Below are 68,285 nucleotides of genomic sequence, written 5' to 3' on the forward strand. Positions count from 1 at the left end.
CACTAGGACTCAGCCACTGCAGCCAATACTGGGGCCCTGCCCCCAGGGGGGTGGAGGGAAAGGACACAGGGGGCTTGTGGCTCTCTGGGGGCAGTAGGGCCACCCCGCCCATTACACTCCTGCCAAAATAGTAGCCAGGGGGACCAGGTCAGCCCAGAAGAGGCTCCAGGTGCCTCCATGAAGCCATCTCCAACCACAAGCACCAACGGTTTGCCTCCCAACGCAGGTGACCCAGGCCTGGGTACCTCTCACACCAGCTGGCCTGCTCTAGCACCCCCTCGCTATGCCCCCTTTCCCTGTCTGTAAAATGACATTGATCATCTCTCGAAGGCAGATAGTGGTTTGGAAATACTGGCCATCCAGCATCTGCCCCACAGTACTGCCTGTGCTGGGGAAGGGTAGAAGCCCCAGAGGTGGGGAGATCTAGGAGCAGCAGGCGACTTGGCCCCTTCCTAGGTAGAGCCCCCAGGTGGCAGCCAGACCCCATAGGACAAAGGCTTACATAGGCTCTCCAGAGCTTCTCGTGCTTGAGTATGTGCTGGGAGCTGTGGAATGTTGACCATGAGCCCCAAGGGGGACCACAGGCCCCAGAAGAGACTTTGGCCAGCCCCCTGAGGTTCCTTGAGGTCCGCAGGTATACAGACAATCAAGGGAACCCCAAGTGCTCAAAAGAGACCAAAGGCCAGACCAACAGAGGCCTTGGGATGAGGATCAAAGGAGCAGGTGGTGGGAAGACACCGGGTGGGGAGAGGGGAGAAGATGACCAGAGGATCCAATGCTAACCTAGGACCGTGGTGGGTACCCCAGGCCCAGCGCCATGGTCCAAGACTCTGCAAGAACTCACAACATATTCGGGGGGCGGGGGGGGGAGTAGCAGGACACAAAAAGAAAAGAAAAAGACAAAATCAAAATTAACAAAGTTTACGTAAATATCTGTAAGACAAGGCACTGCCAAGTAATAAACTGAACCCAACTGAAACAGGTGTATATGAGTGACCTTTAATGTGGAAAGCAGGCAAATTTTCATGTGTGTGACAGGCTATGGGATTCAGCTTCTAAAATTCGAGGTGCCAGAGGCCTGCCCACCATCTTCAAATAGGCCATCCCCAAAATGTATATGCATCCTGTTAGAAAGGAGGGGCTCCCAAATCGATTTGAGATTCCTTTTCTACCATGTGAGGGAAGGAGAATGTGACAAAGAAATTCAGGCCAGTTGCAGAGAAACGAGGTGCTGTTCCTCACACAGGTTCATGTGTAAGGAGAAATCCTGGGCCAAGGCCATGGCCACTGTGCTGGGCTGTGGTCAGCCTCTTCATCCCTCCAGCTCCTTCCCATTTCAGCAGGTGGGTCTGCCAGCCTCCTGTTCTTTTACCTCTGGCGCAGAGCTCTGCCAGCCCCTTTTCCTTCAGACCTAAGTGAGTCCATCAAGACTTTGAGGAAAGACGTCAGGAAGCTGGGTTCGAGTCTAGCTCCACCTTCATCTCACTGTGTGATCCCAGGCCGGGCCCATCTTCGCTGTAGCCAAGCCTCAGTCCCTTCATCTGTGCAATGGAACAACTCTGCCTACCAGGGCTGCTATGAGGACCAGGGAGGCCACAGCTCTGTGAGACTTGCTTTTTCAACAGCCTGGACTGCACCGGGATTTGACTAACCAAACCAAACCAAAGGAAAAAAAGGTTTGCGTTAAATTATCCTGAACCCTGGGACTGGGTTTCGCAAGCAGAGCCCCGTCTGGGGGAGGTGAGTTTTCATTTCTCTCCGTGGTTTTGGCCCAAGCTCCTCGTCTCCTACCCCAGCCCACAGAGCCATACTGGAGCTGAACTGGAAGGGAGACAGGTTGTGGGGGGGGGGGTTGGGGACCCGCCGGCTTGGCTCCGGGAGGCCTGAGTCAGCGGGCAGGCAGGCAGGGCGGGCCCAGTCCTCGCATGCTTGGGGAGGAGACAGTGCAGGAATGTTCCTTCTGCACAGGCCTGGGCCCTGCCCACCGCGTCCCGACTCTGGTTCATGTGGATACTGCAGCCTCAGCTCTGACTGGACAGATAGGAGTTGCCTGGAGCTTCATTGGGTGGGTTCAGCCAGGGCCTTACTGAGGCAGGAGGGGCTGGCCTTGGGGACTGGCCACAGAGCTACCCAGAGCTGGGCTCAAGCCCTTGAACCTCCTCCAGCCCTGCTGGGTGACACCACCAGCCACCACCCTCCACTAGACCTTGAGTTCCCCACCTGGACAGGCCAGTGTCAGAAGACGGGTGATGCCACTGGCTCCCCCCAGGAGGGAACACGGGGGCAGTCTAGAAGCAGCAACACAGGTGACACCTTCGCTATGAGCACATGTGACTTGAAGCCGTGTGTTTGAGTGTGTGTGGCTCTGTGCGGGTAGGACAGTGGGACATTATGAGTGAGGACACGATGGGACCGGTGCTCTGAAGAGACGACGCATGTGCAGCCGTGGCTGTGAACGTGTGACGGTGGGCAGTGCCATGGCTGGGAATGCCCCTGTAAGAGCATTTGTGTGCAGATGTGCACACAGGTGTGACCTATGTCCCTGTGGGCAGGGTGTGTGGCCACATGTGGCTGTGCCTGCTTGGGGCTGGGTGGCTCCAGCTGGGACTACGTGAACGTGGGGATGACAGCATGGCCATGCCACAGGTGCGGGAGAGGTGCTGAGCTGGCCCTGGAGCCCCCATCTACCTGCCTCCCCTCCAATGGTGGCACAGCTGTGGCAGAGCCATGGCACAGTAGTTCACGTTCCCCCCCCCCCCCCCGCCGCCAGCTTGTTGGGGAAGCAACAGATGCAGGATCTGAGCGCTGCCTCCGTCCCCAACCCCCACATGTGGCCACAAAGCCAACTCCTTTCATGGCCTGGACCAAGACTGGGGATCAGAGATTCGGATCACCCCACCCCCAGGTCCTGATAGCTGCCCAGGGCAGAAAGAGGGGCCTTGTTTCCCACCCCCTTGGAGCAAAGTGAGGGAGGGAACTGGAGGCAGCTGGGCCTAGCTCAGTCTGAAACATCTGCCTGGCTAGTGACTGAGGCTCCCAGCGGGCCCTGCCACCACCAGGATGCTCTCACACCTCCCCCAACTGGTCCCCCAGGTACCCCCTGAAAGGGGCTCCGGTCAGCCCAGACTAATCTCAAACTACTCCCCCAATACCCCAACCCACAGAGAGACAGAAAAAAACCTGAGGGAATGTCTGTGACATCCTCCCTCCCACTTATACAGAAGCCTGCCCCAGCCTAGATAGCTCAGGATGCCGGCAGTAGACCTGGCTTGTCCCAGGACTTCACTTCCGGACTCTTCTCCCAGGGGCACACCCCTCCTGAGTCAAGCGTCAGACCGCCTTCCTCACCCTGACAATGGAAGGCGTGCAAGGTGCCCCCCACCCCAAGGAAGGGACACAAGAGGGTAAAACTCTTCCCAGGGTAGGAAGCATGAACAGGGGACTTTCCAGGCACCGTGGGTTAAGAAAGGCGTTTCCACCACCCCGACCCAGACTGACCTCAGAAAGGAGCCTCCCCCACTGTGCCCAGAGTTCTGTCTACAGAAGGCTGCCTGGAGGTCAAAGCGGGAAGGCCCTTGGGTGGGTTGGAAAATGGAGGGAGGGGAAAATTCCACAGAAAGTCCCAAATCTGACCTAATTTTGACCCAGGGCCAAGGGCCCATTCCAAAAGTTTCTCTGAGGGTGCTCTGCCCTGAACAGGGAGGCTTTGCTGCCCCTTTCCTACTGCACCCGCCATTCCTCACCCCTCTCACTGCTGTGAGCTCCCTGGGCCCCTGGCCTGGTCATAGCCTCCCCTGGGGCCCAGCCCTGCCAGCCCTATCCCCTTGCTCTGAAAGAGACCCGGGGTTTTCTAGCACCCCTCCTTCCCACGTGGAAACTGATTCTTGCTCATCCTAACTGGGACATCGCTGAGGGACTGGCCAGGGCAAGGGGAGGGCAGTTCTCCTCAGCTCCCAACATGGAAGCCACCACAGGACTGGGTGCCCTGGAATGCTTGGGGAAGGACACAGATCCCGAGTGCCCCCCCACCTCCCACCTCTCCTGGACCAGGGCCTCCCTGGGGCACCCCCTTTCCATTAGACTGTCCTGAGCCTGGCCTCCTCGCGCAAGGTGCTCCTGCCGTCACTGATCACTGGGCAGTGCAGAAAAACCCTCAGCAGGACTCCACCCATTTGAGAGATGAGGAGCATGAGGACTGAGAAGGATAGTGTCCAGCTGGGGTCCACGGCCACCTCTAGCTCCCCAGCTAGCACCTGCTATCGGCACAGCCCTCCCTACAAGCTTTAGAGGTTTTGTGCCCACCAAGACCTCACAGTCTAATAGCTCCCCGGGACACTTGGGGTTTCATCCTTCTCCCATCCTCAATCCCTTTGGGATCCAAACAAACAAACAAACAAGCCATACTTTTGTTGTCTTAATTGCAAAAGGTTTATCAAGAAAACAAGAAAGAAAAAAAGATTCAAGCAGCAGGAGCCAGAAGTGGCCATGACCTCCTGGGGAGGCCAGCAGTGGCACCTGTCAGTTCCCCCAATCCTGACGGCCCACACCCTGGCCTGGGAGAAGGGAATAGCCCCCTTGAGGATGTAAACATGGGTGGGAGACAGCACAACCTGGCTGGGGAGGGAGCCGGGGCTGAAATCACAGTGAGGCTGGCCATAGGCGCGTGGGCCCAGGACTTCTGGGGCAGTGGGCAAGCCGGCCCCTGTCTTTTTCCCCTTGGCCTTCCCTCTGTGCAACAGGAAGGATTCCGGGATTCATTGGGGCCTGCGCCTGCTCAGAATGTGCAGAGCTGCTGCTGGTGAACTCAAATATCTGGGAACTTCTGGGTGTCCTTTCCACGAAGGTGCCACCAAGGTCCTGGGGTCACTGGCTTGTCTCAGCACCTTGAGCCCAGGGAAAAGATGCTGCATGGTCCCCTAACCAAGAGCTAATGGAGGCTCAGGAGGTGGAGGGGAGTCAGGAGGGAGTTGGCCTGCAGCTCCTCCTAAGGGAACAAAGTGAGGCAGGGACAGCGACATGGGAGGAAGAGCCCTTCCCTCTGTCACAAAGGCCAAAATCCCCACCAAGGGGGCACCAAACTTACTGGGGAAAAGTAAGGGAGAGAAGAGGGGGTGCTTTCATGTCTTCACACCTTTGCCCATGCTATTCTTCTGACTGTCCCCTCCACCCTCGGCCCCATCTACTGTCTGCCAGGTCCTGTCATTCTCCAAAACACTACTCAAATGTCACTTATTCTACGGAGCCTTCCCTGACCAGCAGAACGAGTGGTTCTTTCTTTAAGCTTTCAGGAAGCCCTTATTTACCATCAGTCACTCTGTGTTGCCCTTGTCTGTTTCTGTGTCTGACCCCAGCTCGCCTGGGGACTCCCTGAGGGCAGGCATGTCGCAGCCCTGGTACCCAGCCAGCATCTGACATGGGGCCGCAGCAGGGCCACCCCGTGCCTGCTGAACGAGTGTGGGGGTGGTGGCCAGGTGAGTGAGCACTGCAGGTTCTAGGGGAGGCTAAGGCCGGGGCCCAGCCTCAAGCACTGACCCAGGGCCCAGCCTCAAGCGCTGACTCACAGCCCAGGGCTGGGCCTGGAAGGTTCCTGACCCCGATCTCACCCCTGCTGTGCCCCTTACCTCTAAGAGCTGGGGAACTTCCACAGGGGGACCCAGGACTCGTCTAAAGCCCCCACAGCCCTCCCAGCCACTACTGGAGCAGGTGGGTCTAGTGAGCAGAGCACGTGGCGGCGACCAGGCTGAGGCGCAGGGCGGGGGCTGGGGACACATGGTCAGAGGCTGTCGTACATGCGCAGAGTCTTCTCCAGCTGCTGGCCCACCCGCTGGTAGAAGAGGATCTGCTGGCGCAGGTAGTTCTGCATCATGTGCTTGAAGTCGAGTTCGCGGCGCTGGTGGAAGTGGTTCATTTCGGCCTGCAGGGCGAAGCCCACCACACGGCAGCGCCTGCGAATGCCATCTGCCTCGTCCTGTGCCATGCGGCCCTCGTCACTCATGCGTTGGCTCTCCTTCACCTTGGCGAAGGCGCCTGGCACGGGCACAGTGGAGGAGGACAAGGGAAGTTAGGGCTCTGGTCTGCCTGCTTTGCTCCCTATACCTTCCAGGAGCCCCCTCAGGGACAGCCACCTGGGTGTCTCCCCCAGGACCTCCCCCAAACCCTCACCATCAGGACACCTTCCCTCCAGACCTGGGGCACTGCCAGCGGCCTGTGGCACCCAGCCCATCACAGCCCTGCTGGCTGTATCAAGTTCCAGGACAGGGCCGTCCTTACCCAACACCACCATCGTCTCTCACACTGGCTCCTAATCGGCTCAGACGTCACCTCCTCCAGAAAGCCTTCCCAGCAGCCCCCCAGGGCATGAGGTACCTCCCCGTGTTCCTGGGGCTTCCATCAGCCCTGGCTCTTAGCACCCTGTGCTTGCTCTGCCTGCCTCCCTCTGCTCTGTGAGCTCAGTGTCTCCCGCACCCAGGACCAGGCCTGGCCCCCAGGAGAGCTGGGTACACGTCTGATGAGTGGATTCGACCGGTCCCTCCATGAGCAGCAACTAAGGGGCTCCCACCTCAGGCCCAGTGTCTAAGAGGTTCTCCATACCACCTGACAAACAGCCAAGAGGGGCGCCCCTCTACCCACAGACGAAGGTTGCTGGCTATCTGCCCAGCCAGGAGGCGCTCCGGGAGTTAGGCCCTGCACCCATTCCATGCTGACCCCGTGTTCATCAAACTCACCCTGCTCTTTCCTACCGCCACCTCTCTGCCCGCAAGATCTTTCTATATAATTTAAGGCCCCTGATCAGACTCGGGCAGCATTTCCCTGCCAGAGCCTCCCGCAGTGCCCCTAGGTTGGATGCCTCCCACACCTCCCGACCCTTCTCCAGGGTGCTCCCGACCCCCACTGATTCTAAAAACAGCACATCAAAGTCACATGGAATTTTCCTTTGTGTGTGTCTCCCCACCAGCCTAGAGGGACCAGAGGAGGCCCTGCACTAACCAGGTGACAGATGGGGGGTGGGGGACAAACCTGGGCAGGGGACCCAATTTAGAAGAATCTGAATAAATCAGCAAGCAGTTGGTGAATGAATTTCAGCTCTGCATTAACAGGCACTTGACTGACTGTGCACTGAAGGCTGCGGGGCCAGTTGCAGGGGGAAGGAGGACGTCTTCCTGGGCCTGACGTGCACTCCTCACAGGGCTGTAGGGACTGCACTGTGCAAAGCAGGGTACAGGTACAGGAAGGCCTGGCACACAAGATAACACAGCCCCGAGCGCTTGAGAAGCATCCAATCACGCCAACAGCCCACTGGGTGCCTCTGACTCTTGCTCAAGATGTCTAATGCATTCGAGATCCTTCTTTCAGTCATTTACTCTGTGGCAGGCCCAGGGCTCCACATGCTGGAAACAACTACAGAGGCACCCATAGGAGCTGGCAAGTGCATGGCTAACAGGGACACCTGAGGCGGGCAGACACAAGTTTGGAGGATCTCCAGGGTCGCTCACACCGCACTAGAAAGAATTCGACCGTCACCAGCTCCCAACCAACTTGCTCCTTCTGCCACCCTCCCTAAGCCACCTCCCGCCTCCTGTTCCACCCCAACTGCCCAAGTCTGGGCAGCACAAGAGGGACCATCCCAAGGCCCAGCACAAGGGCTCAATAAGAGACTTCGGAGCTAAAGAGGTCCTAGAGGCCAGCAGCACAGAGGAAACTGAGGCCCTGCCAGGGAGGACTTCCCTAGGGCCTCCCAGCCTCCTTCGTGCCCCATATGTGGGGGTGCAGAGGTGCCCCCGACAGCTGGGGATGTGGACATCTACTGCAGAGACCCCATGCTAGGTCACCCAGGTCACCCCATCTGTGTGAGGCCCCCAGATAACAGACAAGGAACCTACTTGAAAAGGACACACTAACTAGCTTGGATTCCAGCTGCAGCTGCTTTAAAAAATCTGGATGCAGTGAGGGTGGACCCAGATTCCAGAGGGCTTTTCTGACCTTGGAGGAAAGAAAGTTTCCTTTTGTTGATGGGGAGACAGAGGCCCAAGTAATAGAAATAAATCTATTGCAATTGCTAGGTATCCACACCCAGGCAGGGGGCCAGCAACAGGGGACAAAAGCTGTGGAGAGGAGGGGACAGGCGGAGGTCCCACCCTGCTCTCTTTCACCTCTCCACCCTGTGACTCAGATCTGAAGCTGAGACCGAACAACCCTAACATACCCCTGAGACAGGCTGGGAGTCGGGGCTCAGGCCCATCGGGCAGCTCTGCTATATTCCATGTAGGACTCAACCCCAGAGCTCAGGACCCAGGGAAGCCTCCTGCCCTGGCAGGTGTCCTGTAAGCTGGATCCCAGGAACTAGGAAAGGAAGGTCAGGTCCCAGACACACTCCTGAAGCTCCCACCTAAATCTAACCTGTCCCCGCCTCTCCGAGGAAATCACCCCCAACCCACGTCAGGGACAGGAGGTCTGAGCCCCCGTCCCAGCTGTGTCACTTCCAGAAAGCCACTGGGTCAGAGGTCTCCCAGCTGTCCAGTGGAACAGGCTGGACTAGGTCTGATGCCACTGACTATTGCTCTTGGCAGTACAGTGATTTTGAGTTTCTAGATCTAAAAAATGGGATCATAACTGTCCCCACCCTAGAGTGTAGTTAGGGTTTAACAGAACTCATCTGTACAAAGTACTTAGGCCAGCACCCAGCAGAGTTTAAGAGCTCAAGATGCTCCATGCAACCATGTGCTTCAGCTGCTGGTGGCTGGTAGCAAGAGGCTTCTCTTTGTTTATGGAAGTCTAGGAGGGGAGGGAGAAGGAGGGTTAGATGATAGCCTAGAACACAGAGGTCAGACCTGCCCATCCCCCCAGACAAGCACTTGGTCCTGCTGTGGACATGCTTCCACCGCCAGCCTAGGAGTCCCATGGCTGCTGCCGCACGCTGTGAGTTCCTGGGCCTGCTTCCGACCCGCCAAGCACGCCAACTGAGTTAGCAGGGTGCTAAGCACCCATCCTCCCTCATCCTTCCCCTCTGCCTCATCTACCCGTGCACCCATCCCTTGGGGTGCTCCTTCACCCCATCTGTCTGGCACAAGGGAACCAGCCTGGGCGGTGTACTCAGACACCCTTGGGCCCCAATTTCTGCTCTGCGTATCATCCCCACCTCACTGGACCTCATCGGGAAAATACAGGGGACCACAGTAACTTCCCTGCCCTGCTGGCTCACAGGGAGAGGCCCTGGATAGGCACTATTTCCCCTTGTCCCAGAGTAACTATGACTAGGGCCCCTTTTACGCCAAGACTGTCTGGGTTTCAATGGTTAATTATATGGTTCCTCTTCTCTTAGGTGACCCCTAGACTGCTGGGCCACCGGGCAGACAGAGTGGTGGCCTTCATCTCAGTGCCAAGTAGACTCCACGTTCTGTTTTACTAAGGGGGACACTGAGAGAGGAAAAACACCCTCACGGTCATCTCAGAGGCAATATTTGTCCAGATCCTGGCCTCCTGACCCCACCTAAGCCTCCTGTCTCCTTCCTTCCATGGCCTCTGCCATTCGCTTGCTATCTTTCAGATGTCCTGATGGACTAGACAGAATTCTGGATATCTGAGGCCCAACTTTCCTGCTCCTCTCTCTAAGAAAGAGTCCCACCCACATGGCCAGCATGGAACTCCTTCTCCCCTGATCAGGCCATGGTCCTCCAAACCTGCCCAATTCTGTCTCAGCCAGATCCCAAGCCCTCCTCCCTAACTTGCCCAGCCACAGCCCAGAAGGAGGAAAAGTAAGCCCAAATGAGTTGGTCCACTGGGGAGGGGTCCTCAGGGTGAGGGAAGGTGGATTTGCCTCTGCCTAAGGTTGAATGCATGAGCCCAGATGACTGCTGGGCCCTCACTCTCAGAAAGACCTCAAGAAGACACTCGGAAATGGCCTCTCTCAGCTCTGCGTCCCTGCTCCTCTGAAAGGCCAGCCTGACATCACTGCTTCCTGCTTCAGTGCAACCCTGGGAGCCCTGGCTGGGGAAGGGGCCACGCTCCTTCCCCAGCTCTGGACCGGGGTGGCTGTTTACTCACTGTGCCCCTGCTTTCCCCCGCCACTGCCCACACAGACATACACGATCCAAGGAGCTGGTTGAACCAGCTTTCCCAGGCCTGAGTGCAGCAGTGAACGTGCTTCTACTTCCGGCCAGGGAGACACCTGCCCCACAGGCCCCAGTCAGCCAGTCGCCTCTGCTCTATGCCTGCCCCAGAGCTCAGAGTCAGCTCTAAGGCATGACCCCGTTCTCCACCAGATCCTCCCCAGGAGGCTCCCCTCCTGAGAGTTCACTGGATCGAACTTCCCTTGTTTTCTAGATCAGGAAACTAAGGCCCAGAGAGGGGAAGGCACTTCCCGGGAATACCCAGCAAACTGGGAACACAGCCAAAACTAGAACTCAGGGCTCATGTTTCCTGAAGCTGAAGGAAGGTGGAAGGAGGAGGACAGGAAGGTGAAGGTGAGAAAAAAGGGCAGGGAAAGGAAGGAGGATGAGAAAGTGAGGGGAGAAAGGAACCTGGGAGAAGTTCTAGAAGGCGATCTCCTGGTAAAGCAGAACAGGGCTGGCGTACTTTGGGCTCTCCTGGATACAGAGGCAGAGGGTGGTGTTTGCTGTCCCCCCACCCGGCTCAGTCCAGAGGTCTGCCTCTGAGCCCCACCCAGAGGAAAACTCCGCACCAAGCCAGGCCTGACCTCAGGGCCTAGGGGCCCGGGAGCCAGCCCCACGCCCTGCAGACGTTCTTCCGGAGTTACCAAGCAGCCCCAGGGAGAACCACACCTCTCTCAACATCTGCCCGGCCTGTTGTCCCAGGACTTAGCCACCTGCCAGTTCAGCCCCTCACTCACTGCGCAGGCCAAAAGAAGCCAGGTTCAGGAAGGGGGAGTTGAATGGGCCATGTGGGTAGTGCCCCGAACCCCTGTTCCTCCCCTGGACCAGCCCCGGTGCCCCTAGGTGACCTGGGATGAGTCACTTCCCTGGCAGTTCCTTGACGGCCCAACAGTAACAGACAGGGGCTCATCCTGTCCCTCCCCCACGGAGGGGGGCCATGAGAACTGAAAACACAGCTGGGCTTGGGAACTGGCCAACATGGTTGTGTCCTTAGGGAGGCGCAGGAGGAAGGGACAGTCTCAGCTGGGCCACGGACTCCCTGTGCAGCCAGCCTTCTGCGGACATCAGCTTCTTCATCTGCAAAATGGGGACAGCGAGCCTCCCGCACATGGACAGGGAGCTCACAGATAGGGTATGCAGTGCGACGAACAGGCTCCAAAACACGAGGGCAGGGAGTGGAGCTTGAGAGGAGTGGGAAGACAGGCCACACTCTGTGCTCTTGTTATCTGTGTCCCTGTCCCCCACGAGCCTCTGGGCTCCTCAAGGCCAAGGCCTGGGCCCCAGTCATCTCCATGTTCCCAGACTCAGCCTGATACCTCGACGGGCTCAGCTCAGAATGGCTAGATGATCAAATGAAACAGAAACAGAAAAAATGGAATGCATGAGCAAACGAATGGACAATGAAAAATAAACAGCGAGCTCCTCGAAGTCAGGGACCAGAGCTGTCTACAGTAACATCCCACACATAGACCAGCACCTGCCCCATGGCAGGTGCTCAACACAATGTGGAATGAATGAATGAGACAGAAAGACTAGACAGGCTGCTCCTATTCCCCTAGACTATCCTCAGATTTCCAGTGCCCTGCAGAGCGCAGACTCGGCAAGGTCTCCTGCCCACTCTGGCTCTTACCTTTCTGCAGGTGAATGATATCGGGGAAGTTTGAGAGCAGGCCCTGGTAGAGGGAGAGCGTGTCAAGCATCTGGAAGAGGTCGTTTTTGGGCTGCTCGGCAAACATCTCACCGACAGCTTCATAGGTGCGGCCCGTGTGAGAAATGGCGCTGTTGAGGGCCTCAGAGCTAAACGGGGGGTCCATCTGGAAGGCATGGCTGATGGCCTGGAAAGCACTGCCCAGTTTCTGGAACTCCTTGCGGAAGCCCCCCACATGCTTGCGCACCAGTTCTGAGGCCACAGTGCTGAGCTGCAGGACACTGTCATCCATCTTCTTGCTGAAGGCCTTGAACGTGTCCACACGGTCCTCCACGTCCTGCAGGTCCTGGTGCTCCGTGGGGATCTGGAAGGTGAGCAGGAAGCTGGCACCCACCATCTCATCCTTCTCGGCCCGGCGCTTGCCCATCTTCCACTGCTTGTCATCCAGGCAGCTGAGGAAATGCTGGAAGCCCTCATACTGGGACAGCACGGGGTGGCTGGTCATGTGGTCCATCCAGAGAATGAGCCGACGCTTCCGCTTCTCAATAAAGTCCTCCTCGAAGCGGCCTGTGGCCTGCTTCTCCGGCAGGTGGGGCACTGAGATGACAGTGAACTTGTGCAACAGGCGGTTATAGAGCCAGTCAAAGTGTTTGTAGCGCCGGTAGACTGGCGAACCGGCGTGGGTCGGTGTGAGCTTGTAGGAGATGTAGCTTTTGATGCCCTTGAACTTGGTCTGTTTGGTGGGGTCCTCCACGGAACAGGCAAACGGGTGGGGGTTGGCCTTCCACTGGGGCCCACGAGGGCCCATTTCAATGGAGTACGTCTCGGCAATCTTGGCCATCATGGGCACATCACCCAGGATAAAGGCCTCCACTCCAGAGCGCACGAAGCACGAGAAACGGTTGAGGTTGCGTCCCACCACACTGCCGCGCTTGGCAGACGCCAGGCTGTCCTGCCGCTCCAGGGCTGGCTTGGGCCGAAAGGCCATGTGCTGGCTGGGGTAGGCACCAGGGTAGGAGAGGTTGAGAGGTGGGTGCCCGTTGGTGCCCAGCCCACCAGCCCGAGGCTCCTCTACCACCGTGCTTCCATCGTCCCAGTCATCCCAGTCATCGTCATCATCCTCCTCAAAGCTGCCCTGGTGTGAGAGGAAGCCACTGACCCCACCACTCCTGGAAGGGCTGGCCACACCAGAGCTATCGTACAAGCTCACCTGGGTGCCCAGAGAGCCTGGGCTGCTGGAGTAGTCGGCATGGTTGGGGCTGGCACCAGACCGGATGATCTCCACGTAAGAGGCAGGGAAGAGCCCTGTCTCCCCGCGGCTATTCTGGCCCTGCAGCCAGCCATCCAGCGAGGTCTCACTGAAGATGACCAGGTCCTCATCCTGATGGATACTGATCTCCTCCTTGTTCTCACTGCGGAAGTCATAGAGGGCTCGCCCTTTCAGTGCCATGGCTGGGCCAGTGGTAGAGAGAGACAAGGACAGCGTCCTGCCCAGAACTGGGAATGCACTAGCAGCTCAAGGCCTGTCACAGCAGCTCAGTCTCTTGGCCCCTAAACTGGGGTTTACTACCCACAGATGCTGTCCAGCCTCCCACTACTCAAAGCAATGTCCGAGGCCCATTAACTGCCTATTATTATTAGGTCTCCGGAACACTCCTGTGAGCAGGGAGAGATCATATCCATGTAGTCTCTCCTTTCTTCCCCTCCCAGAAGAAAAGTCAAGTGAACTAAAGAAATCAGCTTTAAGAGGGCAAGAGTTTGACACTTTCCACTGGAACAATGTCCTAAAGCAGAAGAGAATCACTCAAAAACCACCGTTTCAGAAACCGAGGCAGCTCTGGCTCTCAGCTCCTTCAGGCTGCTCGTATTCCTCTGCAGATCTGCTCCTTCCTCCTTCCTCCTCCTCCTGGGCCACTGGGTTTTCAAAAATCCAGAAAATCCAAGAAGGGCATGGAGAAAAGCAGCAGCCTCTTGAATCCAGTCCAAGGGTGGATGTGTCCGGCTTCACAACGAGCCAGGCCGGGGGAGAAAACAAGGACTGAGGCTTACACAACAGGCCGCCAACTCCGTCGACCCTGGCGGCCCAGCCGGCTCTGGCCCGGCCTCTGGCCCCCCGGCCCCCAGCCCTCAGCCGGCTCAGGAGCCTTCTCCCCGCCTCCGAAGCGGCCGGCCCCCACCCTAGGGAAGGAGGGGGCGCGACGAGGCGCTCTGGCGACTTCTGGCCACTAGCTGAGTGGCCTCTTTTGTTTGCCTAGCTCCTCCGCAGTTTCTGAGCCTGAAGCTGACCCTGATCTGAGTCCAAGGATCCCGTCCAAAGGTAAGCCCCGCGGTCCCCGGTCCCGGCGCGCAGGCCCTACAGACCCCCAGCCCTGGCGTGCACGCACACACTCAACAGGAGTTTGTAGAGTGCGCTCCGGCGAGCAGATGGCGCGCCCGGCCGGCTGGCGCTCGGTCCTCCGCTCGGCCCCGCGGTGTCCCGCCGGCGGGCGGCGGGCTGTGCCCCCGGCCCGCCTCCACGTTCAGCACTCGCAGCCCCTCTGCGCCGCCGCCAGCTAGAATCTAGCTCCAAAACAACAGAAAAAAGGGATTCCAGGAGGCGGTGTCCGGAGAAAGGAGGGAATAGCCGAGGGGGAGGTGAGGGGTGGGGAGAGGGAGGGAGGGAGGGAGGAAAAGCTGGCTGGGGAATTGGGCAAACTCCACCGCACTTCCGTGCGTCCTGGCTGGGCCGGCACGGCCCGGCTCCGCCCTCCCGCGGCCTGGAGCGCTGCAGCCGGGGGCCCTCGCCTACTCCTCGCGTCTTTCCTTCTCGCGCTCGCCTTCCCTCGCTCGCTCGGGTCTGGGTCTGAAGGAGGGGGCCGGAATTCTCCAGGATCCCCTACCAGTCCGCCCCGCGGGGAGACACCTCTCACCCGAGGAGCTGAGCGCCGCCGCCGCCGCCGCTGCCGCCGCAGCCGCCGCCTCGCCTTGCCTCCTGGGTTCTGTCACCCTCCTGCCTTTCCCATGACGCAAGTGACGGAAAACTCCGAAAGTTTGCAAAGTGAGGGCTTGCGAGGAGGATGCCAGAGCCAAGACCCGGGGGAAGGGATTGAAGAAGGGTGCCGGGAGAGCAGTCGACGCCCCCCTCCCTTTCCCCTGCCCTTTCACCCCTTCCCTGGGGAGACAGGATGAAACTGGGCCGTGGCGCAGCCTGGGGATTGTTCTCCGGAGGGGGCCCCAGGGCGGGCCCCAGTGCCAGCAGCGCCCTCTGGGAAGAATCCTTAGAGGCCTGGGATACTGACCGCTGCAGGTCCTGGTACTTTAGCCAGACAAGGCCAGAAGCGCCCCCTGCCCTGGAAGACTTCCTTCAGAGGGAAAGACCTAACCCTGCGTATGTAGCAACCGGGAACAAGCTTAGGCACAACCGGTTCCCTGATGCTTTGTGCGGCCACGGGGACTAGATGTTCATCTGCAGTCAGCAGCAAGGAGAGAGGGGTGGTCCACAGAGGCTCGGGCAAAGAGGCAGGGGGGATCTGACACTCGGTCAGCCCATCCGGGACACTTTGGTCGCTGACTGTCGGGCACTCTGCTGGGGGCTGGAGATTACATCACAACAGGCAATAGGTATTGTGCCTTCTTGGATTTACAGTCCACGGTCTTGTCTTTAATTCATCTATCCTGTGTCTGTCTCACTCATTCAGTCATGAAATCAAGGAAGCATCAATTTAGTAATCATTCTGTATCAGGCCCCCTAGGCTACAAAGATAAGACATTGTCCTTACTTTCCTGAAGCTCAGATACATCAGACCGGTAACTCCCTACCCAGTGTCACCAGGGGAATGAAATGTGCATGGGAGGGCACTTGTCCCATGGCTGGAGCAAGGATCAAGGAAGGCTTCCTGGAGGAGGAGGTGCTTAAGGTGAGACCAAGGCCTTAGCCCCTACTCCTCTTCCTGGCTATGCCCTGGAGCCTTGCCTACCCTCTTCCAGCTAGAACATCCTTCCTCCTCATTCTGACTTTTCCTACTTTTTGCAGATTGGTACAAGGTAGAGCTGCTAAAGCTGGGCACCTTTGGCTGGTTTTTTTGTTGTTGTTGTTTTGGTTTGGTTTTTCGTTTTTTTTAAATATTTTATTTATTTGACAGACAGAGATCACAAGTAGGCAGAGAGGCAGGCAGGGGCGGGGGGGGGGGGGGAAGCAGGCTCTCTGCTCATGCAGGGCTCGATCCCAGGACCCTGAGATCATGACCTGAGTTGAAGGCAGAGGCTTTAACCCACTGAGCCACCCAGGCACCCCACCTTTGGCTGTTTTGAGGGTTATAGGTGCAGGTCTCTGGCCCCAAAACCCAAGTTCATTGGTATAGTGAGTAGATCTGATTCCCTATGCAGGGCTGGATATGACCTGGCTATGTACAAACCCCTGAAGGCCAGGTTTATTTGTTTTTTTTTTTTTTTAATTTTTATTTGTCACTGTAGTTGACATACATGAAACTAAAATACATTAGTTTCATGTGTACAACATAAGTGATTTGACAATTACATATATTACCAATTGCTCACAGTGTTAAGTGTAGTGACCAGCCCAGGTATTAAACTGCAAAGAGAAATACAACTGGTCAGGCAGGCCTGAATTTTTGCATCAACAGAGCATGGTAGTCTGAGCTGCTCCTTAGGAAACCCAGTTACCAGAAGGTTAGCTCAGAACCAGAAAACCCCGTGATAGGAAGAGACAGTGTGACAAGTCTTTTAGCCAAGAAATCTTGAGATCTTGACCCCCACAATAGGGGCAGCCTTGATTCTAAGGATTCGGGTCATCCTACTCTTGCTACAACCAGAGCTGGAGTATGTTCCTCCCAGTTACTTTTGGGATACCCTTTCTTTGTGATCTCTCTTCAGTTCCCATAGCCTTTCTCCAAGCTGAGCCTAACAACAGCAACTTCTTCATCAGTGCCACACACTGCTGTAAACGTTTTACCTTTATTAGCTCCATTAATACAATCAGTAGGATTTCTGCTTACCCAACCAGGATCCTAGTCCAGCCACCTCCCTGATGGCCTTTGAGTTGATTCCCAAACACCTCAGTCACACATTCACAGACCAAGAATCTCAGACTTACTCCTACATCTGTTCTGGGTGGGGTTGTTCTAACTCTCAGGAGCCACCCTTATGTCCAGGTTCTTGGGAAAAAAATTCTCTTGAGTCTCATAGAGATTTCCATACAGTACTGGTATCTTCAATTCCCTCCCTTTCAATGACCTTCTTGAAGTCTAGGGATAACACCACTCCCCCGACCCACCCCGGCCCAGGTGCTAGTCCCTGGGAACTGCACTAACCTTTGTGGTTTCCCTACACCCTGCCCATTCCCTTGAGACAAAGTCCTTTTATTTAATTCTCCTCACATTATTCTTTTTTTTTTTTTAAGTTTTATTTATTTATTTATTTGACAGAGATCACAAGTAGGCAGAGAGGCAGGCAGAGAGAGAGAGGAAAGCAGGTTCCCTGCTGAGCAGAGAGCCCGATATGGGGCTCGATCCCAGGACCCTGGGATCATGACCCGAGCCGAAGGCAGAGGCTTAACCCACTGAGCCACCCAGGCGCCCCCACATTATTCTTTTTTAAAAAGATTTTTTAATGTATTCATTTAACAGAGGGAAAGAGCTCAAGCTGGGGAAGCAGCAGAGGGAGAGGGAGAAGCAGGCCCCCCGCTGAATAGGGAGCCCAACCCTGGGATCACAACCGGAGCCAAAGGCAGCCAGCTGCCCCTCCTCACATCGTTCTATTTGGAGTGTGTTCTCTTTCCTCCTGGGGCCCTGACTCATGCTCAGCAAACAGCATCCATTCCCCATCCAAGCAACCAACTCTCCTCCTTTAGCAAAGGAGTCAGCAAGGAGAACAGCAGCCAGTGGTTTCCAAGCTGACCCCACTTGTGGCAGCGAGAGTACATGGGACTACGCTGTAACAATGCACAGGAGAGGACAAAAACCTGAGATAGTGCAAGGGTACCGGGCTAGGGAGAAGTAAATCTGGGACTTTATGCAAGTAGAATAGACTGGAATGGCATCCAACAAGCTGTGGGTATTGAGGAAAAGAGTCAACCCACATCTTTAAAAAATAGATTCTCCACTCTACTTCCCCCACCAGCTACTGCCCCATTTCTCTGCATGCATGAGCAAAATTTCTCAAAATAGCCATCTATACTAGCTGCCTGCAATTTCTTTCCTTTCTCTTCTTAAACCCCTCTAGCCAGTCTTTCATAGTCACACTCCACTGAAACTATTCTTGTCAAGGGCAAAGTCATCAATGACCTAATAGTTATTCTCAGCTCCCCTCTTACTCAACCTCTCCTTAGCATTTCACTGGGTTGATCACTCTTTCCCCCTCTGTACACTTTTCATTTGCATCAGGGAGACCATACTCTCCTGGTTTCCCTTCTACCTCACTGGTTCATCCTCCTCTCTCCAATAATTCTTAATCCTAGAGTGACTACAGAAAGTGGTCCTCTTAACTTTTCTAACCTATTCTCTCCTTTGATGACCTCCCAGGATCATCTTTCTGCCAATAAATTTCATTTTTTTAAATCTCCAACCTAGGCCTTTCTCTAGAATTCCAGACTCAAATGTCTTTCTCCTTGACATCTCCCTGGGATGTCTAATAGACACCTCCAACCCAACACGTCCCGAGAAACATTGGGTACTGCATGCCAGACCCGTTCTACTTGGCAGCCTTTCCATCTCAAGTGATAAGTAGTTTCTTCCACTTGCTCAGGCCAAAAACTGGAGCCGTCCTGGACTCTTCTCATCATCCTGGGACTCCTGTCACTTCAGATTTTCACTACTGCTCTCCTGGTTCCAGCCAATGTCTTTCTCACCCAGATCACTACAGCAGCTTCCTAATGATCAGTTTCCATCCTTGCCTCCTGACAGTCTATTCTCAACATGGCAGTCAGATTGAGCCATTTAAAACATGAGTTAGATGTCAATCCTCTGCTTAAACCATTCAGCATCTCACAAATGTAAAAACCAAAGTCCGTCCTTACTCAAAGGCCTATGAGCCTCTGTCATCTAAACCCTCTTTCTTCCCCTCATAGCCCACTGCGCCAATGAGAATGGTGTTTACTCCTCTTCTGACATGCCAGGTGCATTCCTGTCTTAAGGCATTTGCAGACTGTGTCCTCTTTCTGATATACTCCTCCCCCAGATATCCATATGGCTAAATCCCTATAAAATATCACCTTCTCAATAAGACCTCCCCTGACATGGCCTATTTAAAATTATAGCCCTTCCTCACCCCCCAAAACCCCAGTTTTGTGTCATAATGCTTGTCACTTAACACATATAGTTTAGTTTTTTACTATGTTTATTGTCTGGGGAGCAGGAAGTTAACCAAGAGTCCTACTGCAGACATGCTGAGCGAGGGATGAGGATGGAGGTGAGGCTGGAGGAACATGAAGGGTGAGGATGCAGTACAAAGTGGGAGAAGATATTTGTTCCATATATAACTAGTTAGGTTTAATATGTGTAATACATAAAGAACATCTTCAAACCAATTAGAAAAAAAAGCAAACTGTATTAGTTTTCTATTGCAGCTACTACAAATTACCACAAACTTGGTGGCTTAAAGCAACCCAGCTTTATTCTTTCACAGAAATCCAAACTGGATCTCACTGGGCTAAAATTAAAGAGTCATCAGGGCTATATTTCTTCTGGAGCTCTAAGGAAAAAATCATTTCCTTGCCTTTCCAGCTTCTAGAGGCCTCTCACAGTCCCCTGCATTTGGAACCCTTTCATCTTCAAAGCTCACTATCACATCACTCAGACTTCTGCTTTCATCATCATATCTCCTGACTCTTCTGCCCCCCTCTTTTATTTATAAAGACCCTTTTGATAACATGGGACCCACCCAGATAATTGAGAATATTCTCACCATCTCAAAATCTTTAATTTAACCACATCTGCAAAATCAGTGTGTATACAAATTACCTGGGGACCTTGTTAAATGCAGATTCTGATTCTGTAGGTCAGGAATCGGCCTAACATACTATATTTCCAACAAGCTCTTTGCTGGTCCACTGACTCCACTTTGAATAAGAAGGCTCTCAATGTATTTAGAGATGCATGTGTAATGATAAAACTGTTTTTTACTTTTTAAGCAAAAGGAAAAAATAAACACAAAACTCAGAAGAATAGATACCATTAGCTCTGGCTAGAGGAGTGACTGGAATAGGTAGATGACATTTTCTTAAACTGGCTGTCCGGTTCATAAGTATTCATTATATTTTGTAACTTCCATATATTAATATATTATTTTCCATATCAAGTATTATATACTTAAGAGGACGATGAAAACCATACAAAAATAAGACAAAATGATCACCGAAGAAGCTAGGTGGCGTCAAAGGCCTGGGCAAAAAAAGTGGTGAGTCCACATAACTTACAGATGTAACTAGCCATAACAGCGTTAAACTCAGTACTCAGTACTGGGTAACCAGAAGTCCACCCACCCAGTCGGGCTAATTTGTATGAATTCAACTGAGGAGTTAGGTTTCGTACTTAACGTCCAAATTTCTCAGACTTGCTCTGTTTTAGGAACCACGTGGCAATCCTGCTAACAATACAGTTTTCCAGGAGGCTCCCGTATAGATCTCGATTCTATACATTAAGGAAGCAGCCGGGGAATCAGTATTTTTATAGGTTCGCCAGCGTCCAGCCCCGCCAGACAGGGAGGAACCGCTAGCCGGCCTGCTAAAGGGCCCGGCGGTAGTGAGCCCCGTGGACTACCGGTCAGCCCCGAACGTCCGGCTCCGGAAAGATCCCCACCAGGTGGGAGGGAGCCGACGAGGGTTAGCACGGTAAACTCCATCCAACAAGCACGGCGGTCACCCGTCTTCCCCCAGCACTGTCCTCAGCTTCTCTGGGCAGACTCACCTGAAAGTCCCTAAAAGGTGTAAGTCTGAACGAGAGGAAACGACTACCGCACTAGACGATACATTTTGGGTAACTTAAGACCTCGCGAAATTTTTTAACAAAAAACGAAAAGAAAAACACCTCCCCGTGACGCCCGCCGCCCCACCTCCGGCCTCTCTCCGCTACTTCTTCCCGGTCCCCTCAGCCAACGCGAAAAGAAACGCGAGACAGAGATGTGAGGCGTGGCTCACTCTGACCAATGGAAATCGAGGGCGTGGCCTCGAGCCTCTCTCTCAGTGGCCAGGGGGCCCCAGGCCCGGTCTTCGCGCTCGGAGGCGGAAGTCGCTGGGCGACTCGTGCGCGTTCTTAGCCAGGCGGTTTGCTGCACCGGGAGCCGCCATCATGGTGCGGAAGCTAAAGTTTCACGAGCAGAAGCTGCTGAAGCAGGTGGACTTCCTGAATTGGGAGGTCACTGACCACAACCTGCACGAGCTGCGCGTGTTGCGGCGTTATCGGCTGCAACGGCGGGAGGACTATACGCGCTACAACCAGCTGAGCCGGGCTGTGCGCGAGCTGGCGCGGCGCCTGCGCGACCTACCCGAGCGCGACCCGTTTCGCGTGCGCGCCTCGGCCGCCCTCCTGGACAAGTTGTATGCTCTCGGCCTGGTGCCCACTCGCGGCTCGCTCGAGCTCTGCGACTTCGTCACGGCCTCGTCCTTCTGCCGCCGCCGACTGCCCACCGTGCTCCTGAAGCTGCGTATGGCGCAGCACCTCCAGGCTGCCGTGGCTTTCGTGGAGCAGGGCCACGTGCGCGTGGGCCCCGACGTGGTCACCGACCCCGCCTTCCTTGTCACGCGCAGCATGGAGGACTTTGTCACCTGGGTTGACTCGTCCAAGATCAGGCGGCACGTGCTGGAGTACAATGAGGAGCGCGATGACTTCGATCTGGAGGCCTAGCGGGTCGTCCCGGCCAGGGCTGTGCCTCATAGATGGGACAGCTGAGAACTGAAGTTTGAGATTCTGTGAGGGCGCTCTCCCCGAGAGTGTGTCAGCCAGGCTTTGGTTCTTAAGAACTTAGCCCCTCAGCTGCAGGCTACACACAGAGCCAAAGGGTACGGCCGTTTTCCATGAATTTTGTTAGTCCTAGGACTGTTGATAAATGACTGATTTAAGAGTCACTGGGAAGGATGGGGCACCTGGGTGGCTCAGTGGGTTAAGCCACTGCCTTCGGCTCAGGTCATGATCTCAGGGTCCTGGGATCGAGTCCCGCATCGGGCTCTCTGCTCAGCAGGGAGCCTGCTTCTCTCTCTCTCTCTCTCTCTCTCTCTCTCTCTCTCTCTGCCTGCCTCTCTGCCTACTTGCGATCTCTGTCAAATAAATAAATAAATTAAAAAAAAATAAAAAAAAAAAAAAAAAAAAAGAGTCACTGGGAAGGAGTTTGGTGCTGCACTGTGGAGTTGTTGGATTGTGTGCCTGAAACATTGTAGTGTGAAGGAACTTTGGTCTCCACCCCCTTCCCCTCAGCTTTCCCTGTATTATCTTGTAGCAGGACAATTTGGTTCAGTCTATTTAATTAGAATACTTGCTCTGGTTTTGTGATTAAGTTATGTACAGACGATGGAGAATTTGGTCTCACGTTTTCATAAAATGGGTGTTACTGTAGTATTATGGGTGCCCTTCCTTGCCTAAAGGAAGACTTCCAAATGCCAATAAATGGTCCAGCTGCTTTGTATGTGCAAACTTTTGTCTCTCTGGTTTTCTCTTTTAGGTACACATCTGAGTTCCTAAGGCTCAAGAACCCAGCAGAAAAGAATAGGGTCAGCAGCGACCTGCCTGTGGATGAGGCCTGCCACAGGGGGGCATGTGGAGGTTGCAGGATGTTGTACAGGGCTGGGCAAATTTGTCAGTTTACCAATCCCTTCCTCAGAATGAGTGTTTTGGCAGAGCTCTTCCCCACAAGACTTCCTGTTGATATTCCAGCCCCAGGAAATACCATATTAGAGGGTGAAGTGTTTGCTGTTTGCTTGCCTAAGGAAATAATCACCCTGTAGCTTGGCCATCTAGCGGCTAGAAGTGGCCCAGGGAGGGTCCTGGAAACATGTTCTTCGTGGTAGGAAATTGGAGAATAGGAAGACTACCTCTTTTTACCCAAAACTTAACACAAGGAGAAAAGGTAGGATGCCAAGATCATGGATTGGCTTTTACATGTGCCTTCTCCATTACCCAAGGTGAAAGGCAGCATTTGGTAGAGAAACAAAGGAAGGGGATGCTGTGGAAGGTAAATAGCAAATACCTCTATCATGTGTCAGGCACAGTTGTAAGTGCATTATGTGAATTAATCTGTTTAATCCTCCCAGCAGTGCTAAACTAAGAAATGGGGAATCCAATTATCCTCTGCTTTTCAGATAAGGGAACTGAGGCAGAGATGGGTCAAACTGCCCAAGTTTGCATAGCCAATAAGCAGCGGAGCTGGCATCATGCTCGCTTTAAGAGACTGTCAGTGTTGGCTCAGCCAGTCCCTGAGATAATGTAGGGGTATAGAGAGAATCCCCGAATTTGAGTTTCCAAGCCAGCAGAGAAGCAGCACCAACCAATGTGATTGGTCCCCGACAAGATGCTATACAAAGGTTTGAGCAAGGAGCAGGCTTTGGGCTTCAAAGACTTAACTCTCACTGAGACCTGTGTTAGGCTGTCCTTTGATCTTCCCAACAACCCTGCAAGGTATAGGTAGTCTTATCCCTGTCTTTAAAGTGTGGGAAATAATTGAAACAAGAACTTTGTCCAAGGTTGGGGTTCAGGTCCAGGCTTATGTGACTCTAAAGGCCATGTTCTTTTCAGGGCCATTGCTTTAGAAGTAGAAGGAAAGAGAATCCTACTTAGCTCGGGTGGCTGGGCACAGTCTCTGCCCATTTGAGGAATGTCCTCAGGGTTCCCAGGATTGGGGATCTCATGGGGAAGCTGATGCTCTAAAAGCCACCTCTGGCTCCTACCCAGATCCCACAGACCAAGGCAGGTAGATTGACCCTTTGGAGTAGTTGGAGCCTGCTTCTATAGCCCAAACGGATACAACTTCCAAGTTCCCTTAAAGGAAACTGGGCTTAGGGTCTTGGGAGTAAAATACAAGAGTCTTTAGAAAAGTTCTTCTTTCTTTGGGAGGAAGATATGAAAGAATAACTTAGCAAAAGTTATCTAAAAACTTAAAAACTGGGATAGCTCACTCAGTCTGTTAAGCATCTACCTTCAGCTCAGTTCATGATCCCAGGGTCCTGGGATTGAGTCCCACATCCGGCTCACTACTCAGCAGGGAGTCTGCTTCTCTCTCTCTCTGCTTCTCCCCCCAATTCGTGCGCTCTGTGTCTCTCTCAAATAAGTTAAAAAAAAAAAAAAAAAAAAACTTGTAAAAACTTAAAAAAACAACAAAACCTATGCAAGAATCAGAAGGCAAGTTCTCGAACCAGGCTACCTGGTCTGAATTGGGGCTTCTAGGCTTAACTAGCTGTGTAACGTTGATGATTTTTCTTAGCCTCCTCTGTGCCTCCATTTGCTATAATACAAATATGTGGTAATACAGGGTAGGGGAAAACAATGGGGAACTACTGCTCAACAGGTACAGAATTTCCATTTGGGCTGATGAAAAAATTTCAGAAATAGATTGTGGTGATGGTTGTACAATGCTGTGAATGTAGCAATGCTGTGAATGAACACCACTGAGTTGTGTACTTAAAAATGGCTAAAATGGCACCATCGTTTTTTAATTTCTTTACCACATTTTTTTTTAAAGATTTTATTCATTTGATAGACTGAGACACATCGAGAGAGGGAACACAGCAGGGAGAGTGTGAGAGGGAGAAGCAGGCTCTCCACGGAGCAGGGAGCCCAACGCGGGGCTCCATTCTAAGACCCTGGGATCATGACTGGAGCCGAAGCCAGATGCTTAACGACTGAGCCACCCAGGTGCCCCACCACAAATTTTTTTAAGTTTTATTTAGTGACTTAAGTAATCTCTATACCCAGCATGGGGCTTAAACTCACAACCCTGAGATCAAGAGTCGCACGCCCTACTGACTGAACTGGACAGGTGTCCCCACAATTTTTAAAAAGTGAAAAAAATGGGGGTGTACTGACATTAAAAATTATGGAGAGGATTAAATGGTTTAATTCCTACAAAGTACTTAGAGGAGCTCCGGGAATGTGTTAAAACCTTAAAGCTTAGCTCCTGCTTCCCCTCCTTCCCCAGGCCACAAAAGAAAGTCAGGGAGCTAGACATGTTACAACCAAAAAGCCTAATGGATGGGGCGCCTGGGTGGCTCAGTGGGTTAAAGCCTCTGCCTTCGGCCCAGGTTATGATCTCACGATCCTGGGATCGAGACCCGCATTGGGCTCTCTGCTGGACAGGGAGCCTGCTTCCTCCTCTCTCTCTGCCTGCTTCTGCCTACTTGTGATCTCTCTCTCTCTGTGTCAAGTAAATAAATAAAATCTTTAAAAAAAAAAAAAAAAGGCTAATGGATGAAGAGATGTGGCAGGAGATGGGGCACCTGGGTGGCTCAGTGGGTTAAGCCTCTGCCTTTGGTCATGGTCTTGGAGTCCTGGGATGGAGCCCTACATGCCCACATCACCACCCCTCACTCCCCAACCCCCCCCCCACCCCCGCAGGCAATCTGGCTCACTGCTCAGCAGGGGGTCTGCTTTTCCCCCTCCCTCTGCCTACTTGTGATCTCTCTCTCTGTCAAATAAATAAAAATAAATAAATTAAATTAAATTAAAAAAAAAAAAAAGAAATGTGGCAGGAGGGAAAATTGATACGACCTCTCAGAGCAATTTTACAATGTATCAAGAACCTTAAAAACAGGGCGCCTGGGTGGCACAGTTGTTAATCGGCTGCCTTCGGCTCAGGTTATGATCCCAGGACCTTGGGATCAAGCCCCACATCAGGCTACCCACTCAGCGGAAAGCCTGCTTTCTCTCTCTCCCACTCCCCCTGCTTGTTTTCCCTCTCTCACTGTGTCTCTCTCTGTCAAATGAATAAATAAAATCTTAAAAAAAAAAAAAAAAAAGAACCTTAACAGCATACATTATAGGGGCACCTGGGTGGCTTGCCAGTCAGTTAAGCAGCTGCCTTCAGCTTAGGTCATAATCCTGGGGTCTTGGGATCGACACCGCCCCCCCCCTCCCGGCATTGGGCTCCCTGCTCAGTGGGGAGCCTGCTTTTCCCTCTCCCTTTCCTGCCACTCCCCTTGCTAGTGCTCTCTCCCTGTCAAATAAATAAAATCTTTTTTAAAAAATAGATTATATGTGGGGCACCTGGGTGGCTCAGTCAGTTGGGCATCTGCCTTTGGCTCAGGTAATAATCCCAGCATCCTGGGATGGAGGCCCGCATCGGGCTCTCTGCTCAGCAGAGAGTCTTCTTGTACCTCTGCCCCTCCTGCTCATGCTTTCTCTCAAATAAATAAACTCTTAAAAAAAAAAAAAAAAAAAAAAGGGACACCTGGGTGGCTCAGTAGGTTAAGTGTCTTCCTTCGGCTGATGAGGGTCATAATCTCAGGGTCCTAGGATTGAGCCCTGTGTCAGACTCTATGCTCAGCAGGAGTCGACTTCTCCCTCTCACTCTCCTTCTATGATCTCCCTCTCTCTCTCAAATAAATTAAATGTTAAAAAAAAAATACATTATATACCCTCTGATCTAGAAATGTCACTTTCAAGAATTTAGCATAATCATTGGTCTTTGCAGAAAATTAACTACAGGGATCATCACAGTATTTCTAATACAGAATAATAGGAAAAAATAAAAAAATGTGTCCCAAGTGGACTGGTTAAATTATTGGATAGCCTTGTGATGAAACACAGCCACTAAAAATTATAGGTAGGGGCGCCTGGGTGGTGCTGTCCATTGAGTGCCAGACTCTTGGTCTCACCTCAGGTCATGATCTCAGGGTCGTGAAATGGAGCCCTGAGTGGAGCTCTTCAGTGGGGAGTCTGAGTGGGGAGTCTGAGATTCTCTCCCTCTGCCCTCCCAGCCTCATGCATGTGTGCACATGCGTGCGCATGCACACACTCAAATAAATCTTTAAGAAATAATAATAATAATTATTATTATGGCAAGGTAGCCCATCCCCTCCAAGTTTCTGACTCAAGTCTGAGTGGGCCTGAGGTGCTGCTGGTCACATTTTAAGAAGCACAAGCTTTGTGCCCAGTCCAATGCATGGCATAAAGCCAGCACTGCGACAATGTGAGATCATGTCCCAACAACTGAGCAGGGCAGAGGCTGTAGGGGCTGTAGGCAAGCCTGGGCAGAAAGCAAGAGAAGCAGGGGCCTGGCTCTGCTGATGATTTAAAGTATGATTTGGGGCATACATACCCTCCCGCACTGGACCTCTCTCCCTTTCCTCTCACTAATAGGAGAAGGCTGAACCAGGTGGCCCCTAGTTTCTGCTTGGAAGGTTTTTTATTTGAAGGCGAGAACATGAAAGAGTGCAGTTAACATTTAAAAAAAGGCAGAGAAGAAATTAGAGGTGCTTTGCGTGGCCCAATAATCCCCAGTCTGACTCAAGGTGAAAGCTGTGCTAGCTTTGGGACAAATCTGAGAATGGGCCCCCCTGTTTGGCCCCAGGGAAGTTTCTAGGAGATATCTTTCCCCCACTATCCAGGGCTGGGACTATTCACAGCCTGGGGGGTGGGAGGGCAACATGGGGATGAACCAAGTCACCCATTCAGCTCACCAGCTGAAAATCAGAAGCAAAATGAGACCCCCTCAAAATACAGAGCAGGCAACGTCTTATGGGCTAAAGATAAGGAACTTTGCACTCACTAGGACCTGGATTAAAATCATGGCCCATCACTTTCTGACTGTATATGACCTGGGCGAGCACTTCTGTCTACAGAGAAGAGACTATTTTGGGCTCGCCTAATTAGTTGACATACTTATGATTAAGTAAATCAGTAAGGGAAAGGTTATCTTATAACAAGAAGTTACATATTAATAAAACAAAATTTTTGAGGATTCACTCCGTGCCAGGTACTATCCTAATCACCTTACCTGAATTATGTCACTTAACTCTAACCACCTTGTGAGGTAGGTGCTATTATTAGTCACATTTTATGGGGGAGGAAACTGAGGCATAGGTAGGTGAAATGAAATAACACATAGGCCATAGAGCCAGCTGGTAGGTGAGTCTGGATTTGGACCCAGGCCATCTAGCTCCAGAGCAAAAGACCTGAACCACTCTGACTTGCTTCCTTTCACCCAGAGCTGAGCCCTAGGTACATCTGTGAGCATGGGGGAAAAGAGCTTTGGTCCCCTCTGAGCTTTAGGATCTCCTGTGCCTGCAGCGTCTGCATCCCGGCTCATGTGACACGTATTAGTACATGATTTTGCCACCCTCTCAAGTCAGAGTCTCCCTCCTGCCCAACTGGCTGGAGAATCCCTCTCTTACAGGGTCTCCAAGTGGGCGATGAGAAGCAATGGTCCTCAAGATGGCTTAGATGGTACAGGGCCTAGATTTAAAGCATATCAAATTACACGGGGGAAAAAGCTGTTCCCTTTTCAATTCTCTTTCAGTTCCAGTAACCCCAAAGGGAAGGTCTTGGCTAGGGGGCTAGACTTGAACACTGTATAATTCTTGCTACCTCCTCCCCTCTTTGAGAACAGTAAGACTTCTCAGTTGTTGGGTTTTTTTTTTTTTTCTACATGAATCCCAAAGGCAGCCCTTCCTGCCACAACTTCAGTGCAAGCCCTGCTCATTGGCCTCCTGATCACCACGAGGATTTAGGTTCTCCACTGAGTTGCCAGGGTGAGCTCTTTCAAGCTCAAAGTTATCTTATAACTTTAAAAACCTCCATATGGAATGCAGGTAAAATCCAAACTCTCCGCTACAGGAGTTAAAGGCATCCCACCTGCCTCTGTGACCTTGCTGCCTCCCCTTCCTCCTGTGCCTCCTGTCTACCCCCTCACACAAACCTCTCTGGAAATACATTCAGTCTCCCTGTCCTCACCAATGGCTCCTTTTCATCATTTGGGTCTTGACTCAAATGTCATCTCCTGAGAAGAGTTCCCTGAATACTGGCCCAGCAGCCCCATGCCACTCCCTCTCAACCCAGCCACCTAAGCTCCTTAACATTGGTCTGCCCCCCAGCTATAACCTGTAGCTCTTAGTTTTCTCTTGGGCTGTAAGGTCCTGGAGGGTGGAGACTGCGGCAGTCTTGGTCATTTTGATATTTCCTGTGCTTGGCTCAGTATCTAACCTACAGTAGATATTAAACACATATCTGTTAATTGACTGATGACACAGTGACACTCGGGAGTCCTCCTGAGAGCTTCTTTTGGAAATGGCTGGCCACCTTCCTGCTCTTGAGGTTCTCTTTTTTAGGGAGGGATTCTCCCACTTGTGGGCACTTACTGGATGATTTTAGGGAGTGCACAGATTCCACCTGAAATAATATCACCATGGAAAAAGGGGAACTTCCCTCTTCCATTATCTTTGAATTTTCCTCATTGTACAAGAGGAAAATTCTGTTAGTGTTATTCCTTATCACTTCTCCAACACTTGCTAATCTCAGATTCTTACAAAGTCCTCAGTTTCACAGTTTCCTGCACATACCAGTATTTAGCTAGATTATAACATTATGTTATTTTCACTGTGTATATATTTTATAGATACTTTGTTAAAGTGGGAAGTGATTTAAGGTAATGCTATAGTGTTCCTCTCTTAAATAAACTTATTTAGGTTTTTTAAAATAGCAAATTGACTTAAAGACATTAAACACAGGTGTATGTGTCTGTGGCCAGTGTTGTGAAGGGGGGTGCCTTTGGTGATATTTGGGGGACCACTCACTGTTCCAGGCAAAGCAGTCCCTTCTGGAACACAGACTAACTCCAAATGAGTCCCTGGGCCAAGTGCCATTTAGTTTGTTCAGTGATATGAGAAGTTATTCAGCTGAGTATGAATGAGCCTTTTCCCTGGACCTCAGTGCATGAATTTGGGGGACCTCTTTGTCAATTGCAGTCTATTTTGCTTTAATGTGTAGGGCCTCTGTTCTTTTCTGTGCAGTTCTGACAACTTGGTATGAACTCCATGGTCATGAGTAGAGAATGGAGGATCTGGAACACAGAATACTTAATATCCTGCTGTTAAAGTTTCCTAGTGAAGTCAGGCCCTGGGCTTTTCTTTATCTATCTTATAAGCCAGACAAACATGAGCTATTATTTGTGAATGTACCAAATAAATAACCTAGTGCACAGCTTTGCTCAGCCCAACTACTGAAAGATAGAACTCAGCCACATAAATTCTAAGGTCCAAAAAACTGTACCTTCCCGGGCCCTAAGCACCCTTTACCCTCTGTGCCAGTCGGATCTCCTATTCTTTTCAGTCCATATGGATGGTGTTAGGTATTTAAAATATGCAGCAAGTATACATCTTGGCATTCCTTTGACTCAAAATGTGCCAGCTTTGTGTAGTTTCCGTAGCATACTAATACCCAACGTCTCCATAAGTCAAACATTCAGCAAATTCAAATGTTTGGCTTGAAAGCTGTGTGGCTTTGGATAAGTACTTAACCTCTCTGAGCTTCAGTTTACTTCCTTGAGTTGTTTGAAGATTAAAGGAGATAATGCAAGTGAAGCAGTGTCCAGCATTCAATAAATGGCTGTCATATTTTTAGTTTGCATCTCACCAGTCCCCTCCCTCCAAGAGACTGCACTCTAATTTGATTAGCTCTCCTAACTATATCTCGGCAGCTTCCTCTCCACCCCTTGCAGTCATTCAGTCATTTCTTTACCAAGATCTACTGAGTGCCTTGTTTTGTGCTGCACGCTGTCTCCGCTAAGCAGGAATTAAGCCAGGTCCCCAAGGCAGGTACCAAGCCCACAGCCGAGTAAGAGACTCTCAAACGAAGCAGATGGGCTGTAATGGAGGTATGTGGCCCGTGCAGCCAGAGCGAATGCGGCAGGAATGTCTCACTGAGACTTGGGGGTGTGAGGAGTCGACGGAGAGGGGGTGTCATTCAGGCAACTCGCAGTGTCCGTACAAAAAAGCACAAGCACAGGAGAGAGCGCGGACTGCTGGTGTACGCCTAAAGCCTGGGGCAAGCTTCAGGACCCCAGGCCGGAGGGCTTTGAGTCCGGGTTCCTCCAACTGACAAAAGGAGCCCCGAGGAGCTTGAGCTCAGGAGTGAAGCCTCGGCCCGGCCAAGCCACCTTGAAGGAACGGTTCCGGACAGTGCACCACAAGAGCCTGTGGACCCCCGCTGCGGCCGACCGAGAACACGCCAGCCACTGAAGGCGGAAATCACTGCCCGCGAGCTAGTGGACTGCGGCTGCACTACCAGCATTCACGGCGCTGGGCGGAACCGGAAACTCCGGGCGCGTGGCTGGTGGGCCTGGCGGCGCGGCTGCGGCCCAGGGGGCGGGCCCGGCTTCCTCTGGACAGCTGATTGGTCGGCCCCTGGCAGCGCGGCCGCGGCTCCTGGAACTGTCATCTCCGCCGGGTGAGTCCTGGGTTCGAGCCTGAGCCCCTCCGGCTGCCGAATTGCTTCTCGGTTCCCGGCTAGCACCCCCGGCCTTCCGAGGTGTCCCCTGTAGAGGCAGAGCCAGGCCCGGGCTCGTCTCGGGCGTGCTGCTCCTTTTCTGTTCCAGACTATTGTGCCAGGACCGCTCAGGTAGTTTTTGTGGGGGAGGGGCGAATCATGCGTAGCCTATGGGACCTCGTCCCTAGAGAAAGGTAATGCGGGGCTGTGGCATGGAGGACAACCGAGTGGATCAGGTAGAGGCTTGGGGCCTGAAGCCTGGTGAAAGCCTCAGAGGAGGCCTCAATCCCGGACTGAGGGGTGGGAGGGGAGAAGGAGGCGGCAGGGGACTTGCGTGGGTCTGGATGAGACCGCCCAGGATGAGGTCAGAACTCCTGGAGGCAGGACCATCCGAAGAATGGGTTGAAAGAGTAGGAGCTAGCCTAGAAGAGCCATAAAGGTACAGAGGACCGCCCCAGTATCCAAGACGTGTTTAATGATTTTGTGATTCTTGGCAGAACGGGAGGCCACACCGAGATAAAGCGAGATACGACCTAATAAGTGTATTTTAGATATGGGCATCACATTGGTAAGCCGAAGACATAATTAATTTTTTAAAAGATTGTATTATGGAAGTGTTTAGACCTATATAAAAGTCAATAAAACACGGAAAATAGCATACCATATGGATCCAAGTTCTGGTCACCCAGCCTCAACCACAAATGGCCACCCTGGTTGCATTACACATATGTTAGGATTCGCCTCAAATCCATACCGGTAATATGTCAATCTTAAGTTTAAAAACAAAAAAGTTCCTTTCATGTTTAATGGGTATAGAGGTTCAGTTTTGCAAGATGAGAAGAGTTCTGGAAATTGGTTGCACAACAACTACTGAACTCTAACTTAAAAATGGTTAAGATGGTAAACTTTATGTCATGGGTTTTAACCACAAATCTTTTTTTTTTTTTTTTTTTTTAAAGATTTTATTTATTTATTTGACAGAGAGAAATCACAAGTAGTTGGAGAGGCAGGCAGAGAGAGAGAGAGGGAAGCAGGCTCCCTGCTGCGCAGAGAGCCCGATGCGGGACTCGATCCCAGGACCCTGAGATCATGACCTGAGCCGAAGGCAGCGGCTTAACCCACTGAGCCACCCAGGCGCCCCTAACCACAAATCTTTTTAAAGTTTCTTTCAAATGAAAAAAAAAAAAAAAGATGCTGCAAATTAGGGGAAAAATCTGATCTTCAAATGTGCAATGGAAAGTAACTCATTGCCAAGTAGAGACCCATAGAATTGTTTTTAACTATGGAGGCTCTGGAATGAACCTGTTGGTTTTGATACTCAGAGCAGTGGGACCTGATCTGGGGTGCAGTTTAAGCACTGGTGGTGTCCTCTGGTTTATACTAGACCTAACCTGAAGGTTAGGCCCACCTGGCTTTGCCAGATTTCTCCTGAATATTCCTGTTTCTTACACTCAGAGGCGTACCTTTAACCCATAGTGAAGCTCCTGTACCTTCATTCACAGAGGGTGAGTGAAGTGTGAATTTGTCTTTTTCTCTCCATTCTTATTCTTTAGGGCACACCTGGGTACTCTGTCTCCAATCTACTCCATCTCCCAAATATACCACAGGTCAGTCTTTCACACTCCTTGGTGTTAACTGGTAGGCAACCTCTCTCTTCCAAGTGAGCCCTACATGGGTAGCCCTGAAACCTCCTTTTGCCCACCCTAAACAAACAAAACAAACTATAAAATGAGAAAACAACTGCCAGGTTTGGGTTTTGGGCTCCCCTTATCTTGCTCTAGGGGCCCCAGGACCGGCTAAATTCTCTTACTGTAAGTTGGCATTTATTAGAGAGTCAAACAATAATTGGATAAAATCTGCATTAGAAAGTTATATTAGAGGGGTCACTTGGCCTGCCAGTTTGTGGAGCATGTGACTCTTGATCTTAGGGTTGTGAATTCAAGCCCCACATTAGGCATAGCGCTTTAAAAAAAATAAAATGCAGGCATCTGGGTGGCTCAGTTGGTTGAGAGTCTGCCTTCAGCTCAGGTCTTGATCCCAGGGTCCTGGGATCAAGCCCCATAGCGGGCTCCCTGCTGAGCAAGAAGCCTGCTTCACCCTCTCCCTCTGCCTGCTGTTCCCCCTACTTGTGTTCTCTCTCTCTCTCTGTCAAATAAATAAATAAAATCTTTTAAAAAATAAAAAATATAAAAATAAAATAAAAATAAAAAATAAAATATATGCATTAAAAATAACATATTAGTTTTTGAGTAATGGCTATTTAGAACTATTCAGGAAAAAATTAGACACTTGATCATATCACTAGATAGTAATGATGGTAAGATGGAATTAGTGACAGGGCTGCTGGTAATGAATGACAAAGCAAAAGCTAGATTCAAACGCAGGGTGAGCTTGCTTAGTGTTCTATATGTAAATATATATCTTTTTTAAAAGATTTTTATTTATTTATTTGAGACAGAGAGTGAGTGAGAGAGAGACAGCATGAGAAGGGGGCATGTTAGAGGGAGAAGCAGGCTCCCCTCAGGGTGGGGAGCCTTACTCAAGGACTCAATCCTGGAGCAAACTGAGCCACCCAGGTGCCCTGTATATATATACCTGTTCACTGAGAGCTATCGAGATGATCGTTATTGAAGTATCTGCAGGAAATAATGCTATTGTTCATATATAACTCATTTACCCTTTAACTTCCTTTTTCTCCATAGAAACAGTTGTGATTTTGGATTAAGTGAGTTTTTTTTAGGAATACAGCCATCATGTTACATCATAACTGCCTGTATACAGGAGGTGATATGAAATCAATGAACCATTTTCTTATGTTTTTCTTTGTAGGGAAGATGGAAGAGCTGAGTCAAGCCCTGGCTAGTAGCTTTTCTGTGTCTCAAGATCTGAACAGCACAGCTGCCCCACACCCCCGCCTGTCCCAGTACAAGTCCAAGCACAGTTCCTTGGAGCAGAATGAACGGCGCCGTCGGTTGTTGGAACTGCAGAAATCGTAAGGGACGCTTTAACTCTTTGGCCTCTTTCTTTTTTTTTTTTTTTTTTAAAGATTTTATTTATCTACTTGACAGAGAGAGATCACAAGTAGGCAGAGAGGCAGGCAGAGAGAGAGAGGCGGAAGCAGGCTCCCCGCCGAGCAGAGAGCCCGAACGGGACTCGATCCCAGGACCCTGAGATCATGACCTGAGCCGAAGGCAGCGGCTCAACCCACTGAGCCACCCAGGCACCCTCTTTGGCCTCTTTCTTCAGGTTAGGAGCTGGGAGCCAACCAGGAGGCTCTACATCTGGTTTCTTCAAAGTAGCCCCTTTGTACATACATCTTGCCCATGAAGTTGAGAGGCATAAATCCTGGCAGAGGTAGACATCCTGTACACTGAAAGCTTAGGAAAAGATGGAAACAACGGCAGATACTGAAATTTGAAAGCAAAAGCTCACTTATTTGGTTAAATTTTTCTTTTTTTCCTGGCAGCAGTACCGAGCTTTGCGATTTAGGGACTTGTGAAAGCCACGCCCAGACTTCCACTCCCCACATTCCCCGTGTGGCTTCTGCACTCTGAATCCTGGCATTGGTGTGATCTTCCTGTCTGCCTTAGCCCTTGAGAGTTCTGTGGAGCCCTTGAGAGTTCAGTACAAATAATTCCACAGGGAATCTGAGGAAATGTCTTCCATACACTGAATTCTCCGTGCCAAGATGAGCAAGCAGGCGAAGAGAGCAGGATAGGAGAGTTTGAGGCTGGGCTGCTCTGAAGGCAGGCCCTGTCCATTTTTCCTCTGTACAACATGAGCCTCTTGGTCATAAGGAATTGAGGATTTGAAGGAACTATTAACAGCTGCACAGTTTCTCTATGATCTGCATTCTGCCCAGTGCTGCGTCAGTGGCTGTATTTAGCAGGAATGGTTCCCTGTGGCCTCTGGGTTGCTTGTAGATTACATTCTCAGATCACCTCCCCCACTCCCCACCCCACCTCTGTTGTTTAAATATTATAATTGATTATTTTGGAATAGGTAACACATTGATTGTATGTATTCCGATTCAAAATTCAAAATTTGTACGAGTATATGGTGAAAAGTCTCCATCCCAGTATGATGCTAAGTGAAATAAGTCAGACTGAATATGATTTCGCTCATATGTGGACTCTGAAAAATAAAACAATTAAATAAACAAACAAAAAGTAGAATCAGACTGTAAACACAGAGAAATAAATCAGTGGCTGCCAGAGGGGAGGGGGTAGAAGGATGGGCAAAATGGGCGAAGTGGGTGGGAGAGGCAGGCCTCCAGTTACAGAATGAATGAGTCTTGGAAATAAAAGGCACAGTGTAGGGTATACAGTCAATGATATTTAATAGTGTTGTATGGTTAGCTACACTTGTGGTGAGCACAGGAGATAACAGAGAGAAGTTGCATCACTGTATGTACACTGGAAACTAATGTAACCTTATGTGTCAACTGTGCTCAACAAAAAAAAAAAATTAAGAAAATAAAAGTCTCCCTCCCAATTCTGTCCTCTGGCCATTCAGTTCCTCTCCCATATTATTAGTTTCTTTTGTATCTTTCCAAAGATATTCTGTGCAGATATGAGCAAGTGTGTGGTTGTATGTGTATATGCCATTTTTTTTAAAACAGAGGCAGCATACAATACACTGTTCTGCACATTGTATTTAATGGCATGGGTTTTTTTTTTGTTATTTTTTTTTTTTCCCAGAGATTCTGTATTAGTACCATCCTGCTCGGCAGAAAGTCTGCTTGTCCCTCTCCTTCTGCCCCTCCCCTTGTTGTGCGCTCTCTGTCTCTTTAGGGACCCCTAAATAAATAAAATATTTAATAAAAAAAATTAAATCATAAACTAAGAGACCTGTTATGAAAGTCAGATAAGAACTGGAGGAAGGGCACACCTGGATAGCTCAGTTGGTCAAGTGTGTGCCTTTGGCTCAGGTTATGATCCCAGGGGCCTTGGATCAAGTCCCACATCAGGCTCCCTGCTCTACTGGGAGTCTGTGGCTCCCTCAGCCCCTCCCCGTCTTGTTCCTTCTCTCTCTCTCAAATATTTTTATTTTTTATTTATTTTTATTTTTTTAAATTTTTTTTTTTTTAATTTATTTGACAGAGAGAAATCACTAGTAGATGGAGAGGCAGGCAGAGAGAGAGAGAGGGAAGCAGGCTCCCTGCTGAGCAGAGAGCCCAATGCGGGACTCGATCCCAGGACCCTGAGATCATGACCTGAGCTGAAGGCAGCGGCTTAACCCACTGAGCCACCCAGGCACCCCTCAAATATTTTTAAAATTTTTTTTAATTTGGGGCGCCTGGGTGGCTCAGTGGGTTAAAGCCTTTGCCTTCGGCTCAGGTCATGATCCCAGGGTCCTGGGATCGAGCCCCGCATTGGACTCTCTGCTCAGTGGGGAGCCTGCTTCCTCCTCTCTCTCTGCCTTCCTGTCTGCCCATTTGTGATCTCTATCTGTCAAATAAATAAATAAAATCTTGAAAAAAAATTTTTTTTTATTTGAGAGAGGGAGAGGGAGAACCAGGCTCCCTGCTGAGCAGAGAGACCAATGTGGGGCTCAATCCCAGGACCGTGGGATCATAACCTCTGCCAAAGGCAGACTCTTAACCAACTGAGCCACCCAGGTGCCCCAAATAAATAAAATCTTAAAAAAAAGAAGAGAGAAAGAAAGAAAGAAAGAAAGAAAGAAAGAAAGAAAGAAAGAAAGAAAGAAACTGAAAGAAGGCCTGGCTGCTCCTTAGAAAGCCATATAAATTAGGGGCACCTGGGTGGCTTAGTCAGCTAAGCGTCCTATTCTTGATTTTGGCTCAGGTCATGAGGGTTGGGCTCAGGGTTGGGCTCCATGCTCAGTGGGGAGTCTGCTTTCGAGTCTCTCTCCCTCTGCCTCCCCCCACATGCACACACATTCTCTCTCTCTCTCTCTCAAATAAATAAATACATCTTTTTTTTTTTTTTTTAAAGATTTTTATTAATTTATTTGACAGAGAGAAAGATCACAAGTAGGTGGAGAGTCAGGCAGAGAGAGAGGAGGAAGCAGGCTCCCGCTGAGCAAAGAGCCCGATGCGGGGCTCGATTCCAGGACACTGAGATCATGACCTGAGCCGAAGGCAGCGGCTTAATCCACTGAGCCACCCAGGCGCCCCAATAAATACATCTTTGAAAAATAAAAAAAGAGGGGCATCTGGGTGGCTCAGTTGGTTAAGCATCTGCCTTCAGCTCAGGTCGTGATCCCAGGGACCTGGAATCAAGCCCCACGTTGGGCTCCCTGATCAACAGAGAGCTTACTTCTCTCCATCTCCTGCTCCCCCTGTTTATGTACTCGCTCACTCTCTCTTTCTGTCAAATAAATAAAATATTTTTTTAAATAAATAAGTAAAAAAGAAAGAAAGAAAGCTGTATACATTGGAAACTCCTCACATCTTGGTGACTCCTCTCTTTAATTACCAGGGGCCTTTAGATAAGACGCCTGCCAGGCAGGAAAGTGTCAGCTCTAAGGGGGGAGTAGAGATGGGAATCTGGAATGGTGTGTGCAGGAGCAGGGTCAGCCTTTCCAGCTAGTGAACCTTGAAAATTCCTTTCAACATGTCACTCTGTATTTAGGATACTCAGAGGAAGGCTGAGTGCACACAGAGGGCGCTAGTTTAGCATTACAAAGGAAATTCTACCATCTCTTCCACTAGAATTCCCAGGCTGCTCCTGAACTTGAAGCCCTTGAGTTAAACTAAAATTGTCACATTGTAGGGGGTCTTCCAAGGAGACATAAAAGGCCTGTCCTTGTGCCTTCTTTTCTCCAGTAAGCGGCTAGATTACGTGAATCATGCCAGAAGACTGGCTGAAGATGACTGGACAGGGATGGAGAGTGAGGAAGAGGAAGATAAGAAAGATGACGAAGAGATGGACATTGACACTGGCAAGAAGTTACCAAAACGCTACGCTAATCAAGTGAGTAGTCCAGGGAAGGTAAGGCCCAGGTCCAGCCCCATGTTGCCATAAAGAGAGGAGGAGACAGGAAGAAGGAATGGGGGACTGCAAAGAAGCTGGTTATGTGCATCAGGTATATGGACTAAGAGAAGAAATGGCTTCCAGTGCCATGTGGCAATGGGGTCGGGGAAGGCACTTGTCACTGAGGGAGGCTGGGGTGCTGGGTTTGAGAACATTTACCCAATGCCACTGCAGAAAGCCACTGGGCTATTGCTACACTAACAGAGTCCATGCACTTAACATTTCTTAGTGGTCATTGTAGGGCAGCTCTAGATTGGGCCTGCCCAGGCTAGCACTGTGCCCACCCTACCTCCTAGGTTATGGGTCTTTCCTGAGCAGTAGACTAACATGTCAGTCTTGGATCTTCACATTCAGATAGTGGAAGGTGGGGAGGACAGCTGCCCTTGAATTTGGGGCACCTGGCCAGCCATGCCAGGCCTGCCAGTTGGCCTACATGAAGTTGAGGCCATGAAACAATAGATGACAATAACAAACTTGACTAAGTGGTCTGTTGGTTGCAGAAAGAAACCAGTGTGGTTTCCCACAGGGGAAGTAGGCATGAAGACCATTCAGTACCCCATGGCACCCAGGTATTCCAGAAGGCAGGGGATGGGTCCATGTGGAGTTGGGACTCTACCTTGCTATCATATTCTTCTCTCTAGATCTATATCTTGTCAGCTTAGAATCCTGTCCCACCTTAGGATACGGTTTCTAGGGGTGCCTGGGTGGTTCAGTCAGTTAAGTGTCTGCCTTCTGCTCACCTTATGGTCCCAGGTTCCTGGGATGGAGCCCTGCATCTGGCTCTCTGCCCAGGAAGGAGCCTGCTTCTCCCTCTTCTTATGCCTGCCGCTCCCCCTGCTTGTTCTCTTCCACCACCCCCTACCAAATAAATAAATAAAATCTTAAAAAAAAAAGAATATGGTTTCTGGGTATACCTGCTCCCATCTTCTTTCTGTGTCCCTGATACAGCGCAGTAACATCTTCTATGATAAAGTACAATTCCGTTCTGTTCAGCAAGCATTGTTGAAGGCCCTGCTCTGTATTAAGCTAGACTATGTGTGGGAAGATGGACAAGGGTCCTGTACTGGAATAAGTGGAGATTCTGGTTTTTGCTGTAAGAAAGTGAGATTAGCTAACAGCAAGGAAGGAAGCAAGGTTGTGAAATCAGGAAAAGGTTATTGAAAGAGGAGGCAGCTTTTTCCTTTTTTTTTTTTTTTAAGATTTTATTTGTTTATTTGACAGAGAGAGAGATGACAAAGAGGTAGAGAGGCAGGCAGAGGGAGTGGGGGAGGCAGGCTCCCTGCTGAGCAGAGAGCCCAGTGCAGGGCTCAATCCCAGGACCCCAAGACCATGACTGAGCTGAATGAAGGCAGAGGCTTAACCCACTGAGCCACCCAGGCACCCCAGCTTTTTTCTTTTTTAAAGATTTTATTTATTTATTTGAGAGAGGGAGAGAGTGTGTACATGAGCAGAGGGAGAGGCAGAGGGAGAAGCAGACTCCCCACTGAGCAGGGAAGCCCGACACAGGGGCAGGGCTCATCCCAGGACCCCGGGATCATAACCTGAGCCAAAGACAGCCACTTAACGCACTGAGCCCCCCAGGTGCCCCAAGAGGAGGTAAGACATTGACAGGCAGAGGTGCAGAGCATGCCAGGGCCTTCCAGGCAGCAAGAAGAGGCTGAGCAAGAGCCCCGAGGTGGGAGGAGTATACGGTGTGCGGAGAGCAGTGCAGGCCAGTGAGGATGGAGCAGCACAGCGCTGTGGGAAGGAATACAGCAGAAACATCTGCGCGAGTGTAGACTATGTTTTAAATTATGGGGAACCACTGAGAATTTCTGAGCCAGGGACAGAGTTGGGACTTTGTATGACACGCGTGTCCATGTATAGGAGGGCCTAGAAGAGAGAGGCTGTAGTAGGTTGCTTAGCTTTGCTAAAACCATCTGCTGCCCGTCCTGAGGGCAGTGAAGGTGTGAAGGAAATGAGGTCATGAGTGTGAGAAGTGTCGCCAGGATGAATGGATAGAATGTAACAGTGGATCGGATAGGAGAGGCAGTGTGAGAAGTGGTTAAGTGTTTAAGCTTTAAAGTCATGCCCCCTGACCTCAAAGTCAGGCTCTTTGTTGACCTTGAGCAAGTCACTTAATGGCTCGAAGTCTTGGTTTCTTATCTGTAGAGTGGGGATAGTTACAGTACTATTTCACAGGATTGTTAGAAGGATTGGAACAAATAGTATACCCTAAATACCTAGCCCAGAGCCCATAATAAATGCCCCACAAATGTTAGCTACCATTTTTTTCAGCAGCCGTGTCGAGATAAATTAACATACCATATAATTCACACATTTACAGGGTACAATTCAGTGTTTTTTGGTGTCGTCACGGAACTGTGCAACCATTGCCACTCTCTAATTCCAGAACAATTTCATCACCCCCAAAAGGAACTTCATACCCATCAGCAGTCAACTCCCATTCGTCCTTTCCCCTAGCCCTTAGCACTTAGTCATCTACTTTCTGTCTCTCTGGATTCACCTCTTCTGGATATTTCCTATAAATAGAATCATATGAGATATGAGATGTGCTCCTTGTGTCTGGTTTCTTTCATTTAGCATAAGGTTTTTCAAGTTCATCTGTGTTGGAACGTGCATGAGAACTTCATTTCTTTTTATTCCCAGATAATGTTCTGTTGTCCGGATCCCCCGCATTTGGCTGGTCTACCCATCAGGTGGTGGCATTTGAGTTGCTCCCACTTTCTGGCTGTTGTGAATAATAATGCTGCCGTGGATAGTCACGAACAAGTTTTTGCATGGATATGTTTTCATTTCTCTTGGGTATATACCTGGGAATGGAATTCCTAGGGCGTATGGTCATTCTATATTTAACATTTTGAGGAGCTGCCAGACTGTTTTGCAGAGTGACTAGAGTGTTTTACATCCCCGCCAACAGTGGAGCAGGGCTCCAGCATCTCCACAACTCTGCCAATGCTTCTTGTTGCCCATTCCTTTGAGTATAGCCATCCTGGAGGGTATGAAGTGGTGTCTCATGGTTTGTTTGTTTTTTCAAGATTTTATTTATTTATTTGACACAGAGAGACACAGCGAGAGAGGGGACACAAGCAGGGGAAGTGGGAGAGGAAGAAGCAGGGAGCTGGAAGTAGGGCTCAAACCCAGGACCCTGGGATCATGACCTGCACCAAAGGCAGATGTCCAACAGCTAAGCCACCCAGGCGCTCTGTGTGTCTCATGATTTTGATTTCCATTTCCTTATGGACTAATGATATTAAGCATCTTTTCATGTGCTTATTAACCATTCGTATATCTTCTTTGGAGAAATGTCTATGCCCTTTTTTGTTTTTATAAGTGAGGGGGACAGGGAAAGAGAAAGAAAGAGAGAGTAGGGGCAGAAGGGGAGAGAGAGAGAGAGAGAATCTTAAACAGACTCCTTACTGGGCTCAGTCTCATGATGCTGAGATCATAACCTGAGCCAAAATCAAGAGTCAGACGCATGACCAAGTGAGCCACTCAAGGCGCCCCGCTATGCCCATCTTTTTTTTTTTTTTTTTAAGATTTTATTTATTTATTTGACAGAGATCACAAGTAGGCAGAGAGGCAGGCAGAGAGAGAGGAAGGGAAGCAGGCCCCTTGCTGAGCAGATGTGGGGCTCAATCCCAGGACCCTGAGATCGTGACCCGAGCCAAAGGCAGAGGCTTTAACCCACTGAGCCACCCAGGCGCCCCAAATACCTATGCCCATCTTTTAATTGGGTTGTCTTTTATTATTAAGTGTTTAGAGTTCTTTTATATATTCTAGATACAAGTCTCTTATCAGGTAGATAATTTGCAATATTTTCTCCCATTCTGTGGATTGTCTTTTTACTTTCTTGATAGTATTAGCAGCAGCACTAAAGTTTTAAATTTTGATATAGTCTTATTTATCTATCCTTTGTTTTGTCACCTGTGCTTTTGGTGTTGTATCACTACCATTCTTTAAGGACACATTGACTATGTTTAGTTTAAGATTTGATAACAGAGGGGCACCTGGGTGGCTCAGTGGGTTAAAGCCTCTGCCTTCGGCTCAGGTCATGATCCCAGGGTCCTGGGATCGAGCCCCACATCAGGCTCTCTACTCAGTAGGGAACCTGCTTCCTCCTCTCTCTCTGCCTGCTTCTCTGCCTACTTGTGATCTCTGTCTGTCAAATAAATAAATAAAATCTTTAAAAAAAAAAAAAAAGATTTGATAACAGAGGAATGCCTGGGTGGCTCAGTCAGTTAAGTGTCTGTCTTCAGCTCAGGTCATGATCCCTTCTCTGACAAATAAGTAAATAAAATCTTTTTTAAAAAAATGAGATTTGGTAACAGAATGGTATTACCATTAACAGGGCTACAGGGTACAGAAGGAGAAGGAGGGGAGTTTCAGGGATGGAAAATACTTGGGCGACTGAAGGCCATAAATCCTGTTTTGGGGACTCAGAGTTAAGGTATAGAGAGAGCAAGCAGAGAAAGAGATACCATGTGGACGGCTGGAAATACAGGTCTGGAGGAAAGGAAAGCAGTCAGGAGATGAAAAAGTGGGAGAATTGGGGTACCTGGCTGGCTCAGTCGGTGGACTGTGCAACTCTTGACCTCGGGGTTGTGAGTTTGTGCCCCATGTTGGGTGTAGAGCTTACTTAAGAAAAGAAAGAAAGAGAGAGGGGAACAGAAGGAGAATTGGGGGTGTCCTTTCAGAAGTGGCAGGTGAGGATGCAGAAGTAGATACAACCAGCCCCAAGCAGATAACATCTAAGAGAAAAGAAAAGGGGAACCTAAAACAGCCTCCTGAAGATTCTCTGGGTGTTTTGGGGGAGTGTGTGGAGGAGTGTTTGGAGGGAAAAAAAAGAATAGCACTGGCTCACATGGCCAAGGGAACATGTGTCAAGGAGAATGAGGAGGTGGTGACCAGCAGCGTCACACGAGGAGTGGAGTGGGGTGGGTAAGGGGGAGGGAAGGGAAGAGAGACACTTGGCAGCAAGCAGGTCACTGACGGCCTCTGGCAGGGCTTTGGGGTAGCAGGTCTGGACTGAGGGTGTCAGGGTGTGGGGGAGGGCAGCATCTAGAAATATGAAGTCGTTTTAAGAAGGACAAAGTGGGATAGTTTAACAGAAACACAGAGTGACAAAAGGTTTTCATTTTTGTTTTGTTTTTGAAGATTAGGACTTGAGCAATTTGTGGGCCAAGGGGAAGGAGAGATGAAAGATTCCGTGGGGGCGAGTCGGTGATGGCTGGTCTCTGTGGAGATGGGAGGAATTGTGAGCCATGAGTTAATCTTCGCAAAATTCATTTCAACACCATCACCACCACCACCCCTTTTTTTTAATTTAAATTTTGTTAGTTACCACACAGTGCAATTTTGGTTTCTGGAGTAGAATTCAGTGATTCGTCACTTCCATGTAGCACCCGGTGCTCATCACTGGTGCCCTCCCTAATCCCCATTACCCATCTAGCCCATCCCCCCACCCACCTCCCTCTGTCATCCCTCAGTTTGTTCTTTGTCCTTAAGAGTCAATTATGGAGGGGTGCCTGGGTGGCTCAGTGGTTTAAGCCTCTGCCTTCAGCTCAGGTCATGATCTCAGGGTCCTGGGATTGAGCCCCACATCAGGCTCTCTGCTCAGCGGGGAGCCTGCTTCCCCCTCTCTCTCTGCCTGCCTCTCTGCCTACTTGCGATCTCTCTCTGTCTATCAAATAAATAAATAAAAATCTTAAAAAAAAAAAAGAGTCAATTATGGATGGGGCACCTGGGCGGCTCAGTTCCTAAGTGTCTGCCTTCAGCTCAGGTCATGATCCCAGGGTCCTGGAATTAAACCCTGCATCTGGCTCCCTGCTCTGCAGGGGACCTGCTTCTCCCTCTGCCACTCCCCCTGCTTGTGTTCCCTCTCTGGCTGTCTCTCTCTCTCTGTCAAATAAATAAAATCTTTAAAAAAAAGTCACTTCTGGCTTGTTCCCCTCTCTCCTTTTTTTCTTTTCCCCCTTCCCATTTGTTCTGTTTTCTTTTTAAAATTCTACATATGAGTGAGATCATATGGTATTTGTCTTTCTCTGACTTATTTCACTTAGCATAATACACTCTAGCTCCATCCATGTCATTGCAAATAGCAAGATTTCATTCTTCATCCCCCCCTTCCTTAAGGCAGATTTCCCAACATTCTTTGTACAGTATTTGGGGTCACCAGTTTCGGAAATGATGATCTACATTAAGAGCATCTCAAGGTCAGGGACCTCATTCATCTCTGAGGTGTAGCCCCTGGAACAGAATAGTTATAAGAATGGCAGGTAGACAGACAAAGTAAGGGGAGGAAGAAGGTCCCATTACCCAGACACAGGAGGCAACGTAGAAAGAATGGGTATGGATGCAGGAAATGAAGATAAGGGGAGAAGTTGAAGCTCACAGTGAGCAGCCTCTATCCCATCAGCTGAGACAAGTCAACTAAGAGCAAGTGGGGCAGAGGTCTACAGTCAGCCTTGTGTGTATTTTCACTATACATATAGGATGTGAATTCTTTGTCATTGCAAACATTGCAGCAGCACACCCCTGTTGATTTTCTTTTCTTTAGGGTTTAATTTTTCTTTTTCTTAAAATTTTTTTAAAGATTTTATTTATTTATTTGACAGACAGAGATCACAAGTAGGCAGAGAGGCAGGCAGAGAGAGAGGAAGGGGAGCAGGCTCCCCGCTGAGCAGAGAGCCCAATGTGGGGCTTGATCCCAGGACCCCAGGATCATGACCAGAGCCAAAGACAGAGGCATTAACCCACTGAGCCACCCAGGTGCCCCTAGTGTTTAATTTTTCTAAGTAATCTCTCTACCCAGCATGTTGCTCAAATTCACAACCCGGAGATCAAGAGTCACAGGCTCTACTGACTGAGCCAGCTGGGTACCCCACCGCTGATAATTTTTTTTTAAGATTTTATTTATTTATTTGACAAACAGAGATCACATGTAGGCAGAGAGGCAGGCAGAGAGAAGGGAAAGCAGGCTCCCCACTGAGCATAGAGCCCAATGCAGAGCTCGATCCCAGGACCTTGAGATCATGACCTGAGCCCCCACTGATGATTTTTAATGCCTTTTTTTGTGTTCCTAGTTGATGCTGTCTGAGTGGTTAATTGACGTCCCTTCGGATTTGGGGCAGGAATGGATTGTGGTCGTGTGCCCTGTTGGAAAAAGAGCCCTGATTGTGGCCTCCAGGGTGAGTCGCTGCCTCCTCCCTATCCCAGCATGCCTGGTCTGTGGCGGGAGGGATTCTTTGCACTTTGTGTTCCTTTTTTTTTGTTTGTTTGTTTTGTTTTGGTGAGCATCAAAGCAAGGTTTATTGAGCAATAGCAAAGTGAGAGCACAAAGCTCCCAAGGAGGGAGGGGGCCGGAAAGGGTTGCCACTGGGATTTCTAAGTCCAAGGGTTTTTATAAGCTTGTTAGCGGGCTGTTTTCATCTGATTAACCCTCCCTGTGCCGGTCATCCAAACATGGGAAAGGGTGGAGGTCTCCTTCCAGGATGGTGTAAGATCCTTTCAAGAGTGGTTTCCTTGGGGCGCCTGGGTGGCTCAGTGGGTTAAAGCCTCTGCCTTCAGCTCAGGTCATGATCCCACAGTCCTGGGATCAAGCCCCACATCGGGCTCTCAGCTCACTGGGGAGCATACTTCCCTTCCTCTCTCTCTGCCTGCCTCTCTGCCTACTTGTGATCTCTGTCTGTCAAATAAATAAATAAAATCTTAAAAAAAAAAAAAAAAGAGTGGTTTCCTCTTAGGCCAGGGGCCCCTTGACCCTACTTGTCTGCCTTCCAACTGTCCTTCATCATTCTCCCCTCTGAAGAGGTAACCCTCACTGCTGTTAGGGGAGAAGGGTGGCGACCATTCAAAGCTACTTCCTGCTGGTCAGGGTGTTGGATGGGGCGGCTGTCAGGATTCCTCTCGTCCCGATCTATCAAGAGATCCTCTGTAGATGTCTGATTTGACCTCCATGTGAGCCTCTGAAAGACCCCTCCCCTAGAAGATAAATAGGATAACTAACCGCTTGTTTGCTTTTCTGTGAACTGCTGGCTTTTAGGCGTAAATTAGGTTATTAATTGCTTATTAATTGCTCTTTTGCCCTTCTGTAACTGCTTGGCTTATAGAAATAATAGAAGACGCCATGATTGCATTCCTACCTTCCCCCTTTTTGTTCCCCCTCCCTGCCTCTCTCCTCCCGCACCCTGGCCCTCAGAACCAATCAGCTTGTTCCCCCTTCCCGCCTCTCTCTGCGCGCGCGTGCGCGGGTCCCCAAAGCCAATCAGCAAACTCCATTTATGCCTTTTTCAAAAGTTCTAACTGTCAACCAATCAGTTGCGCCCCACCCAAAACTTGTTTGTACCTGTCTATAAAAACCCGGCACCACCCCAGCCGGGTGTGCTCAGCTAGCAGGAGCTGCTGACCACCCGCAGGCACGCGCTGACCACCCGCAGGCGCCTGCGTAACAATAAAGAACCTCTTGCTGTTTGCATCCTGTGGCAGTGTTGAATTCTTGGGTAAGGGGATCCGCGGTCATTCACCTCCATCTGAACCACCTTTCGGAGTTTGATGACCTTTATCTGTTAGTTGTCCTTAACAATGGTGCAGATCCTGGACGAGCCCCTATAAATGTTTTAGGACTTTATTCTCCGTCGGTGCCTGTGGTTCTTGGTCACACCACTTTGAAGAATGAAGAGATAGACCAGACAGAATAGTGGGCAGCAAAGCAAGGTTTAATGACCAACAGCAAAGTGAGGGTACAAAGCTCCCAAGGAGGGAGGGGGCCTGAGAAGGTCACCTGTGCTTTGAGTTCCCTATCTCTTGCAGCCACTGGGTCTGGTATGGGTGTTGAAACACTTTCCTGCAGGAAGGCTAAGTTGAGAGCCGTCTTTGGGCCTGACACCCCTGCAGACTATGGAAGCAGAGGGTGAGGAGACCTTGATGCCTAATGGGAATGGTAACTTTCCACACAGGGTTCTACCAGTGCCTACACCAAGAGTGGTTACTGTGTCAACAGGTTTTCTTCCCTTCTGCCAGGGGGCAACAGACGGAATTCAACAACAGCAAAAGGTACCTACATAAAATTATCTATTTATTCAGTTTGTTTGTGTGTTTAGAAATATATATTTTAGGGCGCCTGGGTGGCTCAGTGGGTTAAGCCTCTGCCTTCGGCTCAGGTCATGATCTCAGGGTCCTGGGATCGAGTCCCACATCGGGCTCTCTGCTTGGCAGGGAGCCTGCTTCCTCCTCTTCTCTCTCTGCCTGCCTCTCTGCCTACTTATGATCTCGCTCTGTCAAATAAATAAAATATTTCAAAAAAAAAAAAAAGAAAGAAATATATATTTTAAAGTAATCTCTACACTCAACAGGGGTTCAAACTCCTGACCCCAAGGTCAAGAGTCACAAGTTCTACCAACTGAGCCAGCCAGGTGCCCTATTTATTAAGTTTTGTAATTAGTAAAAGACAGTGGAAGGTCCTTGGTTACTTGCTTTAAAGACTCACTTTGAAAGTATACCTTTGAAACTGTAGCTCTAGATTTAGGCCATCTCCTTCAAGTTCAAGGAAGTTGAATCCACTGAATTCAGGCCGTCTTCAAGGTCAGGCCTCCTCAGTTACAGAACAGATGCAGTCCTGTGAGGACTGCTGGGCAACAAACCCCTGAATTAAAGTCGACACACCTTCCCCATGGACACCCATTACAAGGTGACACATGCAGTTTTGGGTGGGGGAGGTCCCTTGGAATGCCGAGTGTAAATTGGTGAGCTGCTTCTGGGGCTTCCTGCCAAATTCCCTGTCCTCCTTTATCATTGTTCTAACCATAGCCTCTCCAACCTAGGCTCTGCTGAGGAGACTAAGTTCATGGAGGTTAAATCATTTGCGGGGAGTCATTCATCGAAGTGGCAGAGCTGGACCTGAAACGCTGTTCTCTTCCCTGCCGGCTCAGGCTCCCTGGGTGGTTCTTCATGTGCTTGTTACTCAGCCTAGCCTTTCCTGTTAGCTTCTAGAGGGTCTCACATGTGCCCTTTGGCTCACCCATCCTCATGTCTTTCCCCTACTCCTTACACCCACTCCTAGCTCTGGTCAGCTCACTTGCCTGCTTGTTACCCCCATGTGGCCAGTTCGTTTCAAACCTGGAGGCCTTTCCTCATGTCAGGTCAGTATTCTGGCCTGAAATGCCCTCCCACCTCCCTTCTGCCCTGTTGTTTTAATCCTCTGATCCCGGAAAACTACATCTCTTCCATGCTATCTCTTCCGTGAAGCATTTCCTGCTTCTTTAGTCTCCCTCTTCTGGAATTCCTGTTGCTCTTAGTTTGTGTGGTACAGTTCCACTCTTGGTTCTTTTTCTCTGTGATCATCTTATCTCTTTACCTAGATTGTAAGTTCCTTAAAGGCAGGGACTACTTAGAGTTAATATTCCCCACAGAACACACCACCTATGATAGGAACTCAAAGTGCATGTAAATTAAAATGGAAGATGGCTTGCTTTTGGATTGGAGCTTTCCTAAGATGAGTAAATGTCCCAGTTTATCTAAAAGTTTAGAATTCCCACCTGGCTTAAGGGTCGCCTTGATCTCTTTCATGCTGTCCTGCTCACATCACCCTTCAGCAGTACCAGGAGCAAGAAAGGGCCAAGAAGAACTTTCTCCCTGGGGTGCGTGGGTGGCTTAGTCATTGAGCATCTACCTTTAGCTAAGGTCATGATCCCGGGGTTCCAGGATCGGGACCTGCATCAGGCTCCCTGCTTCACGGGAGGCCTGCTTCTCCCTCTCCCACTCCCCCTGCTTGGGTTCCCTCTCTCGCTGTGTCTCTGTCAAATAAATAAATAAAATCTTAAAAAAAACAAAAAACAAAAAACAAAACACCTTTCTCTCTAATGAAGTCTGATTGGAACGGGCACCCGGTACTCACTTTCTGCTCTGTGTCCCCAGACTACACCATTCTGGACTGCATTTACAGTGAGGTGAACCAGACCTACTACGTTCTGGATGTGATGTGCTGGCGGGGACACCCTTTTTATGATTGCCAGGTAAGGACGGGTCCTCTCCTCACGTCTTCCCCTGTTTTCTCCTCTCCTCCCAGGAAAGTGACTACGCATGTGGGTTTGGTACGTGACCAGCTTCTATGTGTGCACAGGATGTGGTATATCAAGAACATTATCTAATGTTCCTTGTATCTTTGTGTTTAAATTAGCTTCGTTTAAAAAAAAAAAAAGAAGAAGTAGGAGGAACTAAGGGAAGTACAGCAATCTTGAGGGGAGGAAAGAGTGAAACGGAGCAGAGGGGGTAGGCTGGGACTTTGTAAAAGTTGCAGCCGCCCCCTCCCCTCTCTCCAGAGTAGAGGAGGATTGCTGGCAGGGAAGACTGTGGGCAACAGGGATGCCACCTTGTGCAGGCTGCGCAAGGAAGAGAAGGTGGAATTAAGTCACCATCGGAGAGTCTCCAGCCAGCTCCGCTGTCTTGCCAACCACATCCTGACCCTGAAAACAGCAGGGCCTCCTTTGTATGACACAATGGCTCGAATCTCTGAGGAGCCAGTTCTGGAAGGAGATTTTCCGAATGAGGAGAACCCCCCCAATATTGTCCCCTCAAGTTTCACCTTCCCCCAAGGTTTTTCTGAGATTGGCGATTCCTATGAGTGACAGTCGCAGACCCTGGAGTGAAGCTGGGTCAACTCCTTAGACTCCATTTCTGTTCCCAACACTCCCGCAACATTGTCTCAGTTGTCTAGTGGTAATTTTTTTGTTCTCCCTGTCAATTAGTTTATCACAGTCCTTCTCACTGTGGTTAGAAATGCAAATTGGCAGACCTTATGAATCTGAGACTCTGGGGTCAGCTCACATTTTAACAAGCTTCAGGACCATCCTCATGTAGGCCCAAGTGTGAATCGCAGGTTGTCACCATAGGCTGCTGCTTTCTGTAGCCATGAGCCAGAGCATGGTTTCCGAAAGTACGAGGCTAGTTGGTGGTGCCACAGAATTCGAAAACATGCATTGTCCTAACAATAATAGCTAAGACTTGCATTGCCAAGCACGTTTGAGCACTATCTCACTGAAGCCCTTATAACGACACTCTAAGGTGAGTGCTGTTGTCATTCCTCACATATAGGCATGGGAAGCTGAGAGCCACAGATGGTAAGTACCTTGCTCTAGAGCAGAGACACACCTAAAACTCAGACCTCATAAAATCAGTGTTGAACATATTTTCCTTTAATTTTGCTGAAGGATATTTCATAACATGTATTCACAACCTGTAAATTTGGTTACTAGAATTACCTTTATTTCGGGGCACCTGGGTGGCTCAGCTGGCTAAGCGTCTGCCTTAGGCTCAGGTCATGATCCTGTGGTCCTGGGATTGAGCCTCATGTCAGGCTTCCTGCTCAGCAAGGAACCTGCTTCTCCGTCTGCCCTGCCTCCTGCTTCTGTGCACACCACATGTACACGCTCTCTCCCTCAAATAAATAAAATCCTTAAAAATAAATAAAATTACCTGTATTTCTATAATATATAGAATAGACTTCTTAAAAAAATTTTTTTTAAGTTTTTATTTATTTAACAGAGAGAGATACAGCGAGAAAGGGAACACAAGCAGGGGGAGTGGGAGAGGGAGAAGCAGTCTTCCTGCAGAACAGGGAGCCTGATGCAGGGCTTGATCCCAGGATGCTAGGATCATGACCTGAGCTGAAGGCAGACACTTAATGACAGCCACCCAGGCACCCCAGACTTTTTTTAATTTTTAAAAGCAAAATAATGTACAAGAAACAAAAGGCATCAGGAATTCAGAAAATAAAGTAGTTTATAAGAAGTTACAACTACATAGTAGTTTCTTTTCTTTTTTTTTTTTTTAAGATTTTATTTATTTATTTGACAGAGATCACAAGTAGGTGGAGAGGCAGGCAGAGAGAGAGGAGGAAGCAGGCTCCTCACTGAGCAGAGAGCCTGATGTGGGGCTCGATCCCAGGACCCTGGGATCATGACCTGAGCCGAAGGCAGAGGCTTTAACCCACTGAGCTACCCAGGTGCCCTACAAAGTAGTTTCTAATCCTCAGAATTAAAATAAAACAGATGTTAACATAATGTGCTTTAGAGTTAGAGTACAGGGTCACCTTGTATTTTCTGTGGGGAAATGATACAATCTCTGTGGGCCTCAGAGTCCTCAACTGTAGAATGGAGATAATCATAATCCAACTCTCAGAGTGTGGTTGAGGGTTAATAATGATGTGCATAAAGTCCTTAGCATGGAGCCTGACACCTAGTAGGCCTTCAGTGATATATGTTGGCTCGACTACTATTAAAAAACCTTACTGGCAGGGCCCCTGGGTGGCTCAGTGGGTTAAAGCCTCTGCCTTTGGCTCTGGTCATGATCCCAGGCTCCTGGGATCAAGCCCCACATCGTGCTCTCTGCTCAGCAGGGAGTCTGCTTCCCCCTCTCTCTGCCTGTCTCTCTGCCTACTTGTGATCTCTCTTTCTCTGTCAAATAAATAAATAAGATCTTTTTAAAAACAATTTTTTTAAAATAAATAAATAAAATAAAAATCCTTTAAAAAAAAAAAACTTTACTGGGTTTTAAGAAAAAAATCTTCAGGGGCGCCTGGGTGGTTCAGTGGGTTAAAGCCTCGGCCTTTGGCTCAGGTCATGATCCCAGGGTCCTGGGATCGAGCCCCACATCTTGCTCTCTGCTCAGCGGGGAGCCTGCTTCCTCCTCTCTCTGCCTGCCTCTCTGCCTACTTGTGATCTCTGTCAAATAAATAAATAAAATAAAATTAAAAAATCTTCAAGATTTTATAAACATATTCCTGACCTTATGGCAGTATTTTAAGGAATAATGAGGGGCTTAGGTCTCTAAAAATTAGGTGGCTATTTAGAATGGGGAGTTTTGTTCATGTTATAGTTTGAAATGAGCAGCATTTCATCTTTCTGTTTCCCTTCTCTGTGGCAGACTGATTTCCGATTCTACTGGATGCATTCAAAGCTACCAGAAGAAGGACTGGGAGAGAAAACCAAGCTCAATCCTGTAAGGCCTGGTGTTAGGACTGTAGGATTCTTTAGGGGGGGTTGGTTTGGATTGTTCTCTTATCTAAATATAATCATTATGAATGAAATTATCTTGTTGTTGAGGTAGCATGGCACAATGGGAAGGATGTGGGCTTACCAGCCTTTCACATCTGAACCAGTTTTGGCTTTAACAATTACTGGGACGCCTGGGTGGCTCAGTTGGTTGGACGACTGCCTTCGGCTCAGGTCATGATCCTGGAGTCCCGGGATCTGCTTCTCTCTCTGACCTTCTCCTCACTCATGCTCTCTCTCACAGTCTCTCTCTCAAATAAATAAATAAAATCTTAAAAAAAAAAAAAAAAAAAAACAATTACTAGCTAAAGTTGATAATCTAATTTGGCCTTAGTTTCTCCATCTGTGTAATAGGGTTAATAACACCCGCTTTACAGGGTTGTTCTAAGAACCAAGGGATGTGAAGTGTGCATGTTCTCCTAACATGATGCTTATGGTAGTCACTCAATAAATATAAAATGATAGTTGATATAAAATGCTAGTAACTGCTTTTATTAATAATGCTCTTTAGAGCTCTAGTATAGTGGTTCTCAAATTGTAGCATTGTCAGCAGTATCCGGAGGCCTGGTAAACATAGATGCCCTTTGGAGTTTCTGATTCAGTAGGTCAGGGTGAGCCTGAGGATTTGCATTTCTAACTCTGGGGAGTGTTGCTGGTGCTGCTAGTCCACAGACCACACTTTGAGAACTTCTGTTCTTGTATCTAAGCTGAGAGTGACCTCATCTAGTCAGCTGCCTCATTTGACAGATGAGGATGTAAGCTCAGAGAGGGGACTGCCTTCCCCAAGGTCCCACAGCCCAGGATGCCAGCCCCTGTGTCTTTGCTACCCACTCAGCAATTAAATATGCAACAGCTACGTTCAGGGCATTTTATTAGCAAAGCCCTGTAGATTGGCATTTGCTTGGATTGCTTACAACACTTTTAAAGGCATTTGGATAACCAATTACAGGACAGGTCAGCATCAGTGATGTTACCAGGAAGGTCCTGGAAGAACATATATGAGGAAGGGGAGCATGGGAGCAGCTGTGTCTGAAATGTTCTAAGAGCTCTGCATGTATTATTCCACTAAACCTGTGCAACGATCCTATGAGGGAGATACTTTTATTATCCTATTTCATAGATGGGAAAGCAGAGATATATACAGATGAAATGATGCAAAGTTGGGAGTGAAACCCAACCAATCTGACTTTAGAGTTTTAGTCCTAATCACTTTGTTACACTTTTTGTTCAGGCTAAAAATCCATGCTGATATGAAAGGAGCTGTACTAGCCCTTCTTAGGACTGTCATATGGCTTCAAGAATAATATATGGTCCCTAAATCTAGCACAGGACAGTGGTTCTCAGTCCTGGTTGTGTGTCAGAATCAACTGGATAGCTTTAAAGAAAAAAAAGAAAGAAAGAAAAAATGCCTGGGACTCATCCCAGGCCAATTCAGTCAGAATCTTGGGGTGGGGCCTGGACTTGAGTGATTTTTAAGAGTTCCCTTGGTGATTCTTGTGGCTAAAGCAAGGTTGAGAATTAACAACCCAGTAATTCAGAGGGTGGGGGTGGGTAGGGAAGGATGAGACTGAACTTTTCTTCTTTAATACAGTTTCACTTGCTGGAACCAATATTATTTGTAACATGTACTAATTCTTTGCTCTAATTTATTTTAGTTTAAATTTGTCGGACTAAAGAATTTCCCTTGTACTCCGGAGAGCCTATGTAAGGTGCTGTCTATGGATTTCCCTTTTGAGGTAACCACCTTTGTCCTTACTGCTCTGATGAGACTGCAGGACGCAGGGAAGCTTGGTCATGTAGACTCTTCAGATATCCTCTGACTTTGCTGTGTCAGAGCATCAGAGAAGGGCTGGAAGCTGATTCCTGGGAAAGATGTGCCACTGCCCTTCAAAACCTCAGCTCTGCCCGACTAGATAAGTCAGAATGCCAGAGCTGGAAGGGCCCTGGAAGGAAAGCTCATCTACACCCCTCATTGTATAGATGGAAAGGTGGGGGCACAGTTAGGGACAAGGCTTCCTTCCATTCCTAGGTCCTTCTTGGGTACCTCTTTTCTGCTATGAACCTGAGAGCCAGGTCGCTTGTTTGACTGCCATAGCTGTGGATAGAGTTGGGGGCTTCTGTGACTGACAGACCAAGGGGGGGATGAACTCTTATCCTCCCTCCCAAGACAGATGGTCCCTGGGGTGGTGGTGCTTGCTGAGCAGTGGCTGAGAGCAGGGTGACCAGCCTGTCCAGTTTGTCCAGAACTTCCCCAGTTTAGCACTGGTCTCACGTCCCTAGAATCTCCTCAGTCCTGGGCAGTCTTTTGTCATCCTTAGAACCTGCAGTTACCGTCTCCAGGCTCAGCACAAAAACTTTTCTTTGCCCCTCACAACCTTTAAAATTTTTCCTAGTCACCCACAAGAATTTGCTTGAACTTGGAGCTCCTGGGTGGCTCAGTGGGTTAAGCCTCTGCCTTCAGCTCAGGTCATGATCTCAGGGTCCTGGGATCAAGCCCCGCATCGGGCTCTCTGCTCAGCCAGGAGCCTGCTTCCCTGCCCCCCCCCCCCACACCTCTCTGCCTATTTGTGATCTCTCTCTCTGTCAAATAAATAAATAAAATCTTTAAAAAAAAAAAAAAAGAATTTGCTTGAACCCAATATTTTGCTAAAGGGGTCACAGCTCTCAGGGCACCTGGGTGGCTCAGTGGGTTAATCCTATGCCTTAGGCTCAGGTCATGGTCTCAGGATCCTGGGATCGAGCCCCATATTGGGCTCTCTGCTCAGCAGGGAACATGCTTCCTCCTTTCCCTCTGCCTGCCTCTCTGCCTCCTTCTAATCTCTCTCTCTGTCAAACAAATAAATAAAATCTTTAAAAAAGAAAAAAAAAAGGATCACAGCTTCCCAAATGAGGAAATGGCAAAGGCCAAGTTGCCTTCATTTCTGGGAGTCAATTAAGAAGGTGGTAAGAACACCATCTTTATTTATAATCCGTATGCCCCGGTGACAATAAATGCTTTTTAGAGATGAGTCACTGAATCGTGGAAAAGAAAATGTGGGACTGTAGGAGGTCTTCCCGTTGAGAAAAACTGAGTTTCCCAGAACATAGCTCGCAGACAATTTAGGGGGAGGTGTGGCAACCAACAATGGCATAGGGAACAGAGCTTCCTGACAGCCTGTTTCCCCTGTGCTCAGCAGTCCAGTGTCTTGGAGAGGCCTGTCCAGTTCCCCTGCTTTGTTCCCTGTGTGGAATACATTCCCCATTACAGAGACATCTGAGTGGTGAAAAATGCATGGAATCTGGGGACAGAAGACCTGGGCTCAAGTTGAATTTCAGCTTCATACTGTGTTTTTATTTTTATTTAGTTTTACTTATTTTTTTAATTTTTAAATTTTTTTTTAAGGATTTTTATTTGTTTACTTGAGAATGAAAGTGAGTAAGAGAGAGAAAGAGAGCACAAGTCAGGGAAGGGGCAGAGGGAGAGGGAGAAGCAGACTTCACATCAAATAGGGAGCCCAATATAAGGCTCCATCCCAGGACCCTGGGACTGTGACCCGAGCCAAAGGCAGATGCTTAACCGAGTCACAGTTTTCTTTTTAAGATTTATTTATTTTAGAGAGATTGAGAGCCCAAGTGGGAAGGGAGGGAAAGGAAGAGAGAATCTCATGCTGACACCATACTGAGCGTGGAGCCCCATGTGGGGCTCAATCTCATGACTCTGAGATCACCACCTGAGCTGAAACCAAGAGTCAGTCACTCAACCGACTCTGCCACCTGAGCCCCCCCATACTGTGTTTTTAGGGAGGACCCCAGAACTAGCCCTAGCCTCTTTTCTTAAACACCCTCGATGGTGGGCAGGAGGATAAAGTAGCGGGTAGCAAGCAGCCTGTAAACAAGAAGGTGCTATGTATGTTTTTATTTTCTAAAATTTAATTTACTAGGCCATTTATTCATCTAGAGAAATTGTGCACATGTGAGAAACAAGGATTCTTCTCCCTCTGGCAGTGATCCAGAAAAGGGAGTTGGCCCGCTAGAGCTGCCCCTGTGTGCCTAGGCTCTTCTGGAAACAGGGGGGCCCAGAAGTCATTTTGGTCACTCGCTTCCCCTTTTTGTAGGTAGATGGACTCCTCTTCTACCACAAGCAGACCCACTATAGCCCTGGAAGCACTCCTCTGGTGGGCTGGCTGCGCCCCTACATGGTGTCAGATGTTCTTGGCGTAGCCATGCCAGCTGGCCCGCTGACCACCAAGCCGGAATACGCCAGGCTCCAGCTCCAGCAGATTATTGAGCATAAAAGAAGCCAGGAAGGCATGAAGGAGAATGTTGCACACAAGGCATCTGAGAACGGGCGCTATGAGTTGGAACACCTGTCCACTCCCAGGCCGAAGAGTCCTTCCTGTAGCCTGGACCCCACTGAGAGCCTCATGGAGAACTAAACAGCATGGCTCCTTGTGGAATCACAGGATGGTGCTTCGTCCCAAAAAGGAGGCTGGGGAGGAAGATAGTGACAACATCAGGTTATTTCATTTTTGAGTGGACTTTCCAAAGCCACTCCAGCTGGATACAGCTTATCTCCTATCAGAAAAGAAATGCTGGCTCAGACCGTTGAATGAGGTTCCCAGATTGGGTGGTCTTTGGATTTGAGCAGTAATTCCTGTAAAAAGTGTAACCCAGATATTCACAGTGTAAATATAGGTAATTCTTACGAAAGAAGTTGTTTGTGGTTCTTAAACTTTAGCTGGTCATGACCCTCCCCAACCTTGACTCTCCCCCCAACCCCCCTCCCTGCCCCAGGTACCTAAACCATGACTGTTCAAGTCTTGGCCCATTTCACTGTTTTTAGCACTTAAGCATTCTGCTGAGTTTCCAGTTGTTGCTGTTACTAACGTCATTTTCTAAAAGGTCTTACCAGGAACTGCAGTTCTTGGTATTTGAATATGTTCCCTCTTCTGAGAAGTGTGATTTTCTTTGGTTTAGACAATGCCAGAGATAAAATGCAAATGGAGTTCATTCACAACTTCAACAAACATTGAGCCTTCCAGAAGATAAGCCTTGTGCTGGGCCAGCAGTGATGTAGATAAAGGGGGTTGTGGAGATAGATAGGACTCAGACTCTGCCCTGCAGATTAACAATCCAGTGGAGGAAAGGAACCCACCAGCAGGAAGGTGAGAAGATTGCTTTAGGGCTGAAAGATGCAGAGAGCCTGGGGCAGGATAGCAGAGGGCACGAGCTCTAACCATAGAGGAAACTGGAGTTAGACTGAGGCTGAGGGCAGGATTGAAGTGCTCCAGGGACAAGCAGAACAGGAGGAGAGCAGGAGTTTGTCACAGAGGCTGGAGGGTATGCAGCTGCTCCCTCTGGAGCAGGCCAGACTCGCTCTGGGACCTGAAACAGGTTCAGCATGGCTCAGACTGAAATGAGGGTTTGGGAGATGCCCAGGAAGAGGCTGGAGAGAGAGAGGTAGGCCTGGGTATCAGGTTTTGGATTTTATGCCATGGAAGAACTTTGAGTAGGCCAGATCCATTCAGATTTGTAAACTAGGGCTCTTTGGCAGCAGTGGCGTGGAAGATAGCGTCTAAAACCAACCAATTCATTTCTGTTCTGTGTTCAGGAAATGTGTCCCATTTCCCATGACCTCAATCTGCAGCTCACACTGCTTTCCACCTTTCTAGGATTTCTTTTATTGGACAAAAAGAGTTTGCTATTTCACTCCAGCAATACTGGCTGGTGTCCTGTGGACAAAATATTGGAGGCATGCAGGCCAGATCTTTGTTTGACTGGCAGTTGGTTCCTTTGTGTTAATTCTGGGAACAGATCTGGGCAGAAGTTGTGGTTAAGTGGAGCCCGATGACACAAATGCAGCACACCAGTGGAGCTAGCCTCAACGCTGGGCTCTTACAGAGCTGCTTGAGCTGATTCTATAAAAATCAGAGAAGGAAGACAACCCTTCCCACCCCCATAATGATCCTGCTGGCTGCAGATTGAGGCATGCCTACACCAATATGCTCTTTTCTGAATTCCGGTCAGTTCTGCAACGGGAGCATTGTATTCCTGTTGCCAAGAAGCATGCTGTCAGCTGCCTAGATGCTGCATGATCTCCCCAAGAAGAATGCACTGGTCTGTGCTCTCAGCAAGCCAACTGCATCATTTCAGGAGTTGGGCATGCTAGCTTGTATCAGTAGAGACTTGGCTGGGCTCTGCTCAGAAATAAGCCAGTCTGGAGAGACTACTTCCACAAAAGGACACTCTTAGGAGAGAGATGCAGGAGCCACAGAACATACCAGGCAAACTTATTGCCAAGCATAGCTTGATATTGTTCAACGATAGCTTGAAGTATATATTTCAGAGGAGTGCCCCTTCAGAGGAGCCAATATGATCAATCACTGAATGGCGTGTCTTCTGGTCGTATTTCTTATGAATTGTAAAACCACCTCCTGCCACCTCTTTCAAAGATGGCTACATCAATAAGTTGTTGTGATTTGGTATTAGCTTTCTGGCCACCCTTCCGAATAGTGAACAGTTTCTTTTTTGTGGGATGATCTCTTCCCCATGCAGTATGTGTGGTCTGGTGGAGCTGTCATCTAGGGGAACTGCCCTCCTTCAGCCAAACATCAGGCTCATGACTCAAGATGGACCAGTCACACATTCCTCACCAAGAATCTGTAATCCTGAGCAGAGGAACAAAGAAAGTGAATCTGCTGGAATTCATTTATTTTGCCCTTGGAAGGGTAAAGAGTGTTGCTTGTTCTTGCTGTTAAACCAATGAACACCCAGTAAATTCTATCTTGCTTAAATTAGCCAGAACTGATTTCTGGGCTTGCAACTAAAGGATCCTAGCTGATAGCATCGCTCGTGGCCTACCCCACTTGCCTTGGCTAGAGGGCCAGCTTGGCATGAGTTAGCTAAGGACTACTAGTTGAGATCACCTATGTCATCTCAGGTGCCACTGGAACACACGCACCTGGAAAAGACTAGGCTTTTCAACCAGTTGCTGCAAAGTAAGCAGTCTTAGTTGTTTTACTGTTGACTCAGAAAGCCAAGCTGGGTTCTAATGCCTGCATCAAAGAGTTGGTGTCGTCCTAATTCCCTTGTGTTTGATAACAGTTTGTCTATAATCACTGCTTTTTCACTAGTTCACTTCACACTCGTGTCAGAAATCTGACTTCTGTTCCTATCACTTTTGAGTGCTCTCATCAAGGGACTGCTGGTCCCCTCTTTTCCAAATATAAGGGACATTTCCCAGCCTTTCTCTTTTCTGACTTCAACTGTGTATTTGCTGATGCCTTCCATGAACTCTAGCCCTATCTATATATCTAACTCCTTACCAGCCAATCTCCCAGTCACCTCTCAAACTTGGCATGTCCCAAACTGAACTCATTATCTCTCCCCCACAGTCCCTCTCAGTCCTGCTCTCTTCCTGGGATCCTTGTCATTGTTAGTAGCATTTAGTCACCCCAGCTAGGAACGTAGGTATTCTGATGATTCCTGTCCATTTCTTACCTTTTACAGCTAGCGAGTCACCACATCCTTTAAACTCCACCTCTCTCTTCTCCATTTCCTCTATGACCCAAGACCTTAATTCAAGTCTTTCTCATCCTGGAGTACTGCCAGAGTTTCTTACCTAGTTTCCTGCCACCGATCCTCCCCATCCACCCTATCCACTCATGCCACAACTGGCAGAGTGATCCTTTCTAAAAATGCATTGCTTCAAGGATTTCCCATTGCCTACAGGCTTCTCAGCCTGCCATGCAAGTTTCTTCATGACCTGGGCTTAGTATATCTGTCCAGCCTCATAAATTACCTTCCTTCCTTTACTGCCTCCTCTCCAGGGATCTGCTCTACAGTTCCTTATACAAACACATGTGTTTCATGTTACATCCTTCCACACCCACCACCATGTCCCTCCTCACTCGGATTTCATTCATCTGGTAAATATATCTACACATCTTTGGAAAACTCTATTCAGCAGATACCTGGTTGAAACTTTACCTCTGCAGGTAGAATTAGCCATTCTCATGTTTGTGCCCTCCCCATCCCACTGCATATATCTCTCTCCCAAGTTTAGGGATAGTCCCCGAGACCATACTTCGGTTTGATAATTCTCCAGAAGAACTCACAGAACTCACTGAAAGCTGTTATACTTAGGGATAGAGTCTGTCACGGTGATAGGAAACAGATTAGTTAGCCTAGGGCAGAAATGCACAGGGCCAAGTCCTGAAAGTTCCAAACATGGATCTTCCAGGTGCCTTCTCCCAGTGGAATCATGGATAGCATTTATGTCTCTGGGACCTGTGTATGATGGTCCTCAGGGAGTACAGTCAACCAGAGAATTTCACCTGAGCCTTGGTGTCCCAAGTTTTTATTGGAGACTTTTCATTTGGATCTAGTTGGTGGACCTCAGTCTCCAGCCTCTCCAGAGGTATAACTGATTACACATGATCAAAAGTCCTCCTTTCCCCCACCGTCACACTGCTAGACTATCTGGTGTGGCCAAAGACCCCCCCCAGGCCAACACAGAAACTTTCTCAGGACATTTCAAAGACTTGGAGGTTATTTCCTAGGAGCCGAAGAGGGTAAAGGACAACTTCTCTTTGGCAACATTAAATTCCTTACTTCACACTCCCTCTATTAGATTGCAAGCTCCTTTTTTTCCCCCAAAGATTTTTATTTATTTATTTGACAGAGACAGAGTGTGCGTGCACAAGAAGGCTGAGCAGCAGGCAGAGGGAAAGGGAGAAACACGCTCCCCTCTGAGCAGAGAGCTCAACTTGGAGCTCTATCCCAACACCCAGGAACATGACCTGAGCCAAAGGCAGACACTTAACTGACTGAGCCACCCAGGCACCCCTAGACTGCAAAATCTTTCAGGTTCAGAAACCTGGTCTTACTCATCTTTAGCTCCCCAGTGCCTGGCCTGGATTAAAATGTCAGCTGGGTAAATGAAATGGTGAGCTGGAATGAGAAGGCAGTTTAAGGGACAGTCCCTTTTCTTTACTGCACAGAGGAGTGACCCTGGAGAGGTCACTGGAGTGGCCCTGGAGAGGAGGCTGAGTGGAAGTGTGTGGTGGACAGCTAACGGATGGTTGGATATGCTGCAAGTTCTAAGAATAAGAACTATATTTAGTTCTCTGAATGTGCTTAAAAGGACAACTTAAAAACTTCTCATACACCGGAGGAGGGAAAGAAATGATCTTCATAGCTACAGATTTCCTCTCTAGTAAGGAAGTGAGCAAAAACCTCACAATACATATTTTTAAGCAGATGTGGTCATTTGTCTTATGCATTGTGATATGTAGGGCAGGAAAAGTAGACAAAAGCCCTGAGATCTTGGCAAGAGTATGACTGCTTGTTTTGGTAAGATGCACTGATTTCTGAGTTCTGCCCTGTCTTAGGATTCTGTGATTAAACCCAAATTTATTTTTTTTAAAGATTTTATTTATTTATTTTAGAGAATGCATATGCATCCAGGGGGGAGGGGCAGAGGGAGAGGGAGAAAGTGTTTTAAGCAGACCCTGCACTGAGCACGGACCTGTTAGGGCTAAATATCACGACCTTGAGATCAAAACCTGAGCCGAAACCAAGAGTCTGACGCTTAACCGACTATGCCACCCAGGCACCCCTAGAACCAAATTAATTTTTTTCTTTTTTTAATTAATTATTTTTATTAATATATAATGTATTATTTGCCCCAGGGGTACAGGTCTGTGAATCCTCAGGCTTACACATTTCATAGCACTCACCACAGCACATACCCTCCCCAATGTCCATAACCCAACCACCCTCTCCCTAACACTCCCCACAGCACCCCTCAGTTTGTTTTGTGAGATTAAGAGTCTCTTATGGTTTGTCTCCTTCCCGATCCCACCTTGTTTCATTTTTTCCTTCCCTACCCCCCTACAACCTCCACCCTGCCTCTTCAATTCCTCATATCAGATCATATGATAATTGTCTTTCTCTGACTGACTTACTTCGCTCAGCATAATAGCCTCTAGTTCCACCCTCGTCTTTACAAATGGCAAGATTTCGGGGGTTTTAATGGCTGTTCCATTGTATATATACACCACATCTTCTTTATCCATTCATCTGTTGATGGACATCTAGGTTCTTTCCATAGTTGGATTATTGTGGACATTGCTGCTATAAACATTTGGGTGCACATGCCCCTTCAGATCACTACATTTGTATCTTTAGGGTAAATACCCAGGGGTGCAATTGCTGGGTCATAGGGAAGCTCTATTTTCAACTTTTTGAGGAAACTCCAAACTGTTTTCCAGAGTGGCTAGACCAGCTTGCATTCCCATCAACAGTGTAGGAGGGTTCCCCTTTCTCCACATCCTCGCCAGCATCTGTCATTTCCTGACTTGTTAATTTTAGCTGTTCTGACTGGCATGAGGTGGTATCCATTGTGGTTTTGATATGTATTTCTCTGATGCCAAGTGATATGGAGCACTTTTTCACGAGTCTGTTGGCCATCTGGATGTCTTGGCAGAAATGTCTGTTCATGTCCTCTGCCCATTTCTTGATTGTATTATTTGTTCTTTGGGTGTTGAGTTTGATAAGTTCTTTATTGATTTTGAATGTTACCCCTTTATCTGATGTCATTTGCGTATATCTTCTCCCATTCTGTCAGTGTCTTTTGGTTTTGTCGATTGTTTCCTTTGCTGTGCAAAAGCAAGATCAAAAGCTTTAGAACCAAATTAATCTAAAATTTTTGTTTCCCCACCAAGTCCTGAGAGGTTTGGTCTTAGGTGTTGCTTTGGCCCTGTGCCCCTCCACAGCGGGTCAACCCACTGCAAGGCAGATGAGGAGGGGGGGGCGTGGCAGAGCTGGGAGGCTGACAGTAGTGAAGATGAATCTAGAGTGGCCTCAGGCAGCAAATATCTGAGGGCAGAAACAGAGCCCCTAATCTAGGATGTGTGCATTTGTTTCTCACATCCATTCCCAGTGATAGTGATTGTTTTGAGAAAAGTGAATTTTTATGTCTGTGTTGAGGAGGCAGAAACAGTGGCCAGAGACAGCCTGCAAAACTGGGGGATAGGCCTCACCATGGGGGCCCAGCCCAGAGGCATTCTCCTCATCCTCAGAGATGGTATGAAACCAGAAGAGACAAAATTTAAAATCCAGAGAGCTCTTCTGGCTAAGACTTGGCACAGACCACTAGCATTTGTAGCGAGCTTCCTTCCAGCAGGCTGGCGGGGCTCTTCAAGCCTCTCCCTCTGCTTTTGCCCTGCAGGTTTTCTCCGCAGTCAAACTGGGGAAATAAAAGATGGAACTCCAGTCTGTCATTTCTGCTTCTCGCTGGCAACATAACAAAAGCTTTTGTAAGGGAGGAAGTTGAAACTGGTTCAGACAAGGTTCTATTTGTGGACTTAATTTATCCATTCTGCTCTCGACTAGGGTTAACACAGATAAGTCAGAGTGAAAGCAGCGTAATCAGATGGTACCTCCCTCTTACATTGAAAGTTTTTTCATAAGCAACAGAGTATCCAAAGTAATCAAGTCAGTTTAGTATTCTTTGATAAAAATTGGACCTTGTTGGCTAGAAAAGGATGAATCCATTCTTTCAGCAAACATTGACTGAGCACCACCTACTGTGTGCAGTGTATCACACTAGGTCCTAAAGAAAGAGGAGGGACCAAGACATGGTCCCTGCCCCCAGAGAGCTTGTGGTCTAGGTAGGAGAAATGGGCAAGGAAGCAAATAATTGTCATCAGAGTGTTAGGTAAACCCTAGACACAGGTGTCAGATACAAAAGTAACATAGACTAGTGACTGATTGGGGCGCGTGAGTGGTTCAGTTGTTAAGCGTCTGCCTTAGGATCGGGTCATGATCCCGGGGTCCTGGGATGGAGATTCACATCCAGCTCCCTCCTCAGTGGGAAGCCTGTTTCTCCCTTTCCCACTCCCCCTGCTTGTATTCCATCTCTTGCTGCTGTCTCTGTCTCTCTCTCTCTCTGTCAAATAAATAAATAAAATCTTTAAAAACAAACAAAAAGAATAGCGGCTGATTAACCCATGATTTAGGAGTGGTGCATAAGGTGTCAGATGAGAAAACTGTATATGGAAGGAGACAGCTCATGTTCTTGTTTAAAAAGAAAAAAAAAAACAGCTAAGAACAGCAGTAGGGAAGTATTTTGGGTAATAGGGGAAATGCAATCTACATGGGATAGGATTTTTTCACCTTCCTTGCAGAGCACACCTTCAGTCATTCTAGTGCTGATAGATTTAGCCTATGAGTAAACAAGAAGAAAACGTTCCCCCTAGACATTGGTTAGCTGTGTGACCTCATTTAGCCTGTATCCATTTGTCTTTTAGAAAAAACGCAGTAAGAATCTTTGGGGGAGGGGCGCCTGGGTAGCTCAGTAGGTTAAAGCCTCTGCCTTCAGCTCAGGTCGTGATTCCAGGGTTTTGGGATCAAGCCCAGCAGCAGCATCAGGCTCTCTGCTCGGCAGGAAGCCTGCTTCCTCCTCTCTCTCTGCCTGCATCTCTGCCCACTTGTGATCTCTGTCAAATAAATAAATAAAATCTTAAAAAAAAAAAAAAGAATTTGGGGGGGATCTTTTATAGACAAAGTATGTGTGCATAACACAACACATCTTTTCTAAAGGCAGTAGACATTTTAGAGCAATGTTTGGGAGGAACTTTGGATTTTATTTTTTCATTTTTATTTTTTAAGATTTTATTGAGCAGGGGTGCCTGGGTGGCTCAGTGGTTTAAGCCTCTGCCTTCAGCTCAGGTCATGATCTTGGGGCCCCAGGATTGAGTCTTGCATCTCTGCTCAGCAGGGAGTCTGATTCTCCTCTCTCTCTGCCTGTCTCTCTGCCTACTTGTGATGTCTCTCTCTCTCTCTCTCTGTGTGTCAAATAAATAAATAAAATCTTTTAAAAAAGAGAGAGAGAGATTTTATTGAGCCGGCCTGTTGTGGGGCTCAATCCCAGGACTCTGGGATCATGACCTGAACCAAAGGCAGACAATTAACCAGCGGAGCCACCCAGGTGCCCCATGAGCTTTGGATTTTAGAAGTAAAGGTGTTTCGGGAGAAAATGTTGTAAAATTTCAATCACAGCTTTGGAACTATCTCTTTTCCAAGTAAGTATACCTGGACAAATATAAGAAAGGCAGGAGAAAATGCAAGCTAGAGGTCTCAGAGTTAAGGTGGCTATCTTTTTAAGTTTTATTTCATTTATTTATTTATTTTTGTTAAGGCGGCTGTCTTCACTGATTCAGTCATCCAACACATTTATGAAAGGCCTGCCTACTAGGTACCAGGCTCTAGATGCTGAGGGGTCAGGCGGTAACAAGACAGAGGTGGTTCCTGCCCTCCTGGAGCTTATAATCTAGTAGAACAGACAAAGACTAGGCTGATGGACATAGAAACAAGGGCACAGTTAGAAACTGTGATTGGCTCTTTGATATAAATAAACAAACAAATAAATAAATAAATGGGAAAGAGAGAGCAATAGAATGTCTAATTCAGTTTAGGGAATAGCCAAGGAAGATCTTGCTGAGGAAGTGACTTTTGAGCTAAGAACTTAAGGATGAGTTCCATTTGTCTGGTGAAGAAGATGGGAGAGGAAGGGGAGGATAACCTTTCTAGACAGAGACCTGAAATCTTTGCTTTAAAAGCAAAAGACAAAAGTACAATACATAACACCCCTCCCCCCGAGATTCCCTCTTTGTCATTTATTTTTCACTTTCAGATTTCAGTTCATGTTAATTTGATAAAAATGTGATTTTGGGGGTACCTGTGTGGCTCAGTCAGTCTGCCTTTGGCTGGGGTCATGATCCATGGATCCTGGGATTGAGCCCTGCATCAGGCTCCCCGCTTGGTGGGCAGCCTTCTCCCTCTCTCTTTGCCACTCCCACTGCTTGTGCTCTCCTGCTCTCTCGTTCTGTCAAATAAATAAAAAAAATCTTTTAAAAAAATTAAAAATCTGAGGAAGCTATATCAATACATGTGGATATACCTTGATTTTTTAAAAAAGATTATTTATCTATTTATTTGACAGAGAGAGAGAGAGAGAGATCACAAGTAGGCAGAGAGGCAGGCAAAGAGAGTGGGGGAAGCAGGTTCCCTGCTGAGCAGAGAGCCCGATGTGGGGCTTGATTCCAGGACCCTGAGATCATGACCCGAGTCAAAGGCAGAGGCTTAACCCACTGAGCCATCCAGGCGTCCCGATTTTTTTTTTTTTTTAAATAAGGATAATTTCAGCTATCTCATACTGCAATGGTGAGGTTAGATGAATGAAAGGCATGTAGAACAATGCCTGGCACATGGTAGGGACATAATAAATAAATATGAACTTAATATTTCAGTGTATGGGTGTACTATAATTTATTTACTGAGTTTTCTACTGATGGGCCATTATATTGTTTCCAATCTTTTGTTGTTAGAAACCATTTGCATCTTGGGGCGCCTGGGTGGCTCAGTGGATTAAGCCGCTGCCTTCGGCTCAGGTCATGATCTCAGTGTCCTGGGATCGAGCCCCACATCGGGCTCTTTGCTCAGCGGGAGCCTGCTTCTCTCTCTCTCTCTCTGCCTGACTCTCCGCCTACTTGTGATTTCTCTCTCTGTCAAATAAATAATAAATAAAATCTTTAAAAAAAAAAAAAGAAAGAAAAAAGAAACCATTTGCATCTCTAAGATTTGATTGAGCAGGATGACAGTACCATACTTGGTTTTGTTGGCTTGAGCCTGTGGTTAAAGGCAAGCCTTTGTACTCTGATTCTCCTGAGATGACCGAACGGGAGCTAATCCAGCCAGCTCCCTTATACTTAGTTTTGTTACCCATGTGTCTGCTCGGAAACTTCCAAACATTGTCCTGTTAGGACTGTAATAGGCAAGCAGTTCTGGAGAACTGTTCCCTGACACACCCACACGCCCACATGCACAGCTGTGCCTCTGAAAACACTGCTGAGTTCTCTTTCCTAGCTCACTCTGTTAAACCTTTCCCTTTATTAACTCTCTTCACCAAATCTCTGTACTAGGAGTTTGAATGCCTGGATCTGAGTTCTAGCTCAATACTGCTCAATTAGCTGTGACTTTGAATAAATCACTGACCCCTGGTGTCCTGAGGATCACCAGGCAAAACTTTCCTTGGTCAGCGGTATGTACTGCTCAGGTCCTGCCATTTCCTACTTCAGCTTCATCCTATTTTTTTTTTTTTTAAAGATCTTATTTATTTATTTGAAAAAGGGAGAAGTATGGGAGAGGGAGAAGTGGTGCTCCATCCTGGGACCCCGGGATCATGACCTGAGCTAAAGGCAGACAGACGGTTAACCGACTGAGCCACCCAGGTGCCCCACTCTAGCTTAGTCCTAGAGCCATCTGCCTGTTCCAGGAGAAAAATTATATTTAAGTTATTATTAAAAGTTTGGGGGAAAGGTTATATATCCACATGCAAAATTTAAACACAGATACACTAGGCTATTAGAAGCCAAAATAGTGGTTACTCTCGAGAAGAGTAGGGACTAGGAGAGGACATAAGGGGGACTTTGGCAAGTCAGGAATGTTCTATTTCTTGATCTGTGTGCTGGTCACATGGGTGAAAAGTCATCATGGTGTATACTTACATTTTCTCCTTTCTGTATGTATATTACATTTCAATAAAAAGTTAAAAAAAAAAAAAAAAAGGACGCCTGGATGGCTCAGTGGGTTAAGCCTCTGCCTTCGGCTCCGGTCATGATCTCAGGGTCTTGGGATCGAGGCCCCCATCGGGCTTTCTGCTCAGCAAGGAGCCTGCTTTCTCCTCTCTATCTGCCTCTCTGCCTACTTGTGATTTCTGTCTGTCAAATAAATAAATAAATAATCTTAAAAAAAAACAAAAACCCCAACAACTTAAAATGTACAAAAGACCATATAGGAGAAAGTCTTTCCCTTCCTTCCCCTCTCGAAAGACACTCAGTGACCTTCCTAGTGTACCCTACCAAACCTTTTCTATGTATAAATAAGTTTAATAAGTTTATATGTTCTTTTTCTTTCTTTGTACAAGTGTCATCATTATGTGTACTATTTGAGTCTTGCTGTTTCCACTTTAAAATACAACTCAAGATCATTCCATATCCTCACGTGTGGAAGAGACCATGTCTTTTTCATTGTTGTAATCG

The 68,285-nt window shown here is 48.6% G+C and overlaps 3 protein-coding genes across 8 annotated transcripts; 2 read left to right on the plus strand and 1 right to left on the minus strand.

The window, feature by feature from the left end:
* Positions 1 to 4,404: 4,404 nt before the first annotated feature.
* Positions 4,405 to 13,305, minus strand: SNX33 (sorting nexin 33). 2 transcript variants are annotated; one of them, XM_059180320.1, is made up of 2 exons: positions 11,740 to 13,305; positions 4,405 to 6,027 (listed from the first exon to the last, which is right to left on the minus strand). In XM_059180320.1, the coding sequence occupies exons 1-2, from the start codon at positions 13,205 to 13,207 to the stop codon at positions 5,774 to 5,776; spliced, it is 1,722 nt and encodes a 573-aa protein (XP_059036303.1). In that variant the 5' UTR covers positions 13,208 to 13,305; the 3' UTR covers positions 4,405 to 5,773. The 2 variants fall into 2 exon arrangements, with proteins under 2 accessions (XP_059036303.1, XP_059036304.1); XM_059180321.1 differs by lacking the exon at positions 4,405 to 6,027 and adding an exon at positions 7,066 to 11,449.
* Positions 13,306 to 13,934: 629 nt separating this feature from the next.
* Positions 13,935 to 56,892, plus strand: SNUPN (snurportin 1). 5 transcript variants are annotated; one of them, XM_059180324.1, is made up of 10 exons: positions 30,995 to 31,115; positions 32,708 to 32,761; positions 33,984 to 34,146; positions 37,945 to 38,092; positions 45,238 to 45,342; positions 47,110 to 47,206; positions 49,067 to 49,164; positions 52,073 to 52,147; positions 53,856 to 53,936; positions 56,295 to 56,892. In XM_059180324.1, exons 3-10 carry the CDS (start codon positions 33,989 to 33,991, stop codon positions 56,613 to 56,615), a joined length of 1,083 nt encoding a protein of 360 aa, XP_059036307.1. In that variant the 5' UTR covers positions 30,995 to 31,115; positions 32,708 to 32,761; positions 33,984 to 33,988; the 3' UTR covers positions 56,616 to 56,892. The 5 variants fall into 5 exon arrangements, with proteins under 5 accessions (XP_059036310.1, XP_059036305.1, XP_059036307.1 ...); XM_059180325.1 differs by lacking the exon at positions 30,995 to 31,115 and adding an exon at positions 31,122 to 31,286; XM_059180327.1 differs by lacking the exons at positions 30,995 to 31,115; positions 32,708 to 32,761 and adding an exon at positions 13,935 to 14,074.
* On the plus strand, positions 20,382 to 21,818 carry IMP3 (IMP U3 small nucleolar ribonucleoprotein 3). The gene has a single exon (XM_059180328.1). The coding sequence runs from the start codon at positions 21,039 to 21,041 to the stop codon at positions 21,591 to 21,593; it is 555 nt and encodes a 184-aa protein (XP_059036311.1). The 5' UTR covers positions 20,382 to 21,038; the 3' UTR covers positions 21,594 to 21,818.
* Positions 56,893 to 68,285: the final 11,393 nt, after the last annotated feature.

This window comes from Mustela lutreola, chromosome 7 (assembly GCF_030435805.1).
Source record: "Mustela lutreola isolate mMusLut2 chromosome 7, mMusLut2.pri, whole genome shotgun sequence".
NCBI lineage: Eukaryota > Metazoa > Chordata > Mammalia > Carnivora > Mustelidae > Mustela > Mustela lutreola.

Coding starts and splice junctions, on each gene's coding strand:
- SNX33 (XM_059180320.1), bottom strand. CDS start 13,207: ATGGCACTGAAAGGGCGAGCCCTCTATGACTTCCGCAGTGAGAACAAG. Junction 6,028..11,739: donor TATCATTCACCTGCAGAAAG/GTAAGAGCCAGA, acceptor TGCCCGTGCCAG/GCGCCTTCGCCAAGGTGAAG.
- IMP3 (XM_059180328.1), top strand. CDS start 21,039: ATGGTGCGGAAGCTAAAGTTTCACGAGCAGAAGCTGCTGAAGCAGGTG.
- SNUPN (XM_059180327.1), top strand. CDS start 33,989: ATGGAAGAGCTGAGTCAAGCCCTGGCTAGTAGCTTTTCTGTGTCTCAA. Junction 34,147..37,944: donor TTGTTGGAACTGCAGAAATC/GTAAGGGACGCT, acceptor TCTTTTCTCCAG/TAAGCGGCTAGATTACGTGA. Junction 47,207..49,066: donor GAATTCAACAACAGCAAAAG/GTACCTACATAA, acceptor CTGTGTCCCCAG/ACTACACCATTCTGGACTGC.